Here is a 57491-nt window from a genome sequence, read left to right as displayed (position 1 = left end):
CAAGCATGTCTCCAACATGTTCTTCTGCCGGGACAGGGTAACAAGGGGCAGTTTTCTACCAGACCTGGGAAATCTATTCTGAGGGTAACAAAAGTCAGAAGAGGCAGCAGCATAGAAGTTGCCAACTTGATCCCCAGGCCACCACCCCTTTGAGCATTAGGGTAAGCAAGCCAAGTGGGCCTTTGCCCCCTCCCACTGCCCCCTTGTGCCCTCTGCCCCCACCCACACCAACCCCACACAACCATTTATAGGCACTGCAGAGCAGGCCTGGTCCAGAGGGATCATATATCCCATCACAGGATCCCATCTATGGTGATCCTGTGAGAGCAAGCCCAGAATCACCTCCTGAGCCTCCGCAGCGTGTTTTGTGGGATGGGGACCTCTTCCCACTCTTCTGACACTGGGGAGGGAGAGATGGCTTACAGTGCAAGGGCAGCCCAGGATATGGAGCATGGCTGCCCTCTGCTGGCAACTCTGAGCAATGAGCACAAAGGACTCCAGCCCAAAATAAAAAACAAAAACCGCAAATCCCTCCAAGTGACCATCTCTTCTTTGAGTGGCACAGATGGACGCGCGGTGCCACCTTCCCACAGTCTTGAGGCATGAATAGGATTTATTTCGTCTGAGAGTAGACAGGTGCCGGTAAAAGACCACCATCTACATGGAGACTGCTTCACCCCAAGCGCTACGTGGGGGAGCGCACCGTCTCCCACCGCTCGCCCTCAGACGGAAGGTCCACGGGGTGGAAGGGCTGATAGTTCTGCCTGGACAGAAGAGCTGAGAAGAGAGACATCAAGCTTCAGTTGCCAGCCCACCCCGTCTAGAGCGCCCATGAGGTGGTGTCTGCGGGGCAGACACCAGACCCCAGGGAGGGTGGAGTAAGGGGAGATTGGACACTGCCCTCGACCCCAGGGGGCCAAGGGCAGGACAGGTAGGTGTGTGACCTGGGCTGGGGCACTCCGGAGCAGCGACACCAGCTTCAGAGTGCCGCCTTTTATAAGATGCCTGCTCAGGGAACCTGAGCTCCACCCTGACTCCCTGCACTCACTCACCTATCCCTCCCCTGAGGAGCATCAAACTTCACTGACAGGAGCCTATATGCTCAGCTCAGGGCCTGGATCCCCCAGTACCCAGACACGCCCAAACCCACCAGATCTCTAGAAGACATTGGAGGCATGGAGGCCCAGGCAGGGCCTCTAGGGCTCTGAACCCCACAGGGTTAGATACGGTCTCACTGCTGTCCAGACAGAGGCCACAGCTCAGGAAGCTCAGCTGTGCCTTCAGTTCAGCTGTGGACATCAGCCAGCTTACAGGGAGGTTCCCAACACCACCTACCCCAGTACTTCAATACTTGGGGCCCGTGAGGTCCTGCCTGGCTCCTTGCCCCTGGTGTCCCACTGTCCCCAGTACTGCCATTGAGACCCCCCCAAGAGTCTTTGTTCTCATGAAGTGAAAAACCCACTCCTCCCCTAAGCCCTGAGCAGCACAGGAGCTTCCCTGTCCTCCCTCTTTCCCCTCCTTCCCTTTTCTTTCTCTCTATCTTGCTTGCTCTCTCCTTTTTTGTTTGTTTCTTAAAGATTTATTTTTACTGTTTCTAATTGCATGTATGAGGGTACATACAAGTGTCCACAGAGGCTAGAAGAGAGCATCAGATCCCCTGGAGAGGCTGGAAGAGGGCATCAGATCCCCTGGAGAGGCTGCAAGAGGGCATCAGATCCCCTGAGTCACAGTCACGAGCTATCTATGAGTCTTTGCTCTTAGGGACAGAGCCATCTCTGCATCACCCTGTTCTTTTACTACCTTCCTTATTTCATTATTTTTATTTTTAATTTATTCATCTATTTTATTTTATTGGTTTTCTCTATGTAGTCCTGGTTGTCCTGGAACTCACTCTGTACACCAGGCTGGCCTTGAACTAAGAGTTCTCTGCCTATCTCTGCTGGGTTTTGGGGTTAAGGTGTTACACCATCACCACCTGGCTCTTTAACTAATTTCAAAGTTTCAACCATTATTTTTTCAGGGGTAGGGCTAGGGAACTCCTTTAAACACTTTAGATATTTATAAATGCAATGTAGTTTTCTTCTTGAGGATTTCTGTTACCTCAATAAAACAAACCTTCCCAAGTACTAATGACTTCACCTGACAAACAAAATATTCAAGTTCCCTTAAGATGCCATCACTTTTCACACCCCTAGAAAAGCCACACTATGCTGCTCAGATGAAAATTTAACTCTTCTTGAACTATTGCATTAGTAAGTGGCAACAGTCATGGGCTGATCTCCTGGACAGAGCAGATGCCTCCTCAGCACCCTGGCTAGTCACAAAGCCAAGTACGGAGACTATGTCTGAACAGCCAAACTGGAACCAACAGCTCTACCTCGGTGTGCCAATTCTGGGCTCCATTCCCATTCTCCAAGGGGACAGGGACAGTTACTCCCCAGGGTGATGTGCTATGGGTCCAAGTGACCTTTCTCATGATCTGAGGCTTTTTATATCAAGACTCTTAAACCATAAAAAGAGCTGGCCTCTGAGTGCAGGCCTGGGGGAGAATAGCACCCTCAACATGGCCGCTGGCTTCAGACTGAGCTGACACCAGATGACCCGGCAGAGCCTGGAAAGGCTCAGCTCTCCAGCCATCTCAGGGAATGCCATCCGGAACAACAGGGTCTTCAGTCACTGAGGTCCTATGATGGCAGCAAAAGCTGGTGGAGGCTTCTCCTGATGTCCCAAGATGCTCAAAGGTCCACTCTTCCTGGTCTCACATACTCACCCTGGGTAGGAGGCTGGGATTGACCTGGGTCATAGGCTAGAGTGAATAGCTATGGCAACAAGCTGCATCCAAAATCCCTGGCCACAGAGCCCACCTGCCTGTCCATCACTGAGAGCTCAGTTATGTCCTATGGGACTCACTAACTAGCTGAAAGGAGGCAGATGGGCACCAGCTCAGACCTAGTTCCTGAGGAACACATGGCCCTCTGGACTTAAAGTAGTGTTCAGAGAACAAGGGTCACCCCGCACTGCAGAACAGAGGAGGGTGACGTTTTCTCAGTGCTGAGCAAAGGTGGCCACATGCTAAAAGCTCCAGGACACAGACCTGCTGACCCTTCTGGATCTGGACCCGCAGACACGCACACAGACACACAGACACACACACACAGACACACACACACACACACACACACACACACACACACACACACACAAGCAGCGACTGGCTGAGGAACCAGGGCCAGGTCCCAGGCATGTCATTCACACTCTGCCACACCTGTGGCTCACCATGAGCTATGCACCCAGATGCCCGTCCATCCTGCCAAAGTAGACAGGAAGTAGGAACATCACAGGGAAATCAAAGCAAGGCTTAAACTGGGGTTGAAGGGAAAGCAGAGACATGGAGGTCAGAAGGAAGGTCAGCTGAGTCTGGACTGAGACCCATGTTCCCACCTTGAGGGAGGGGTGAGGGAGGATGGGCTAACCAAGGACACAGCAAGGACAAGGCTGGCGACAGGGCTGCAGAGTGCCTGATGAGTACAGGGATAGCCTGGAGTGAGAAGGGCACGGCTCTCCTCTGCGTTGCTGATGAGGTGTGGAAAAGCCAGGATGAGGTTTCAGAAAAGGAGTGGGGCGTGGTGGGGCCAACGCTGAGCTGTGCAAGGAAGGCAGGGCTGTGAGCTGAACCCCGCCACAGCTGATCTGCTACCCTTTCTTGACGGGTTCCACACACGTCTCCCTGACAGTCTGGCACACCAGCACCAGACTCCCTGGAGAGCATCGCTTACATAAACCAGGGTCACACATACACACACTCACCAACATGGGGATCCAACGTCAGGGCCTTCCTGATGAGCCTGAGATGCAGGCAGCAAGGACAACCCCCTTCTCACACGTGACCTAACAGGCAAGAGCTGCAGGCTCCTCGAGGCACAGAGCATGGCTTTGCTCCTGAAGGTTCCCTTCTTGCCCTGGCATTGTGTCCTCACCTCTGACCAGGGTGCTTTTCCCCAGCTGTGTCCCGTGGGATGTGCACTGGCCGGGGCTCACCCAAAGCCTATCCGCCTGTGGCCTTGGCACGTTCCCAGGGGCAATCACAGCTGCACAGGGTCGGCCATTCGTCCAAGGTGGGGCTGCACAACTGTCCCCGGGTCTGGGCAAAACAGATTGCAGCTCCCAGGTGAGGCAGAGCTCCGGGGCAAAGGCGGGCTAAGCCAGGAGCGCGGTCTCTACTGGCTCCATCACTGGGAACTTGGGCAGGCGCTGCGGCAGTGTCACCGACTCTGACCACAGCCGCGCTCGGCCCAGGACCGGGCCGCAGTGGGGCTTTCTTGCCCCCCCAGGTTCTCTGATCCTCATGGTCACCTCCCAGAGTACCCTGTGGCCTCAACTTTTTTCTCATGTCCCAACGGTCTTGTAGACCCAGGACCAAAACACAGACCCCTCAACCTCACACCCCACCCTCTGTGCCCACCACCTCTGGCTCACTCTGCAGGGGCCTGAGTCCTTCACCTGTTTCAGACTGACCTCTTGCTCCTGCAGTGGGAACCTGTCCTTGCAGGGCCTAAACATCACTAGGACTCATCAGCTATGATGAGTCAGCTCTGACAGGCAACCGGAAAGAAGGGACAGGCAACCACTAGGAAGCGCAGGCCAGCTTGGGAGGTTCCTACTTCATCTGACATCGTAAGCACACAACTGCAGCAAGGGGTCAGTGAGGCGGCTTCTGCCCAGGGGTCTTGGGGCCCCTCCTCGCTGTCTGCTCAATTATTGGGGGTTCTTCCCTTTGCCTTAGAACCCCGATTTCTTCCTGGGAAATTAGAAGGCTGGACACCATGCCCACTGCAGCTCTACCCACCACTCCTCCCACCGTGGAATCTTTGGCCTAGTTTTCATCAGGAAACACCCTATAGCTTCTAGAGAAGTCATAGAAACCACATCCTGAGCTCCCAAATCACTGTTTTCCTGTCATGTTTCCAAAGCAGGTAGCCAATAGTGACCCAGCCACTGCCCTTCCTAACAAGGCCACTGTGACCATCTGCCTGACCCTCACCTCCCCCTGCACCTCATCCAAGTCAGCCAGATGGAAGCCTGATAACCTGACCAGGTGACATCCAGGGTTGTCACCTTCCCAGGCCATCACACCTGCCTGGGGCTCTCAGAGCAACCACCAGAAGCCACCTTGCCTTGTTGTTACAGAAAACACCCACCAGGAGGGAACTTGGGAACCACTACCTGCCCAGAAGTGTAAAGAAGCCAGGAGATGGGGGGTATCGGGAACCAGAGCCAGCTGCCAACTTCCTTGTCCCTCAGAGAATCTGATCTTTGAGGCACTGAGCAGTGGCTGGTGTGAAAAGGACAAATTGTGGTTCTGTGACCCAAGATTCCTCATGCCAAGGGATGGTGGCTTCCCTACAGGCATAGGCACAGCCTTTCAGTAGCCACAACAAGAGCCAAGAAGGTAGGGACAGTCTCCCTGCTAATCAGGTGGCACCTAGGTAAGACCGGGGGTCTGTGGAACTGAGGGGGGAAGTAGGAAGAGCTTCCACACTGTGTGATGGGGGGAGGGCCCCTACTCTCAGACACAGAGTTCAGCCCCAGATGTGGTGCTGTCCCAAAGCGTTTGCAGAGACCACAAGGCTCAAAAATGTGAACATCGTAAGAGGAGCCTTCCAGAAAAGGCCTGGCAGCCCCTCTTGGGAGAACACAAGATGGTGCTGAAGTGCCAGCAACACCATTCTCTGGGCCTACCCTGTGCCAAGGAGGAATCAGAAAGGCGCAAAACTGTGAACAGGCAAGAGCCTGAGAAAAGATGTGATGGGCTGGAGTGATGGGTAGATTTGGGGGGTAGCCAGGAAGATTTCCTCAAGGAAGGGCACCTAGCAGAAACTCCAGTAAAGACAATGCTGGGGGAAGGGACACATTGTGATGGGAAAGAGGTGGCGCAGGGTCTCTCTCACTCCCTCCACAAGGCTGCTGTACGGGCCAAGGCTGGTACCCAGAGTCTTAAGGTACATATAGCCGCTTCTGCTTGGCCTAGGGCTCCTCATGAGGAAAAATAAGCCAGCCCAGTCAAGCTTCAGCAAATGTCCTGCCTGTCAGGGCAGGAAGGGCTACTTCCTGTAATGTCCAGTCACCTGTGCCATCATGAGCAAGAACCCTAAGGAGTCATTTAGCGACCCTGGACCCTGGACAGCTCGTCTAGGGACGACCCCATCTCCCATCACCATGAACCCAGCTTGTCCTTGGGACAGGCTGGCGCCTCCCGCCCTCTGGCTGTGGCGCCAGCTTTCAGGACAGGCTCCCTTGCTGCTTTAACAGGATCAGGGTATCTCTCAACCAGCCCCCCGCATCCTTGTCCTATCCTGGGTGATCTGAGTGCTTCCAGTCCACCTGAACGCACAGCCACCCTACTCCCTGCCACCCAGACTCCAAAGGCCTTGGCAGGGAGGATGCCCTGCAGTGGGCCAGCCCTGCCTGGCGTCATTAATCTCACACTTGCTCTCGTGTCAAAGTGCACACGATTTCTTGTAAAAATGATCCGGCTGCTAATTAGGCTGTTTATAACGTGTTTCCCTGGTTGCTGATGATAATTAACATGCAAATGAGCTTGGGGAGGGGAGGCTCTGAGCCCCCGTTCATTACCACGTTAATTACTGTTTGCATACTTAAGTATCTCAGACACAAATGGCAGCAGTTAGCAAAACGGGCAAGATGATCATTATACCCACGGCATTTTGAAAAGTCATTTCCCTCTGTTATTTTTGTGTGTGATTAATGGCTCCTGGTGGCCTGGTTGATAAACTTCGTTAGTTCAAGCCAATCTAGGCTGTGTACACAGACTGCAGAGCCGCTCTGGTACAGATCATCAATCTCTCCGGGTGCCCACCCCGCCCCCTGCTGGTGACAGAGTTTCAGGAGAAAGAGGAGGCAAAGGAGAAAGCTGGGCAGTTCTTGGGGCCGGAGTACTTCTTGGTGTTAAAGGGATAGTGCTCCAGAGTCCACTCTGCCCGGCAACAATGGGCAGTGCTTGCTTACAGGGCTGAGTGTGGGGAGATGTGTGTGTCTCACGTCTGAACTTTAGCAGACCAGGATGTCCCCTGCGTAGTGCCACTTGAAGATCTTAGATGGAGCCTGTACTGTCCCATCTGTCCCTTCCTTCCTTCCTCTCTCCCTCACCAGGCCCCTTGTTCAATTCCTTCCTGGCTTCCTGCTGGGCACCTTCTGGGTTACGGTAACCTACCCCTGACCTCAATTGAGCGGTTGAGACCCTCAACCTGAATCTCAGGGAGGAAGCCAACAACACCTAAGTGAGCCCAGGGCTGACGCTAACGGTGGCAGAGAGAACCGGGGAAGTTCGCTCCTGTGAGAGGGTCTGTCTACATGAGGACGACCAACACTGCGGGGGGAGGGGTGATGTGAAGGCTCTGGAGTGGCTTATGGGGGAGCAGGAGCCTTGTAGGGTCTGGCCCTACAAGGGACCAGTGGCCTGAGTGATTCAGGTGCTGAGACGGCTGAAAAGAGGCAGGGCAGATCCCTAGGTTGGGATCTAAGCGGACTTTGGGCTGCGCTTCAACCCGGCACAGGTGGGCTGCAGTGCGCAGGTGCTGAGATGGGCCGAGAGCAACTGCGTTAAGCTTGGACGGCAGGAGGCAACGTGGGCGGAGCCGAGGAGATGTGTGGAAGGCGCGGCTAAAGAGGTCTCTGCTGCCATTGCTTTTTTAACGCTACCATAATTACGTTTCTTCCGCCTTCACTTCCCTCCTCCACCCCAATCCTTTCCAACACCCCACTTATTAACATGCAGGTAGGAGAGAAAGTTTAGTGGGGAGAAGTGGCGTGGTTTTACTTAGCTACTTCCTGCTGGCTAGCGTTGTCGGGTTCCTTGGGGCCAGTCCAATCTTCGTTTCAGAGATCTCCAATTTCTAACCCACTGTATCAACAGCAACCAGGAACAGCAGGGGGGAAGCCCCAGCAGCCTTCTTCTTTCTGGGCGCTCCTTTCTCTCTCTGGGCATTTATTTCTCTCTCCTGGCTTTTATTCCCTCTCAAGAATCCTCAGATTTCAACTATCTACAGCTGGCAAGGCCCCGCTCAGAGGCCGAATGAAGCAAATAGTCTGCTGCTGTGGACAAACTGAATCAGCCCCTCATCCCACACCTGGGATTAAAACAAAACCATGTCCCTCACTCCAGCCCAGCTCCTATGGCCAGATGCCCAGAAGTCCAAGGCTTCAGCCAGGACACTTCTGAGCCAAGTGTGCCCTTTAAGGGCCTGGGCCCAGGGCTTGGCCTCATAAGCCAGTTCTCACTGGGAAGATGGGGTGCCTAGCTGAGGGCCATGGCCTCCCCTCCACAAACACAACCCTGTCGGTAGCTGAGCTGTATGCCAGCAGAGCCTGGAAGCCTCCATGAAAGCTGGGCATACATCCTGGGACGCTTTCCCCATCCAGGCATCCAGCTCTTGGTCTCACCCACCTGCAGGGCACAGGCATGGCTCCATCCCTGCAGGAGAGACTGAAGCATCCACAAGCAGCAGCTGGGCAGGTGGCTGAGAAAATGGGAACACCCATCCTACTACATTATTGATACCAGGATGGAACAAGAGCCCCGGGGAACAAGAGGAGCAGGCTCCCTGGCAGGTGTGGACTGGGCATGTCTGCCAGCTGCAGGGCCTGCCAAGAGCTCCACTGTGGCAGGGTCTAGACAGATGAGGAGGGAGAGGAGAGGACAGGACGAGACGGGACAGGACAGGAGGGACCTGCCATTTGCTTACACTTTCTGCTCATTGTCAGCAGAGAAGACAGGCTGAAACTCCTCTGGGTAACTCCCAGGTAAGTCTCGTGAAGCCTGAAGTGTTCTCTACTGACTGAGGTCACATAGAGGCCTGACTGAGGGAGAGTACCCCAGTGTCTATGAACTTTGGGTAGCTCACACAGCCTGGAAGAGCACACTGAATGCTTGGGGTGCAGGTGGCCCTGCTGGGAATGAGCAAGGCCCAGCTCATATGTTGTTCCTGGCCCTTAGGTCAGCAGAGTGAAAAGCACCCCTGAGAGCCAGGGTTGCCCTTTGGGGGGTCCTGGGCGCACACCTGTTCTGATTCGTGTTGGCTTAGACACGGTGAGCCCTGAGGCAAGTGCCTATGGAGGAGCAGATGGGTGAGATGCCCAGGGAAGCCTTGTCAATGGCAAAGAGCAGCTCAGATTCTCCGGGGGGCTGGGATGAGCAAACAAGACTGACCAGGGACACTTCTGGGGGGCAGGTTGCAGGAAAGGGTGGCCACTAGCCACTAGCCAGGTGAAATGTACGAATCCTGTGAGATACGCTCCAGGTCTTTCTCATCCACCCTCCTGGGATTACACCCAGGTCTGGGAAGAGAATCCATAAAGATGTCCCACAGCCATGTCACTCCCAGGCTTCCGCTGAGAGCTGAGAGCGCCTGTGGGGCCTGTGAGCATTGTCCCTGAATGGCAACTCAACAACTACGAGACCCACACCCGACAGGGTTGGCCTCAGACAGCTTTCTCGGCTTCTGCACTGTTCCCTGTTCATCCAAGAAGACCTGGTGGCCAGCCCGGAGCTCCCCACAGTGAGGGGCATCCTGGGGCCCTGCTTAGACACCCACGCAGGAGGCCTTGGCAGCTGCAGTGACTGTTCTGCTGGGGCCAACTGCAGCCACAAATACGAAGCTCTGGGCACAGAGGAGCGGTCAGTCAGTCACCTCTTGTGAGGCTATTCTCGAGGAGTATTTAAGGCTGTCACTGTGCAGCAGGCCGACTCCTGCTCAGACATCCTGGATTCCCAACAAAGCAGGGTGTCTAGGGCAGCAGGTCCCATGTAGTGCACGGGGCCAGAATTCTGCTCACCACCAGCTAGATTTGAGTCACACACAGACACAAAAATCATTTGGGCCAGGGAGACTAAAGCCACGAAGTCTGTTTCCATGTCCATGGGCCTTGGGCTCTCTACCCAGCTCTGGCATCCAGTGTTTGTCTGCCACAAGATCAGAGATGTAAACACAATCTAGACGACAGCACGGACAGGAGGGTCCCAGCACCCAGGCACGCTGCCCTCAGATGGGAGTTGCAGCCATAGCTCAATCCCAACCAGAAGATGGCCCATCTGGCCAGTGCCTGCGGGCCCTCAGCCTCCCTACGCCCAGGCAGGACACGGGGGACAGATCAGGGCTAATGTGATTGCCATAGTCAGTGCCCCTCTGTGCCCCAGGCCCTTCCAACAGCCCCACAGGACGGCCCACTCCATTACAGAGCTCGCCTAATTAGGGTAATTAAAATGAAAGTAATCAAAGTAACATAATGGGAAATTTCTTAATAAGCCCTCACTACCGCTGACTGCAAGAGTTCTGTGCCTTTGTGAATGTCAAGGAGCTGACGAGAAGGTGGGCAATACGAAGAACTGGGCCTTGCTGACCACACCTGCCCTACATCCTCAGAGCCCGGCCTGGGCCCTCTGTGCCATAGCTCCCTCCACAAAGGGGTGTAGGCCACATCCCAGAAAGCTACCCCCCCAGAAGCCCACAGAGGGGCTAGTGCTGACCTATAGCCAGATACCTTGGGGTGGTGAGTTGGCAGGGGCTGCCCAAAGCAGACCCACTCTGCAGTCACAAGCATGCACCATATGGCAGCTGAGCCTGGACTCAGGCTCCAGCCTCTACTTCCTCCTTCTAAAATGGAACCCTACGCCCCCTCCTCAGTCTAGACCTGGCCATCCCCAACAAGGAGGGCTACCAGAGCCAGGGCAACCCCAGGAAACAGGCTGGGGCACAGAACTACATCCTAGCCCACTTGCCCAGTTCAAGGGACAGGCTGTGGAGCCAGGACTTGGGGCAAGTGTGAAGATCACAGGACACCAAAGCAGACAGGGACCTGCAGGGAACAGAGCGGGAATGGGAGTGATGATAAGAGGGAATCAGGGCAGCCAAGACTGAGTTTGGGGTGCAGCGACAAAGCCTGAATGTGTGGGCAGGGACTAGCACAAGCCGCGAGACAGCTCACCCAGGACTGTACACGCCTGGGCCTCCCTCTCCAAGAGTAGGTTCTGAACCCCAAGGCCTCCCGGTGAAGCCTGGCCTGCTTCCCCAGCCCTCCTCCTTACTGCTGTGGAGGTGCCACCTGAGCATGTCTGGCCGCTAGAGGGCATAGCTGAGCAGCCAGGCAGCAGTGTTGACGCTCTCCCTGGAAACCGGAGACTGGCGCCCCTGCTTCTGTGTCTGCAGTGTGGGCCCAGCGTCTCTAAGGGGGCTCAGAGCACCTGGGCTGGTAGCGGCAGCACCGACCTCTCCTGACCCCAGCCCAAGGAGGAGAGTCATCAGAGCCTTTCCGTGCCCAGCCCTGGCTGGCTCAGCTTGTGAGTGTGAGAGGCAAGGGCAGGCCTGTGTGCATGTGCCTGCCTGTCAGGGAGGGTTGCCGAGGCTCTTCACTGAAGGTGCTCGAAGACCAGGAAATAAAGGGCCAAGAGTAGTTCCTGGGGTCAGAGGGCAGGGTTAGGAGACTCATTGGTCCTGGAGTCTTCCTCAGAGCTGACTGGGTTGTGCAGTGGCACTCCCCAGCCCACTCCAGACCTGTCAGGTACCTCTTGGCCCTAGCTCACCCTCAGCCTGCATCAGGCAGGTGAGCAAGGTGGATGAGGGTGTGTCCCGGGCTGGGGCTCTGACACGCTGCAGTTATTTGCCTTCCTGAGGATAGATGGAGGTAGTTGTCCCAGAGTCTGTCCAGGCCCCAGGTCTCCTAAGCACCCCATTGCGCCCCACTTGGATGCCAAGACCTTCTTAGACTGACCTGAGTAGGCAGGGTCCCATCCCATTCGACACAGGAGGAAACTGAGGCTCAAGAGATAGGAGCAACTTGAAACCCAGCCTGACAGAACCTGTGCCCAGCTTGTGAGGACTGCCCTCCTAGGGAATGCCACAAATATCTCTGTGGTGGCCAGGTTGCACCAGATTCTGAGGACTCAGTGGAGGAAACTTGGGGGTTGCTCCGAGGCCAGGCTCAAGGGCGGTCACAGGGCAGGTGAACGTGGCACCTTGGACACTGACGGCAATCCCCCCTGCTGCAGGTACCGCGAAGACCAACCACGGGCCAGGAGTGACTGACAGCATGGCGGCTCAGGAGCTAGTGGCCTGCCTCTGCCAGGAGGGAGACAAGCGCCTGGCTCTCGGGGAGCCGCCCTCAGCCACTGCCTTCTACCTGGCCGCCTTCAGCTGCCACGCCCCTTCCGCCACGCGGCATGTGCGGGCTGTCCTGGCTGAGGCTCCAGGGGCACCGGTGGTGGCCACCCTGGAGGCCTGGTGTCGTGGGGACAGCCAGATCCCTGCTATCCACTGGGATGGCATGGCGGTGGTCTCCCTGACCGGGCCACTGGCCTCCGCCTTCCTCGGCGCCATTTGCCCGGACCACCCTGCCGCTGTGCTGTACCGTTTGGCTGGGCTGCTGGCCCACGGGCGCCACGCGGAAGTAGTACAGCGCTGCGGCACCCTGTTGGACGCACACTCCAAGCAGGCCCTGGAGCTGCAGCTGACGCGTGCCCTGGCCTTGGTCCTGTCTGTGGAGCAGGCCGGCGAGGGCACAGCTGCATATCTTGAGAGTTTTGCCTCCAGCGCAGACCGAACGGTGGCCTTCATCCGCAGCCACCAGCAGCCCTACCTCCCCATGCTGCTCAGCACCCTCCAGGACTACCTGGAGGGACACCTGAAGACAATAGGTAGTGCCAGCCAGCAAGAGACCAACTGCCGAGCGCTCCTGGAGGCCCTGGACCCCAGGGGCAGCTGGATGGGTGCCATGTCGCCCGAAGCTCTGTTTCACAGAGGCAGGTTTGAGGATTGCCTGGCCGCCTGCAGCAGGGACCTTCAGCCTGACTCCACGGGGAGTGGACCCCAAGGTAGGAGAGTGACTCACAAGCCACATCCCCCCAAGAGCCATGGTCTCCATGGCTCCAGCCATAGCCAAGACCTGTAAGGTGCAAATCTGGCTGTTAGTCAGGGAAGGCTTCTCAGAAGAGGTGGCCTTTCAGCTGAGACTGAATGAGTGCACACAGAAGAAACCGTATGCCAGTGCCCTTGAGAAGAAATAGCTTGAAATGTCCTTGCCACCAAATAGTCAGGGTGGCTGGAAGGAGAGGAGGTGGCAGCAGGCTGGGGGCTGGAGGAGCTTGGATTTTGCTCTTAAAGCCACAGGAGAGTTTTCAAACTGACATGAGCATGCATCTTCTGCTAGTGTGTATGGCCTGTGATCTGGGAGCTGGGGGGGGGGGGCTGGGGGAAAGCTGGAGGAGATGGGTGGGGAAGGCAGACAAAGGCTGGAGGCATGGGTGCTGGGAAAGGGGAGGCTGAGAGACTGGGAGGAGCCTGGAAAGCGAGAAGGATGGTCTAGACTGAGAGACAACGTCAGGAGTCCCTGGACTCTCAGACAGGAGACCATGGCCCTCAGACTGGGGAGCGAGCACTGCAGAGAGTGAAATAATGAGCCTATGGTGTCACCACGTGCCCTGTGGCGGGTCTGTGGACATAGTCAGGGAGGACCAAAGCTGGTTAAAGAGTTGACCTTGGAGACTTGCTGGGGAGGGGCTGACGAGGTACCAGCTTCTGCTACCAGCTTTCCCTTACATAACAAAGCACCTGAGGTAACCACGTCATAAAGAGTGAAGGTTTTTTCAGCGTGCCTCGTTTTGTGGATTTCACTCTGTGCTCAGCTGTCCAGAGGGTCTTACAGGCCACCAGGGGGTAAGCACACAAAGCTGTTGACCTGTGATAAGGAGAGACAAAGCGCCTGTGAGTGCCAGGTCCCTGGGAACCTGGACACAGCAAGGTACAAGGAGGGATTGAGTGGCGAGAACTGGAGGCTCCACGTCTTGGCTCTGATGTATGTGGCATGCAAAAGTGCATTATATCATGTTGCATTTGTAGCTGGGCATGTTGGCACACGCCTGTAATCCCAGCACTCAGGAGGTAGAAGCAGGCAGGTCTCCGTGAGTTCAAGGGTAGCCTGGTCTACAGAATGAGTTCCAGGACAGCCAGGGCTATACAGAGAAACCCTGTCCCCCTCAAAAAAGTAATAATAAATAAGCAAAAGCACAGACAATGAAAAAATATGATACATTTTATAAAATTAAAACTTAGAATTTTTTCTCACAACTATAAAAGATGAAAGGACAGTACTCAGAGAGAAAAATGTTTTCAAAATATACAATGGCAGAAAAATAATCAGTATGCAAAGTATTTGTGAAATTTCTACATATCAGTAAGATAGATAGATACATACTTACATACATACATACATACATACATACATAGATGATGGATGGATGGATGGATGGATGGATGGATGGATGGATGGATCGAGGATGGATGGACAAATGGAATTGGCTACAACTTTTCCCCAAACAGAAAACACAGGTAGCAAACAAAACTATTTTCTTGAAAAATCGTCAGCACCATGGTAACAAGATGATGTAAATTAATACAATGGAAAAGTATTTTCCTTCTACATGCTGGATTGGAAAGAAAATTAATTAATGAGCCCCAGAAAAATTAAAATGGAAACAGTGGGATAGCACTTCAGACGTCCCAGGCCATCAAAACTGCCAAAGCCGCTGGGCAGATCTGGCCCTGGGGAACAGCGACCGTCCTGACAGGCACCTGCCCCACAGGCAGCAGCCGCCTAATTTAGATGAAATTCAAAGGCGAATATTTGAAAGTGTGGCGTGGCGAGTGCCGGAAGCAGAAAGCTGGCGCTGTGTGAGGGTGCAGCTTGGAGGGTCCCTCTAGGCTTGTCTGCACCCCTGTGTACAACCGATAGCCTTGGCCTTCCCAGCTTGAGAGTCAGTGAGCTCAGGGCTGGAAAAGTGGAAAGCTGAGCGTCCTGAGGGTGGGGCCGTGGAGGCAGGAGGTCCACGATCCGATACAAACCTGTGGCTCACTGCGGGACTGAGCACATGTAGGAGAGACAACATGGTCCATGCAAAGCAGCAGGTGGGCGCTGCAGGAACTAAAAGGAGAGCTGGGCTCTGAAGACGACAGAATTTGGAGTTTGAGTCCAGACAGCTGGTTACCAAAACAAAACCCAGCCCTCATCTGAAGAACAGAACTAAATCCAGGGTCTTTATAAAGCGTTGCTCAAATGTCTGGTGTACAATCTTAAAACCGCCCTCTGGGATTATAACTAACATGTACACAGAACTGGGTTTGATTCCCAGCGTCACCCAAATAAAAATGGAAATTAGTTGAGAAGTGAAATAATAATTTAAAAAATCAGCATCATAGAGATGGGAGAAGAGACAGCAAAATTTGAAATAAAATAGATTATCTGATATTAAAAAAGGAAGAAAAATGGATAGAGCCTTACTGGGACAATTAAGAAAGCTAACGTGAGTGTGGTCCTAGACAGACATGCCTTGAGTCCACAGCCGGGGGACCCTGCGGCTTCCAGGGTCGACCTTCTGTTCACATTTTGTTTCGGCCACCAGGACTGGACAGAGAGACCTGTTGGTGCTGGGTTTCCACGTCAGTTTGTGCGAACTGGTTGCGTGTTACTTTGCTGGGCTCACAGATGTGTGCTTCTCCCATCCATCCTCAGCCCTGGAGAGTGCCCATCACTTTAACCCCTTCCTAACAGTGAGAAGGGGGCAGACTGGAGGCCCCCACTCGTAGGATAAGGGCTTCAGAGAGCCAAGCGCCTCGCTCCTGGGCCCTCTACCACCCGTTTTCTGCAGGGAAGCGTTGGTCCCAAAAAGGCAGGACAGTGAAGACGTCCAGGCCTGGTGACCCTGCAGAGTCAGAGTCCCCAGGGTCACGGAGTGGGCTGGGTGGAGCTGTGTCCCTGAAAGGAAACTAAAGCGGGTCACTGAAAGTCGGGCGGAGAGAAATGTAAACACGTTTTTATTTGCGCTGAGAGGCGATGCCTCCAATAGCCACTCTGGCAGAGCAGTGCTGGGCGGCCACGGGAGCAGTGGTGCTCGCACCGGTGCCGCGGCCTCACTCACGGGCGCCCACGGCCTGGGGTCGTCCTCGTGGTTCCGGAGCCCTGGGTTACCTGCAGAATTTGGGGAGATGCCCTGGGCTGAGTGAAAGGGCTGTGGGAAGGCAGAACCAAGCCAATTTCTCTCTCCAGGTGAGCAGCTGGCGGCCCTGCTGGTCACCCGCGCGGCCGCCACCTTCCTCCTGGATGGCCCAGCCGGGGACGCGCTGCTGGACCTGCAGGAGGCCTTCGGCGAGAGTGCCGCCGGCGCGCGGCGGCAGTTCCAGGCCCTGCTGTCCGCCGAGGAGCGCGGCCGCGTGCTGGCGCGGGCGCAGGAGGCCGCGGACGTGGGCTTCGCCCGCTTTCTGGAGGCCGTGCGTGGCCGCCCGGAGCTGCGCGCGGATGCGGACCGCGAGCTCCTGGTTCCCGTGACCCACGCGCTCCGGTTCCTGCTGCGCGCGGCGCCCGCCCGCGGGCGAGCCGCGCTGGGAGCCCGCCTGGCGGAGTGCCTGCTGCTGGCCGGGGACGTGGAGGGGGCTCGCGCGCAGTGCGAGCGCCTCCTCCGGCCCAGGCGCCCCAGGGAGCCGTCTGGGGACCTCGCGGGGGACCGCGCGCCGCTGCTGGCACTGCGCGGCTTCTGCGCGCTGCACGCGGGCGACGCCCGGCGCGCGCGCGCGGACTTCCAGGCGGTGGTGGAGCGCGGGTCGCCGCACACCGTGGGCTGCGTGCGCGCGCTGTGCGGCCGGGGGCTGCTGCGGGCGCTGGCGGGCAGCGGCTTCCTGGGAGCACTGGACTATGTCACCGCCTGCCGGCTGCGGCCCGAGGAGGCGCTGCTGGTCGCCAAAGCCTACGTGCCCTGGAACCAGCGCGGGCTGCTGCTGACCGTGCTGCGGGAGGAGGGCCGGAGGATGCTGCTGCGCTCGCCGGGCTGCGGGAGGAAGGCTGCGCAGGGGGCGCGCCCTGCTCCACGGGCGCAGGAAGGGTGAGAACCTGCCGCGCGCCGGAGGTGGGAGCTAGGGAGGGGTGTCTGAGAGAAAACTGAGCCATGCTCAGCTACCTGGCTTCCCTAAGCAAAGGTGGGATCCGAAGCCAGGGCTGAGACCCCCAGAAAGTGGTACCCTGTGGGCCTCCTCCCATAATGCTAGGAGCAAGCCGAGGGTGGTGCCTCACGCCTGCAACCCCAGCACTTGGGAGATTCTTGCAGGCGGACAGCCTGAGCTACACAGTGAATTCCAGGCCAGCCTGAGCTACATACAAAGTGAGGCTTTGTCTCAAAAGCGCGAAAAGCAAACAAACAAGAAAGCCAAAACCAAAAAGGGCAGGGGGCTGGGGAAAAAGGGCTTAAAGTTAAGAGCGAGTTAAGAGCCTGAGCTCAGTCCCAGCAACCTGCACGTGTGGCGCACATCAGCCTATAACGCCAGAGTCAGGGGATCCCATGCCTCTGGCCTCTGAGGGCACCTGCGCTCATGCACATACACAGTCACACACACTCACACATGCCCCCCCCCACACACAAATGTACACGCACACATAATTTTAAAAATAAAATAATGTTCACTTTGTAATTTTTTTATCTGCTGGCTTGTATGTTTGTGTACCACGTGTGGCAGGGCCAGCAAAAGCCAGAAGAGGACATCAGATCATGGGACTTGGGAATTACAAGTGTGGTCACTCTGTGGGTGCTGAGACTCGAACCCCAGTCCTCTAGGGAAACAGCCAGTGCCCTTAACCACTGAACCATCTCCCCAGCGCCCCCCCCAACTTTTTAAATAAAAAGACCAAGATCCTTGAACATTAGTCCCCTGCAGTGTGCTGTTCTAGTTGTTTCTTACTGTGCACACAAAATACCTCAAAATAAGCTTTTGTTGAGTTTTGAGCTTCCTTTCGTTGTGAAGCACATTTGTGCCACTTTGTCTCAGGTATAACTCTGGCTCGGTGGGCAGCTCCAAGGCAGGGTCTCTGATTTCCAGTGCTGCCCACCCTTCCCTCCCAGACTCACGCCACACACTGCTGCCTGATGGGTGCATCCTAGCTGCCCTCACCACCACCGTCAGGCCACTCCCCACACCTCCTGGGAGCTTCCTCTGCCCTGGCGTGCACTGCTGTGGCAGTTATGTTCCATTGTGGCGAGCCCAGCAAAGCCGAACCATCAACTCTTGTGTTTATAAAGAGGAAACCGAGGCAGTTCCTTGAACTTGGAGTTCTTGGGTGACTTTGGTCCTTACTTCTGTATAGCACCTGCCCCGTGGGGTGGTGGAAAGAGCAGGGGAGGGGAGTGAAGGGGCAGGTTAGGAATCTGGAGGGGGGTGATATGGTCCTCCCTCTGCAGCTCAATGGGGAAGGGGCTATCCAGACTGAGGCATGGGTGGGAACAAGACTCAGCTGAGGCCTGAGCTCTTAGGCGGGGATGAAGAAAAAGGCCTCCCATGCTGAGCCACCCTCTCCACAGTGATGCCTATGGTGTGTACCACCTGGCCACGCTGCTCATGGAGCTGGACTCGGAGGATGAGACCTCCTGCCTCTTGGCAGCTGACGCCCTGTACCGGCTGGGCCGCTTGGATGACGCTCACAAGTCCCTGCTTGTGGCCCTGTCCCGGAGGCCCCAGGCAGCCCCTGTCCTGGTGCGTCTGGCCCTGCTTCAGCTGCGGAGGGGCTTCTGCTGTGATGCCACCCAGGTGAGGAGGCCCAAATGGGCTGGTGCACCAGGTGGGCTGGTGCAGGTCAGAGCGGGCGCGCACTCTGCAGGGACACCACCACCCTGTGGCCCCGCCACCCTGTGGCCCCGGATTTGCTCCTTACAGCCTACACCTTGGAACATGCTTCCTAGAGCCTTTGGCTGTGGTATAATGGAAAGTGGCCAAGACTTCACAGGCTGAGCTCCTACTCAATCCTCCTAGATGAAATAGACTTGAATGAAACGCTGCCTGGGAGAGAAACTTGGGCTTTGCAGGACCTGTAAGCCCTGTTTGCCAACCTCTAAGAACTCTCTGCTCCCGGAATGGCAGAGCTTAAGGCCTGGCTCGGGTGCTGTGGGCTTTCTGTTTGCACCAAGATCCATGGGTCAGGTTTCTGGGGGATTTCGGGCCTCAAAGTCTAGGCTGAGGGACCACCTGGCCTCTTCATTCTCTGGCCTGGCTGAAATCCTGATGCCCTGGGCAGAAAGATCACCCTGAAATCAACCAGTCCTTCTTTGCCAGGCACAGGAGTCTGCACCAGGCCCGTGGCAAGCAGTTTGTGTCTGTCCAGGCTGGAGTAATGGAGGGAGGAGCTTGTGTCTGCCTGAGGATGCCCGGCTGGAACCTGGGCAGACCTTGGCTTTGGCATACACCTTCTTGAGTCCCTGTCACTTGCTGTTCTGAAGGGCCCTTGCTCAAGCTTGCTACTTAAGCCTTCCCTGGGTCAGCATATTGGGGTGGGGTCTCCAGCCATGTGACAGAGGAGGCCAAGATTCAGGAAGAGGAGAACCCCACCCACTTTGTCATGTTGCAGGGTAAGCCTTCACTGCTGCAGAGCATTCCCTCACTCCCCACCTCCCTGTCCTCTTCAAGCTCGGTAGATAGGGACAAACACACATTCAGAGGCTTACATGGCTGGGGCTGCAATTCCTGGAAAACCTTCCAGTGCTCAGAACAGACAGCTTGCCCCAGCCCAGGCCCGTGGAGACAGAGCCAGGCCCTACTAATAGCAGCAAGTGCTGGAGAGGGCATCAAAAGGAGGAAAGGGGGCCAGTGGGGAGGTCAGCGATGCCCCGCTTTTGTGCCCACAGCTAGTAAAGAAGGTGGCTCAGTCTGGAGACACCGCCTGTCTCCAGCACACCCTGGACATCTTCCGTCATGAGGACCTGCAGCTGCTGCGAGACCACTGCCACACACGGGCACTGAGCATACTGCGGGCATGGCCAGGCGGGCCTGGCAGCGAGATCCACACCAGGGAAGCAGTCGCCTACCTCTCTTTGGCCATCTTTGCTGCAGGTAGGCATTCCCACCTGCCACAGGGGTTCAGTCCTGTGCCAGATGCATGGGGGGCCTGGGAGCCGAGGGCAAGCTTGCTCCGCACTAGCCTGTGCCATGGAGCATCCACACTGTGAACAAGATGGGACCGTTTACCAGGGGCACCCAGTGCTGGAATCCCCGGCTACCAGTGAGCATGCCAAGGCCTGAGAAGGGCCGGGGCTGAGACCCTGCCCTGCCCCCTGGACTGCCCTCCCCCATGTTCCGCTCTGAGGTATAGGCCAGGCCTTGGCTCCCCAAGCCCTTCACAGTAAGCCCCATACACCTGGCCCCCACACCTAGCCAAGACATCCCTCCTGGGCTACAGCAGCCTTCCCCGAGTGTGCTGGAGTGCTATGCTCAAGGGCTATGGTGCATGGAGTTCTCTGTGTGGGACACTAGACAGACACAGAAGGGGAGTGGTGGAGGCGTCCTCTTTGGGGACGGGCTCCACCTCCCAGAGTTCACTGGGAATTGCTCCTACCTTGAGCCTCACATACTACCTTCTGCATGCTTCCTTTTTTCATCCTGGCCCAAGGAACTTGTCCTACTCAACCTCTGCCTACTCTCTTCCCCCAAAACAGTGGCATAGACCTTCCTAAGACACCCCAGCCATCTGCCAGTCCTCCCAGACACCCCTCCCCAGTTAGTCTCCTGCCCTGTGGCCAGTAATCCTGACAGCCTGACTTTGTCTTGGTACCCCAGTGGAGTGGATGCACCCCAAGGTGGACCTTGTGTCCCCTAGCCACCCAGGTCGGGCACTAGAGGAGACCCTGGACAAGAGGCCCAGCCAAAGCTGTGTCCTAACCACACTTTCTTCCTTCAGGGAGTGAGGCCAGTGAGTCCCTCCTCGTCCGAGCCCGCTGTTATGGGCTCCTGGGCCAAAAGAAGACCGCCATGTTTGACTTTAATTCCATGCTTCGGGGGCAACCAAGGAATGTGCAGGCCCTGTGTGGACGTGCCCTCGTGCATCTGGCCCTGGACCAGCTGCAGGTGCCAACCCATGCTCCCCACCTGAGGCAGGCAAGCAGGGGTGCGAGAGGCCAGGACGCTCTCCTCCGCCCTGGTCGGGCCTTCCAGCCATCAGGGTGCGCAGCGGGACTCCATGTTCTTCTCTCCACGAGCACTCACAGGGAATGAGAGTCACCTGCCCAAAGATCCACTTTTGGGTACCGCAGTGTGCAGATGCACAAGCCTTTGTGGTAACTAGTGGATCTTAAATAACTCCTCAGTGAACACAGGAGGTAGTAGGCCACAGAGAGTCAGAGCAGGGAAGGTGGGAATCCGGGTGGGGCAGACCCTCTGAGACTCCAAGGAGAGAGCTTGAGAAGAGGATGGAATAATGGGAGTGAGCCCACTCTGACCCACAGGCTCTCCTTCCTTGCAGGAAGCTGTGGATGACATGGTCTCTGCCCTGAAGCTCGACCCAGGCACTGTGATCCCTGAGATCCAGTCCCTGAAGCCAAAAGTTCAGCTGACCCTTACCCAGGGTCTCCATAGCCACTGCCGGGTCCTCCTGAGTCAGTTGCTGGACGCTGGCGTGCCCCTGAGGGAAGAGGACACCCAGGGCCTCCTCGCTATGGCAGAGGCACTGGTTAGAATCAGTGCTGCACAGCCTAGTTGGCATCTGTTTCTCACAGACATCCTCACAGGGCTGGGTATGTGCAAGAGCAGCGGGCATGGGCCTCTGTCCCTCGCTCAGATCCTCGGTGACCTACAACCCTGTGGGGCCTGTGGAGTAGCAACTCTCTGGGTTTTTTTTCTCACTTGTTTGGTTGGCTTGATTTTTTGAGACAAGGCTTCTCTGTGTGGCCTTGGCTGTCCTGGAACTTTCTTTGTAAGCCAGGCTGGCCTCGAACTCAGAAACCCACCTGCCTCTGCCTCCTGGGGCTGGGATTAAGGTGTGCACCACCACTGCCTGGCTTCCCTCTCTGATTTTTATGTCTCATCCATCCCTCTGCTGGCAGAAGGAAGACCCAAGAAGGGCCTGTACACCCACGTGTGCCATGCGGGTCTCGCTATTACTCCTTGCTTGAAGGGGCGCTCTCCGTAATCTGCATTTTTCCTCCAAAGACTTCAGGGGCTGCCCCCACCGCTCTGCTCCTACTGGGGCTGAGTCTGCACCCACCAACTGGACTCCAGCCCAGACAGATTGGGAGGGACCAAAGTAGTTCCCTAGGGCTAGCTGTCCCCCTTTCCTGGGCATGCCTGGGGCCCAGCCACACCCACACTCTCTGACCATCCTCTGATGGTCCCCACAGGCAAGTATCAGGAGGCTGGCACCCACGTGCAAGAGGTGCTACACCTCGCCCCATCATCAGAGGCTGCCCAGGCCCGGCGAGGCCTGCTCCAGCTGAAAAAGGGTGACATGTCAGCGGCTGCCCGTGACTTGCAGCGCCTGGCAGAGAAAGACACTCGGGACCTCAGTTTCCTCCTGCGGCTCCTTGAATCCCCAGAGCAGCAGAGTCTCACAAAGGTATACAGTGCCCACAAGCCCCATGTCGGGCTTGCCCCAGTCCCGCAAGCCCAGGCCACTCTGCCCTTCCAGCTACTGGCTAGCATCCTTGGGTCTGGGCTAAGGGGGAGTAAAACGCCCCAGATCTGGCTAGGGAGGCTCTCTGGAAACACTGCCCCTGGTCTTCACTTGTTCCTGTAAGCCACAGGTGATTTGGCTGGGCCACCTCATCCTGGCACAAGGCCCAGGAACCAGATCAGGCTGGCAAGGCCAGGAGAGGGTGTACAAGTCCAGGCTTCAGGCCAAGTGGTCAGAGGGACCAAGGCCCAGAGCTGACATGGAGCAAGACAAGTATCCCTCCTAATGCCTCCCTCTCTCCATTGCTGAATTCTGTCGGTCAAGTGGCGTGGAAAGGGCCTATCAGAGAGAGGCCCTAGCAGCAGAGGTGCTCAGCAGTGTGACAGCTTCCTAAGCGAAGGACCTGCTGCTCTGGAAAGGGGACAGGGCTGTGAGGGTGCTGGGGGAACTTGAACTGACAGGAGTGGCTAGGCTGGACTCTAGTCTACAGAATAGTATTCTCAAGTACAGAATTCTAAAGGTCTAAGGCATCTGAGAAGGAGGGCTGAGTCTGGCCTGTGAGCTGAGAAAAGAAGATAATGTCAGAGATAAGAAAAGGAGATAGTGTCAGAGCATCCTCGGAAGGCAGGTGACAGTCCCCAAGCTAACACAGGGTCAGGGCCTGGGGAGTAGGGAAGGGAAAGGTCTCTGAGGCCCTGGGTGCCAGATAGGAGTCCCCAAAGCTGGAGGGGGTGGGGAGTGGGATCCTGAAGTTTTTAAAAGGTCAGAAGGGCAAGACTCCCAAGGCCTAGGGAGTCAGACCCCAGGGGCTGGATTTGGCAAGGCAGCGTTCGGTTGCCAAGCAACAAAGGCCAGCCCGGAAATGGCCTTTCCTCGCTTCCTGCCACGTGGCGCTCTCCCTGCCAAGAACAGTCCTGTACTGCGCCTGCTCGCCTGGTACCCCTCCCGGAGCTGGGTGGAGCGGCCTGAGAGTTTGTGCGGCAGAGCCTCTTCTATGTGTTCCTGGCAACCACATGGGCCGTGCGGTAGGGAGGGCAAGAGTTCTTGCCCGGTCACAGAGAAGGGAACAAGAAGAGCAGGTGCCCTTGTGCGAACCTCTGAGCCTGGCAGCCTTCAGTCTAGTGCGGGGAGATGGCACTGCACCCCGTGAGGAAAAGCCGGTCCTCTGTCCCTGTACTCCCCGGGACACCTCAGCCCTCCTTACAAAAACGTCTGACCTAACCAAGTGACATGTGCTGTTTGTTCCCTGCAGAGCGCGCCCTGGGATGCTCTGGACTTTCCCCTCAGAAAGGTTTATGGTTAAGGGAGGTTGTACGCTGTGACGCCGGATGCACTTAAAAGGGGAGAGAGGGATGCCAGAGGCCGGTCTTAGGTACCGTGGAACCGGTGTGAGTAGTGAATTTATGGGGGATGAGGCTGCCTGCTTTCACAGTGGCCCAGGGTCAGCGAAGAGGAGACAGTGACACTTAGCAACTTTTGGGTGTACCTGCCTCCTCAGGAAACAGCGCTGCCTGGGGACCTGGAGTCCCCAGCCCTGCCCATGACCAGGCCCCCCAGAAGTGCATGGGCCTTCTGCACAGGGCAGGGACCAGACACCAGCGGACCAGGCTGACTGTGAGGAGACGCTAACTCAGTGCTCTTTCCCTGTGTCCCCTGTACAGGCCGCTGCCAAGGAAGCAAGGAACCTCTTGGATTCAGGACATCCGGGGCGGGCACTGGGCTACTGTTCTTTGGCCGTCCTGGCTGGTGGCAGCCGTCCTGATCACCTGCGTCTCCGAATGACCTGCTTGATGGAGCTGCAAGACTATGACCGGGCGCTCAGGGACCTGGACAGCGTGCTGCAGCAGGGTGAAGGGGACAGTGACCCGCCAAGGCGGACAGAAGATCTCTGCTCCCGGGGTCGCCTGCTGCTGAGCATGGGGGATAAGGATGGCGCTGCAGGAGCCTTCTCTCAGGCCTTGGCCCTGACACCGGCCCAGGCTCAGAGCAGCCTGGCAGAGCAACCGGGCAGAGCCACCACGGCCGGGGTGCTCCTGATCCGTGGGCAGCGCTGCCTAGAGGAACGGCGCTACGACGAGGCCTGGACAGCCATCCAGAATGGCCTCCTGGTGGACCCCAGCCACAGTGGACTAAGGAAGCTGAAGACGAGGGCTCAAAAGGAAGTGTCATCTGGCTGCAGACTGCACTGACCACAGCTAACCTGCCATCACCTGACTTCTCATCTTGGGGGCTGCCGACTCCGCAGATCCAGAGCTGTTCTGTCCACTGGCCACCCTCCACTGTCCTTTGCTAGAGGACAAGAGGAAAATCTCCCTGCTTATACAGAACAGCTGTCCTGGATGGCCCGAAGCCCCACTGCAGTGGGCAGCCTCAGCATTCTGTCCTTGGAGCAGCCACAGGCAAGATCAGGGTTGGCACCTTGGGGCCTACAGCGAGAAGTATTGGCCCAGGGAGCCTGCCCCAGGAAGGAAGCTGCTTAGACCAGGCCTGGCTTGCCTCCTGAGTCACCCTCCGCCAGGTCTAGGTTCCTGGCAGCATGTGTGGAAGTGGGCTTGCAAGGTGGCTCACCAGGAAGCTCAGTGCCTATGGCAGCAGGAACAGCCCAGGAAGCTCCTTCCCTCACACAGATGAGAGGCCGCAGGCGCTCACTTGGCCTGGGCCCATTAGAGGCGTCAGCGTGTGATGTAGTGTGGCTGAGCTGAGACTGTAATTCGCTTCCGTGGGCAGACTTCCTATCCAGTCTCACTCTCTGACACCTTCCTGACCTCCATCACCAAAGCAATCACAGAGGTCAGGCTGGAGTACTTCATTCGCTGCAGCAGACGGGGCTGCTTGGCATGAAGTGACAAACCTGGGTTTTCTGTGAGGCTAAGGGCAGTGTGTCTGAATTCTGATCACTTCCCTTTTGTTCTGGGCTACCCTCTCTGCCATTTCCTCTGTAGTGCCATGGAAACCCACTGTCTCACCGTGACAGACCAACCCCCAGGCTCAAGACACGAGATTCCTGATCCCGCCCATCCCTATGCAGAGATGAGGTGACTGTGGATTCGCAGCCCCTTCCTATGTGCCTCCTCAGCTGCCTTGTCGCCCTCTGCGGAAGAGCAGGAGCCTAGAGAGGCTTCTGTGGAGCACACCCCGGTTCCCACCTTCCTTCCCCCAACCATGGTCTGTAGGAGAGCCTGACACTCCTCTCCACCAGGTCACCCCTTCACCCACCACTCATCTGTCTCTCCACCTTTGGGTTCCACTGCACACACTTGCCAACACCCAGCAGGACCAAGGTCAAGGCTAGGAATCCTAGTGGCTGAAGGTGGGCCGGCAGGAAGGGGACGGTGGCAGGCAGTTATTACCTGGCATGCTGTCCCTGCCCTGTGCCTTTTGCTTCTGCTGTCTTTCAGCCTAAGGTGTCCTGTCATATTTACCCGATCCAGGACATCTCAATCTGTCACTCTAAGTAAGAAGGTTCTTAAATCTGGGGAAGCTCCTCCCAGCCCTGTCCTCCTCCAGCCACAAGGGGCATCACCCAGCACCTCATGGTTCATCTCACAAGGTCCTAGCCCATGCTCACACACACATATACACACAGACACACATAGACACACATGTGCACACACTGCTGCTTATCTGCCACCTTGCTGTGGTCTGACTGTGTTCCCAGGATCCATGTCTTCAGATTGCAGTACTAACAGGATGGTGCCAGAACAAGGGGTCTTGCAGGTGGGGAGGAAGTAGGTTGTGATGATGGAGGCCTAGAGAATGGCATCAGTGGCTTCATAAGACACTTCAGCCTACCCACATGTGAGGACAAAGCGGGATGCAGGCCTGCCCACAAACTCACCAGTGCCCTGGCCTCGGACCTGCTCCTACTCACCTGACCCAGCCCCTTGCAGGTGAAGCTTGGCCACACCTTACGCCCACTGGCACTGGGTGTGCAGCTTGACAAATCCATCTGTTCTGGTTAGTCAGTATCAGTTTGCCTGGATGTGGGGTCACCCAGGAGAAAACACCTCTGCGTGTGTTTCAAAAAAGGCTCAACTAAAGAGGGCAGAACCACCCTGGACACAGGTGATGCCATATTGGAAGCTGGGGCCTAGACTGAATAAAAAGGAAAGAGTGAGCTGAGCACCAGCCTTCCAGGCTGCAGATGCAATGAGATGCTGTCTCATGCTTCGGCCCCACACCCTCCCCACTGCTGGGGAGTAACCCTTCAAACCACCCTACACTAGGTTCTCCCTTAAACCGCTTTTGTTACTTGTTATGCTATTTATTACTTGTCGGACCAAAAGAAAAGTAGCTGCTAACCCACCCGAAATTCCAAATGACGGACCTAAGTGTGAGCCCAGCTCTGAGTGCAGCTGGAAACTGTCCTCCCCAAAGGCTGGGGGCCACTCTCAGAAGCCGTCAGAGCACGGACCCAACCTTTCAGCAGCCCCATCAGGAGACGGTTTTCATGGGACCCAGCCTCTGCCACCTGGCCCTTCCAGATGTCCTTGGCGGCCAGGAGCACTCCATAGGTCACCCAGTCAGACATTCTCTGGCCCCGCCTGTCTATCACCAGGAGCCTCCCTTACACTGGCAAGTCCCCCAGAGCCCCCCCCCAAGACTGCAGGGAAGAACCCCCAAGGAGGTGCGGCTCTGCCAGCCTGCTGCAAAAACCCTACCAGCACCTCTGGCCAAATGAGCACAGGGTTTCCTGCCCAGGAGGTCCCTTTGGAACAGAGTAAACAGAAATGAGAGGAAAAGGGGGCTTGTGGGAGGTGTCAGAACACCCAGTCAGCAGTCACCCGTGCCAGAAAGCACACTTGCCCCTCCCCCACACAAAGGCCTATGGAATGTCTGGGTATGTCACCATCTCCACGGAGCGCATGCTGTCACAAAGGTGGGCTGGAACACCAGCTCCGTGTGACCTCACAGCCAGATCGGCCTGACCGCTGCTCTACTCCACCGGGAGCCCACCTTGGCCAGCCCACCCCAGCTCTGAGACACCCCAAGCCAGCCTTTAAGGACCTGCCCAGTGGTGGCTGCTGCTCCTGAGACCGCCAGGTGAGGCTCACCGAGAGGGCCCTGCCCGATGCTTCGCTGGCTGTGTCTCCTTTCTTTCCATTGTTGGAGTTTGTTTTGTTTTGTTTGGCACAGTCTCACTCTGTAGTCCAGGCTGGCCTTGAGTTCACAGCAATCCTCCAGCCTCGGCCTCCCAAATGCTGATTCCAGGCATGCACCGTTACACTTGACATTTAAGCTTTGTCATGACGCCCTCTGGGAACCCAATCATTTCACTGGGGAAGGGGCCACTGAGCATTTCAGCATGTCATCACCCACACCTTGTTGGGGAGCCCCTTTGCGCCCACCTGGAATGCCCCTGCCTTCTCCAGAGTCCCCTGGAGCATCACCAGGGGGATAAAGACCCACTTCAGGGCCTGGCCACGTTGACACCATTCCCTCTTACCCAAGCACAATCACCCCACACCTGCCCCAGGCCACCTGGCTTTGTGTGTGCACGTGTGCTCGGGAGTGAGTTCATGCCTGCGTGCATGCCTTCAAATGTGTGTGTGCATGTGTGCTCTCACACTTGCTCAGAATGCGTGTGAGCACTGCCGTGTGCATGTGTGTTTATTGTGTGTGCCTTGTCTCCAGGAAGTGAAGTTTGCAGGGCAGAATGATGTGAGCCAGAAGAATGCAGAAGAGAACTGGCTCATGCACTTAGAGCCAGAACAGGTGCTGGAACATGAGCTGCGAAGGCCAGGCCCAGGCTTGTCCTGCAGGGCTGGCAAGCACTCATTCATTCTCTCACCCATTCCTTTATTCATTCACTACTTGCTTTTCAACTGTGGATACTGCCCATGAAGAAGGGTCCACCCGGTGGAGCGGGTTTTCTCATAGGGATGAAATGAATAGACCTGTATGTTAGGGTAGCACGGAACAGGAGCAAGCTAAGGGTTTGCTCAGGTGAACTTGAAAGCCAGGTCACGGAGGCCCCTGAAAAGTGGGGCCTTCTTCAATCAGGGAAATGGGCATCCTGACAAATGGGCTTGAGGATCTAGGGGCATAGCGGTGGTGAGCACAGGGGACCTCTTGGTCAGGTCCCCTCCGGGTGAGAAAGGAGACACTACGCCTCAAGGAGATGGCACTTGGAGCAAACTGGGGGAGTCTCGGGGGCAAGGTCAGACTGTGGCAGAACCAAAGGCCTAAGATAAGCAAAGTGTGAGGTCAGGCACGACTCCAAAGTCTGGTTTCAACAACTTGGGAATGGGACTGTCTGGTGTAAAGCAGAGGCCTTGTGAGGGTGCAAAGCGCCAGACAGCCATGGTCTGAGCATCCAGAGAAATATGGGAAGTTCTGGGTATGTGAGCACCCACACAGGAGGGAACAGCAGACAGACAGGGAGACCCAGGGAGTGAAGCGCAGGGCCCCACCCACACCGCACCCTACCAGAAAGAGCTGTGCCAACTCTGTGAGGCTCCTGGGTGCCCTCCCCAGGCTGGGCCATTTGGAAGTCGATGTACAGAGATCCCCAGTGAGGCTAGGAGGAGCACTCATGGATCGAGGAGCCTTCCCAGTCACCTGCCCCTGTCCCGCAGCCAACCTTTCCAGTCACCAGCCTTGTGTGTCCTCTGCTGCTTTCCCCCTCACCTTGGCTCAGGATGGTGTCTTCCCCACGACAAGGTGAAGGTGATGCCCAGATATGCTCACAGGGCAGTAGATAACGGGACTGTGCTTTAAACCCCTGAGCCCCTCTTGCTCTGCAGAGTTCCCACCCCCACCACTCCCTGAAACTCCTGATTCCAACAGGAACAGCCAAAGGACAGGCAAGGAGCTCAGGGCCTGAGCCAGCCCTCCAACACTCCTAATCCAGTTTCCAGGACCAGTCAGATCTCGAAACAAGAGGGAAACTGACTTTGGGAGCACTGGTCATCATGATTAGCTGCCAGGTCTCCCTTCCACACGGGGGTCCCTGGCCCTAGCATCAGAACCCCAAGACCAGGCACATTTTACACCTCTAAGAGCAGAGACCGGGACAGAGCACCGGCCTTAGTGTGGTCAGGACGTTGGGGCTGCTGCTCCCTGGCCTGGGGTGCTCAGCTGTGCGCTTTCCTCCCAGAACCGGCTGATGGGGAAGTCGGAGAGCCCAGTGGGGATGGTGGAGAGAGCAGAGTGGTCTGGGAAGAAGCGCTCAGCCTTCCTGGAGAGGGGGCTGCTGCTGCTGCTGCTGCTGCTTCTGGGAGCCCTAGTGGCCCTGGGTGTCCTCTACAGCCGAGGTGAGTAAGGACGTCCTGTACCCTCACCTTCCCGCAACCCACCCTCCCTCCCCCCCGCCCAGAGCTTTGCATGCCTCTGAGAGGAGCGGAGTGGGCCCCCTCTGCCTCCCAGGGACACTCTGCTGACTCCAGGGGAGCCACAGAAGGGACACTGACCTGCACGGCCCCAGCGACCCCATCCAGAAGGCTCTGTCCGGGCTCGCCTCGCTGGCGCAGCAGCTTCTGCAGGCTCTGCCTCCGCCCCTTCTGCCTCCGCAGGGACTCCTGGCTGCAGCAGACCGAAGACAGGTCCCCCCCACCCCCAGCCCCCGCGCGCGCCCACTGAGCCAGCCCCCTTCTGATTCAGACAAATTGGAAGGAAGGGGCTAGCCTGAGAGTGGAGGTGTGCCAGGGCCATCCTTGGGGTAGACCTAAGGTGTCTCAGGAACGGCTCCACACACGGTCCTTGACCCCTTCCTCAAGGACCACATGAGGGATGCTCCCCTTTGGATGGGGCACCTAGACACCCAGCAGCTGTGCACCTTTCAAGCCCTTCCTCCCGTTGAGCCAGGGGTGGGGCCATAAACATACAGGAGGAAGGAAGGTTCACACAGTCCACTCACTGGGGTCTGGGTCTAACCGGAGCCACCAGAGCCTGACTGCTCCCTCAGGCAGGACAAGGGACAGCTGGGAAACATGAGTGGATTCTCCCTAAGGATGAGGTTGGTCTCCCCTATCTGAGTGCCTTCAAGAGCCCACACAGAGTGTGGCTTCTGCCCAGTGGCCATTGTGGTCTCTGCCGGCTTAGTTCCCCTGCAAGGGGTTAACAGGTGGAAAAGGGATGGCAGGGCCCATGCGCTCAGTGGAGTCCAGGACTTCAGGGTCTGGTCTCTGCTTGAAGGTCACTGATCTCAAAACACCTGAGACCTCCAGAGAACAGGCCTGAAGGCCTCACAGCCAGCCAGGAGGTACAGGACCAGGGGCAGGGCGGGGCAGGGGTCTCCTGTCAGCCTGCATATCTCTCCCTTTACCCTTCAAGCTGTGTGGCTTCTGGGACAGCAGGGTCCCCTTGATCTGCCAGGGCTCCACAGTCTCTGCTTCCTCCCCCTCCAGGGCTTCTGACCTCTGGAATGACCCCAGAGCTTCAGTCCAGAACTCCAATAAGGACTGAGGAGATGGAAGCTTTTGTTTTGTCCATTTTTAAATGTTTTTGTTGTTGTTTCTGTTCTGAGGATTTTTATATTATGTCTGATCTGTGAGCTATCATTTACTCTTTAATTTTTGTATCCAGGTGACCTTATGTTACTATTTTAATTTTTACTGACTTCTGGGTCAGCTGCACAACTGTCAGAAACCCTGTTGGAGCTGGTGAAATCTCTGGTGCCTGGCTGAGGTTAATCTTAGGTCTGTTGCTGCTGCTGCAATAAAATACCCTGACAAAAGCAACCTAAGAGAGAACGTGTTTGGGGAAGTCGAGGCAGCAGGGATGTGAATCCATCAGAAGAGAATGATGCACGTTGTGCTCAACTCATTGTCTCATCTACGCAGTCTTGGGGTCCCTACCCACAGTGGGCATCTCTGCACACCCGGTTGGCTTGGCTAACTCCCCTCAAGCATGCACAAGATGCCCCTAGCCCTATCAGGTCGATAAACGGATCATCACACTAGCCTTAGGCTAGTCAGTTTTTTCAAATACGGACAAAAGGCCAGATGTGCTTATGGCCGATGCCAGTGCTGCCTGTTGAGAATGGACACTGTTTATAGGTACCTGTGAGCTCAGTCAAGGCCGCTGTAATGTTGGCTTCCTTCACTCTCTTCAGCTGGCTATTAAAAGGAGGGTGTGTGAAAATCTTACACTAAAGACTTGTCAGTATCCTGAAGTGATATCAAGGCTTAATTATCTTACCCATTTAAGACTAGCCCATGAACACAAATTTAGCCATCAGGGGCTAGAGAGGTGTCTCAGCAGGTAAGAGCACTGGCTGTTTTTCCATAACATTCAGGTTTAATTCCCAGCACCCATGTGGCAGCTCACAACTGTCTGTAACTCCAGTGTAACTCCAGTTCTAGGGGATCTGGCCCCCCTTTCTGTCCTCCACAGGCCCCAGGGGTGCATAGGATGCACAGACATGCACAGAGACAAAACACCCATACACACCCCCCCAAAAAAAAACTCAAAAAGAGAGGATTCTAAGGTGTTTTCCTCAGTCACTCTCCAGTTTTCAAAAAGCCATGAAATACAAACTTAGTTTCATGAATTTATGTAATTATGTGTGTGTGATTTATTTATTTTCATGTGTATGAGCGCTTTGCTCCTGCAATTTTATATTTTGATATACACACAGAATCAGCCAGCTACATGACATCATGTAGTGATTTTATCTTGCAAAGCTCTTACTGTGGATTCTGTTCCTTTAAAAACAAACAAACTTTTTATAGTGGGCTGGAGAGATGGCTCAGTGGTTAAGAGCACTGTTCTTCCAGAGGACAGGAGCCAGCAAAACATAGTGGCTCACAACTGTCTGTAACTCTAGTTTCAGGGGATCTGGTGCCTTCTGGCTTCCACAGGCATCAGGCACACACATGGCCCACAAGCATTCATGCAAGCAAAACAACCATACACATAAAAATAAAATAATAAAACAAAAACAATTTTTTGCAATTTTCTGTTACATTTATTAGGGGCATGGCATGGCATGGACATGAAGGTCAGAGGACAGTTTGGAGAGACCAATTCTCTGGACCCACGTGGTGGGTCCAGAGAATTGGTTTTTGTTGGTGGTGGTTTTTTGCTTTTTGTTTGTTTTTAGTTTTTGAGATAGGGTTTTTCTATGTACCCCTGGCTGTCCTGGAACTCATTCTGTAGACCAGGCTGGCCTCGAACTCAGAGAGACCTACTTTCCTGAGTGACGAGTGGGATTAAAGGTGTGCACCACCACTGCCGCTGCCACCCAGATGGGTCCAAAGAACTGAGTTCAAGTTCTTCCATTCTCTTTTGGGAAAGCTTTCTGTGTACAGCTGAACTGTTTGTCCTACCTGGCTGAATTTTGAGTTTGTCTTCTACTGGGAGGACATTCCTTAATTGCATTCCCTGTGATCTCTAGAATGTCGTTTGTCGACAGTATTCATTTGTGTTTTTGATGCATTTTCATCTTGTCTTGACTTTGTTCAAAGAGCTATTTTCCCCTCAATTTGCTTAAAATGTCTTTTCTTTTTTTTAAATCCTTTTGGTAGTTGCCTATTTTTTTTAATTATTTGCTAGTTTAAAATTACAAACAAATCTTTTTTTGCTGAAAGTCTGTTTCATTCTGTGTGCATGTGGAGGGATATGAGTGGCATGGGTATCAGGTCAGAGGCCATCTTTTGGAGTTGATTCTCTCTTTCCACCCTTACATGGGTTCTGGGAATCAAACTCAGGTCCCAGTCTTTCTCAACAATGACTTTATCCTTGAGGCACTTGGCTGGCTCTGAAAGGAAAATATTTTCATAAATAGCTCAGTACTATGCCCTCATTCATGCTCATCCAGAATTCTCTTCACAAGCAGCCATATTGATTGTTCAGGCTGCCTAACCATGGCCTCTGCCTGTTTCTGAAAATAAACTTCCTGGCATGCTGCCTTGCCCACTTGTTTACACTTGTGCTCCTTTCCTGGCCAAGCAGCGAAGCTGCGTAGGTGACACTGAGCCTGCCAGCAGCCCTCTTTGCAGGAAGATATTGCCAGCCTGGACCTGGGCTGTGTCCTTGGTCTCTTCCTCCTGTTAGTCAGTGAGGACAGGAAGGGCCTGAGGTGGTATGCACCTCCGTGCCCAGCTACACAGCTTAGCTGGGTAGTCCAGCTCCTCTCCCAGCTGTGTGACCTCAGATAACTTCCACAATATCTCTGCCTCAGTTTCCTGACATGCAAAACAGAAAGGAGGCTCGCATGAGGGTTTGAAAACTTAATACAACAGGGATGCCTTGAAAAAGGTGCCCATCACATCGCTCATTATCAGTGATAATAACAAGGGCTGGAGAGATGGCTCAGAAGTTAAGAGCACTGGCTATTCTTCCAAAGGTCCTGAGTTCCATTCCCAGCAAGTACATGGTGGCTCGCAACCATCTATAATGAGATCCTGTGCCCTCTTCTGGCATGCAGGTGTACATGCAGACAGAATATTGTATAAATAATAACTAAATGAATCTTTAAAAACATTTTAATAACAAGATGGCAGTCTTGCCACTGACCCCAACAATCTCGTCATTGCATCCTGTATGAAGGTAGGTTAGCTTGTGAGACACCAAGCCCCACATCCCAATATCTCCATACCAAACCGTATCTCCACAGCGTTGGTGCAAATCCACCCTTGTCGTTTATGTATTTTATGGTGTGTTTTAAAATATTTATTTTTAATTTTGTGTATATGGAAGGATAGTTCCACATGTGAATGAAAGTACCCTCAGAAGCCAAAAAAAGGGTGTCAGCTCTGGAAACTAGAGTTACAAGAGGCTGTGAACGGTCGTGTGGGTGCTGGGAACTGGACTCGGGGTCCAGTGAGTGCTTTTAACCCCTGAGCATCTCTCCAGCCCCTGGTGTCTTTATATTTTTAACACCTGAACTATGAAAAGTGACGAGTTACATTTTCACTCCCTGCTGTTGTCTGGATTTTATTTCAATATTGCTATTCCTGGATTTCATCATTTATAAGTTCCTAGACGGCTCCTTTTTCTGTCTAGTGATTGTTATGCAGGGCCTGTCTTTACCACTTCAAAAACCAGTCTGTGCCTTTTGTGTATTTGATGAAAGAGAGATAGAAGCAGAGAGACAGAGAGAGAGGATCTCATGTAGTCCCCATTGGCCTCCAACTTACTATATAACCAAGGATGATCCTGAACTTCTGACCTTTTCGTCCCTACCTTGCAAGTGCTGGGAATACAGAGGTACACCTCCACACCTGTCTTCAACCCGTGCCTTTCAAACAGTTTGTTGTTTATCTGGAAGATGCGACAGGCAGCTTGAATACCAGGTTAGTCACTGCAGTGCTTTGGCCTTACAGTGCCTGGCACAGGATCCGGTCTCTGACACTTGGTGCCACCACCCGGTGGCGCTGTTGGAAAGGCTACGGAACCCTTAGGAGGCGGACCCTTGCTGAAGGAGGTCCTCGCTGGGGGTGGGCTTTACAGCCGCGCTCCGCTTCCTGCTCACGACCTCTGTTTCCTGTGCGCGGAGGAAAAGTGAGCTAGCTGGCGGGCCGGCCCCACGCGCCTGCCTTCACGCCGCGGTAGTCCGCACTGTGAGCCAAAATGAACCCTTCCCTTCAAAGATGACTTTTGTCAGGGTATTCTGTCACAGCAACAGAAAAAAAAGTAGTGGAAACGGTCGTCCAAGGTACATCTCTAACTTTTAAAATCATTTCCCTGGCCTCGCTCATCTTTTCTTCAAAATCAAAAAGTAAACAGCCTTTAGTTTCCCACAAGTAAACCACACCCTCAGGCCTCAAGCTGAAGTCAAGGCCGTGTTTGGGTCGGTCAGATTTCCAGCGCTGTAACTTTAAAGAGCAGAAGGCTTATTTTGGATGCTTTCAGAGGTTTCAGGCCGTGCTAACTTGGTTCCGTTCCTTGAAAAGCCCAATGCTGGATGATCAATAAAGCCCTCTCTCAGGCAGGCTCCCTAGGCCCTTCTGAGATCTCCCCTCAACACCCTTGTAGGCAACTGGTCAAGATTTATGGAGAGAGCTAGGGTGTGCATGGATGCTCTTGAAGCCAAGGGCTCCCAGCTTTGCAAACAGGAGCAAGCCCTCCCTGGGCGAATAGCTGGTTTCGAAAGTGGCTGGTTTCTTCCTGCTCCTTGTTTGAAGCATCTCTCCCAGGAGTGTACGCCTGTCAGGGATGAAGCCATCTGTGTCCGTATCTCTTGCCAGAATTGGCCCAGGCTCTCCTAGATGTCATTTTCCTCATTTTGTGGCTATGTCTTGGATTAGATTCAGAAAAAATATAGTGATTTTTTAAAAATTAGGTTATTGTTGCTGTTGTGAAGAAGGAAGTGACACTTGGTTGTAGGTTTTGATGCTAAAAATAGAGCTTCTGTCATAAATTCCAGGTGCATACTTAACTTAATAAAAGGCAAAGGAAAGCAACATCTACACTGTTTCCTCCAATGCCTTCACTTAAAGTGGTTTATCTACACACACACACACACACACACACACACACACACACACACGTCCTGCTTACATGGTATCGCTATCATGTACTTGGTTTCTGCTGTGTGTTTATGTTCCAAACAAAGACCATATACAGTTACTGTTGCTTTTAACTGTACCATGTTCTAGTAAGTTTCTCACCTTATAACAACCCTGATTCTACAACTCTAACACACACACACACGCACACCCGAACACATGCACACTTGTATGCATGCACACTCACACACCTGCAGACACCCATACTGGAGGTTAGAGCTGCAGTGCTTAAACAAGGTGAGCTGTGGTCTTCCTCCTGCCTGGGGGCTGTCTCCCAGCAGCCCATGGAGGCAGGAGGGCACAGCCTGAAAAGGCTGGCGAGCACTGTACAGGGGCACACATCCCGGGAGCCACTTCAGGGAGCTAGTCCTACTTTAATTCCAGAGAACAAAGGCTGTATACACCTTGGGGAGTGGGGGGGTCCAAGGATAGGTGTACATGATTGGTTGGAACTAGGCACTTCAAGGATGCTTGATTAGCATTAAACAGCACACTCCTGTCTTATAAAGGGAAACATAGTACTTAATTAACATACAGGCCTGGGGAGGGGAGAACTGGCAGGGAGCTGAGTCAGAGGCCATGTGTCAACTGTGGGTAGGGGCATCCGTGTCTAAAGACACTCTCCAGATGAAGTCAGGCAGAGAGCAGGAGGCCCTGCTGAGGGGAGGGAGTCCTGCACCTTAAGGAGCTCGGAATGGCTATCCAGACTGGGAGGACCGCAACCTCAAACAGTGGGGTCAGTGAACACATACTGGGACTCGGCCTCTCTGGTGATCACACACCCCAGTAGTGCCGCCTTGAAATCATCTATGAGTGGTAAGTTGTCAGCATATGTAGACGTGAAAATAATTTACTCACTCTACTCCTTTCACATCCCGGTCACAACAGTCTGCCTGTCTCAGCAAACCTGGGCTGAGACATTCTTGGTGTTTTAGAGAGCAAGATTGAGTGCTGATGGGCACTGCTGCTGTTTGGGGCCTTTCAGCCTACTGCCATTATCTGTCAGATGAACCCTCCCACCCCTCTCTCCTCTGAGGAATTTTCTCCTTGTCTTTCGCTGGGTTTTTACCATGAAAATTTTAAGAAACTGCATGTGTTTCTTCTGCTTGGATTTGTGTAAGCCTTGACTCTCTCTCTCTCTCTCTCTCTCTCTCTCTCTCTCTCTCTCACACACACACACACACACACACGTCTCTCCTATATTTTCTCTACTCACTTCTAAAATTCTGCTGTCAGGGCTGTGAAGAGAGCTCAGTCAGTCAAGTGCTGTGCAAACAAAGATCTGAGTTCGGCCCCATGGTGGTGCATGTGTAAAAACGCCCATTGCCAGGAGACAGACAGGAGCATTCCTGGGGCTTGTTAGCCAGCCTAACCTGTCATACCCCGTGACCCGCCTGCCAGTGAGAAATCCCACCTCAAAAAGGCAGGGTGTGCAGCGCCTGAGAAACAACACAAAACAAACTGACCTCTGGGCTCCACACACGTGTGCACATAGGCATTCTCCACACGTGAACACAGAAACAATAAATTGATGAAATAAGATTCAGTCTGTCCTTTCTGGTGGTCAGTTTTTCTGTGATAGTCTCTGTCCCTGACTTTCCTGGTAAACTCCACAGAGCATCAGTCTAGCTCACTCAGTCTCTTCAGCTGGCTTGGCTCCATCCAGTCTGCGTTTGCAGTTGTTTTGTATTGTATTTGTTATTTGTGTGTCATTGTGTGTGTGTGTATGTGTGAGTGAGTGTGTGTGTGAAGAGAGAGAGAGGCATGTGTGAACTCAGTTGCGTGCATGCCACATAATAAAAGAACAACTTTTGAGAGCTGATTCTTTTTACAGTAGGTCATCAGATTTGCACACCAAGCACCTTGGTCCACTGAGCCATCTCACTGTCCCTTGTGGTAGCATTTACAGCTGATTCTTGTTCAGGTTGTTTTTAACTGCTCCTTGTCCGTTTCCAATCATTTATCGTTTATTTCAAACAGTATTTTACGCTCTGTGTCACTTAGATACCTATAAGACACCCCAACACCCAGGTGCCCAAAACAACAATTACCTAATATCTGACCTTGGCAGAGGTCAAGTTGAGCCAAGCCAGACGCCCATTGAGCACCTCTGTGCCCAGGGAAGCCCAGCCAGCCACAGAGACCTAACTAATCTTGTTCGTGTCCTGAGAGCAGTTCTCATGAGAGCACCTAGGCCACCTGGAGCGTTAGCTCAGGACTGCAGCATGTCACAGCCACCTCGTTTTGTCAGCTAAAGCAGGCTACGTGGACTCACTACGGGCAAGAGGTGAGCAGAGTACCCTTTGCCCTTGAGTGGGAGCAACAGCAGAGTGGGGTGTTGAGGGCTTTGTTGCAAAGAGGTGCCTTGATAGGCCACGTCTCTGAGCGCCTTGGGGCCTGCTCTTTGTTCTTCTTAACGGACCACTTCTTCTATAAACATAAACTCACATCCACATGGGCCTTTCTTTGGCTTCCTGTGTGATGTCAGCAGAAAGTTTCCTCTGAGAAGGTGTTTGTTTCCATCCGGTGTCTTGAGATTCTTCCACTTGAGACAGCTTCCTGTTGTCTCAAGGATGCGTTTCCTTGGCCACACCACACACACTCCCCACATCTGCCTCCCAACACCCCCCACCTCTCACCCCAGCCTCCAAGAAGATTTCTCACCCTCATTCTTCTCTCTCTCGTAGACACACTGTGTGTGTGTGTGTGTGTGTGTGTGTGTGTGTGTGTGTGTGTGTGTGCACGGAACGTGCATGCGGGTGTGGAGGCCAGAGATCAATGTGAAGCGTCCCCCGTCGCTCTCCGCATCACCGTTTAAACACTTCTTATGTATTATTTGTAGTTCTTTGCATGTACTATGTTTCTGTGGGGCATATGCACCCAAGTGCAGGCTCCCTCTGAGGAGAGAAGAGGGCATTGAGAACCCAGAGTCAGGAACTGAACTCGGATCCTCTGTAAGAGCAGCGTGTGCTTTTAACCACTGAGCCACCACGCCAGTCTCTTCCCAGTTTTGTTTTGGTTTTGTTTTTCAAGACAAGGTTTCTCTGTGTAGCCCTGGATGTCCTAAACTCAGTCTGTAGACCACACTGGCCTCAAACTCATAGAGATCCTCCTGCCTCTGCCTCCTGAGTGCTGGGATTACTGGCACCACATCTGCCAGTCAAGGGATTTTTAATGTTTTGAAAAACAAAATTTTAGGAAAACAAGCTTTCAGAGGGATTGCAAAGACTAGTATGTATGTATGTGTGTGGAATACGTCTGTACACATATGTACGTCTGCATAAACGTACGTGCATATTTGCGCATCAGTGTGTGTGATTTGTGCGTGTGTGCATAGATGTGAAGTGTGCATGAGTTTTTCTTATGTGTAAGTGCGTGTGGTGTGTGCATGTGCGTGTGGTGTGTGCAAGTGTACGCGTCTGTGCATGATATGTATGTTCGAGTGTGTGTGTGCATGTGCGTGTGGTGTGTGCGTGTGTGTGGTGTGTGCATGTGTGTGTGATGTGTGCATGTGTGTAGTGTGTGTGTGTGTGGACATGTGTATGTTACGTGTGCGTGTGCGTGCAATCGCTCTCCACCCTCTGTGTTGAGGCAGGGTCTCTCACTTGAACCCGGAGCTCACAGGCTGTTACTCTTGCTCAACAGCTTGCTCCAGAGACCCCACGTTCCCAGTTCAAAGCACTGCAGTTACCAGTGGGCCGCCAGGCCTACCAACCTACCAACCTTTGCTTGGCTGCTAGGGATTCAAACTCCAGTCCCCACATTTGCAGGGCACATTCTTGACCACTGAGCCATCTTCCAACCCTCAAGGCTATTACTTGATTTTAGCATAGAATTGACGTTACCAAAGCTCACATCAGCAAGCACCGAGGGAGCTCCGTCCTTCCTGGAGTACCGTCCATACTAGCCATTCACTGCCTGTGGCTTCAGCTCCGGGATCCTTCTTGCTTCCACTTCTTTAGGAGGTCGGGTCTCCCTGTCTAGCCCAGGCCAGCCCCGAGCTTGCAGTCTTTCCATTTCTGCTTCCTAAAGACTGGGGCCACCGTGGTTGGCACACTCTAGGCTTTGGCAGCTCTTCTCTCAATTCATTCTCCTCCTTTCCTTTCATTTTTTGTTTACATTTGGATAGTCTGACAGGCACTAACATTGATGCTTCTTTTGTGTGCTTCAACGGCTGTCATGCCTGTGACATCGTGTCCTCACTTTTTTTTTTTTTTTTTTTGAGACAGGGTCTCATGTACCCTTAAACTGGCTCTGTAGAGAGGGTGGCCTTTAACTCCTGATCCTACCATGTGTGGCCCTGAGTAACCCCAACGCACGCAGTGACACACTGCGTGTGTGTGTGTGTGTGTGTGTGTGTGTGTGTGTGTGCGCGCGCGCGCGCGCGCACGGAACGTGCATGCGGGTGTGGAGGCCAGAGATCAATGTGAAGCGTCCCCCGTCGCTCTCCGCATCACCGTTTAAACACTTCTTATGTATTATTTGTAGTTCTTTGCATGTACTATGTTTCTGTGGGGCATATGCACCCAAGTGCATATGTTGCCTTTCCATCCCACTCTTTCCTGTGGTTTCCGCTTGCCTGGTGAAGCCCATGGTGCACCTGGAAGCTTTGCGCGTCTTCTCCAATAGTCTTCAGCCCAGTGACTACAGCCACTGTACAGACCGCCACTGCTAATGTTGCGTTCCTTTTGACCGTTTGAGGCTCTCTGCTGGTTTGGTATTTTGTTTGTATATATATGTTTGGTTTATTTTTCTTGAGACAGTGTCTCACTATATAGCCATGGTTGGCCTGAAACTCATAGAGATCCACCTGCTTCTGCCTCCCAAGTGCTAGGATTAGAGGTGTGCACCACCATGCAAGGTTTGTGGAGCTTTTGAGACAAGGTTTCATATAGCCCAGAGGAAGCTGGCCTCAAATTCACTATCTAATTAAGGGTGGCCTTAAATTCCTGATTCTCCTGCTACTACCTCCTAAGAGCCACACATGGTTTATGTGGTGCTAGAAATGGAGCCCAGGGCTTTGTGCATATCTAGACATGAATTCTACCAACTGAGCTGTACCCCTCACCCCAGGGTTCCTTCTTGATTGTCAAGAATATTTACCTGCTTCACTGGGGGCTGGAAGTGGAAGGTTCTGTTTCCCTTCTCTGCCTGTGGGCATCACCACAAACTTATGTTTAGCAAGAATCACAGGTGGGAGTTATACCCTGTGCAGCAGACTCCCCAGAACCCCAACTCCTCACAGCAGCACGCACACGCGCACCCAGCAGGCTGCAGTCAGCCTTGCAGCACGGCCTCCCTTCCTGTGCTCTGGCCTGGCCACTCCTCTGTGGAAAGAGGGGTGCTCATTGTCTGGGGTCCTGTTCTTCTGTGCTGCTGTGTCCATATCTTCCTTGTGGTGTTCTGAGCTCTCCAAGGGGAGCTCCAGAGGTGGGTGGGGAGTCTGCAAATGCGATTTCCTCCTGGTCACGTGTCCTCCCTCGGGAGGTGAGACTCTGAGATCCAAGGTCCAGGGTTTCACCCTCAGGCTCTGCTCTTGAGATGAACACACCACCCCTGAAGCAGCCAAAGTTCAAGGCTGCTTGACTGCTTGCAGCCCCCTTCCCTTGACCCCCACCACTTCCATTGCAGGCCTGAGGAGTCAACTTTCTTGTCCATGGAGCTCAGATTTCCCTTGAAAGGTTTCCCTCAATGGCACCATCAGATTGGGGGTGAATGGGTAGGTGCTTCAAAGACAGAGTCCACACTGGCAGCACAGCTGATATGGTCTGGTTTGTAACACCCTCCTGTGCTGAGCGAATGGCCCTCGACACTGTCTAGCCCCAAGGAGCAGCCATCATTGGCACCTCCAGCACCTTCTGCCAGGGGCCAAGAGTACACAGCCCTGTTTCCTCCTCCCCACAGGTCTGTGTGTCTGGCTATGGGGAGTCTCAACACCACACACCAGGTCTGAAGATGGCCAGGCCTGACTTGCTCTCTCAAATGCCCCTCCAGGTCCTGAAGACCTCTGTTCTAAGCAGTGTCCCTCCCCATATGTACTGGAGGGACAGGGACAAGGAGGGTGGCCTTGAACCTTCAGCAGGCAGTGAGAATACAGAAGATGGCGGGGGAGGGTCGCCACTAGGGAAGTCCCTGCCTGCAAGGATCCAATTTCTCCTAAATTACCTTATTTATTCCTGTGGTGGGACCTCAAAAGCAGCCTGCTGTAGGCACAGCCCAGGAAGATGGGAAGAGCCTGGGTAGTTTGGGAAGAACAAAAAAAAGATAGGAATAGCAAGATAAGAGGGCCCTTCCCCTCTCGCACGAAAGCCTAGCAGGAAAGTTGAGGGAGAGGAGGAGGAAGGGTGGAGAGCTCCCTGGTGTGTGGTGAGCACTGCGCTCCTGATCGCTGAACACAGACGCCAGCGCTGACATACAGTGATCCCTGAGGTTCCGAGGAGGGGACTGGGGGCTGAGCACTGTGTTTCTCCCCAGGAAAGCAGCTGCCCCTCTTAAGTAGCTGGCTGCGCTTCTCCCAGGAAGAGAGGACGGTTGTAAAACGAGGTAGCCTTTGCCTTCCCTGCCAGACACCTTGAGGAGGTGGGCTTGGCATATGGGCCTGCCATGGGTGGGGTGATGTGGATGGGCAGGGAGCACAGGAGGGATGAGGAAGAGAGGATGCTGGCAGGAACACCAGTCTCCAGTGCTTGTGGTATGCAGACTGTCTAGAAATGGCTGGGTAGCACCCAGGAGGCCAGCTCGATGCCATCTTTGGCTATATTCACTACAGGGTAAGGACAGGGTGGGATGGTGTGTACCTTAGGTCTGGCAGGACAGCAAGGTAGGAGAGCACAAGCAGCCTCAGTTCCGAGGGTCCTGGGTCACACTAGGGCTCCAACAGAGACAGGGAATTTAAAGGGGATCCCAGGTCACTGCAGAAAATAAAATTCACACTTTGAGGTTCAGCTGTCAAGGACCAGGGTTGTGATTCAGACCTATCCTGGAGGTGTTCATGGAGGGTGGGGGAGGATGGAGACCCACCCCACCTCTCCTGCCCCTGCTATGCCCTGCCACACTCGCCCAGTTTGTACCTCACCAAGGCCTGCCCCGTGCCCACCCAAGCCTTTGTGCATCCCATTCCCCTCTGCACACCTCACACTGCTTCTTCTGTTCCTCCAGCCATCAGAGAGTCACCACACAGAACTGGAATCTGCACCACCCCAGGCTGCGTGGTGGCAGGTGAGCACCTCCCCTGGGGTGGCCATAGTGCTGCTCAGGGGCTGCTGGAAGCCAAGCTGAGACTGTCTGAAAATTGGGTACCACAGACTGCCCTTTGCAGGAGGCAAAAGGGGGAGAAGGTGGAACAGGCGGGGAGAAAAGCCTGGAGAGACATACAGAATATGGTTTTCTTGTCTGGGTGGATCCTGGAGCCCCACCCTGCAGTGTTCTGTGAAATCTCCAGCTGCAAGAGAGCAGCATAAACAGGCCAGAATTCTGTGGGTTCCCTGGGCAACAGAGCACTGAGCACATAAGCTCGGGCCCTTGTCACCAACATACTGCTGGGACACAGCTATCCCATCTGATAAGAAAGAAGCCCCAAGGAAATAGATGGGGGAGCTGCTTTTCCCCAAGGGATGGAGTTCCTGAGGAGTGAGAGGCCACTGGACTGCGTGGGGCAGAAGGGCCATGGAAGAGGCCAGGAGCCTGATGCCAGTTTAGAGGGCAAGGTCGCCAGCTGGGCCCCTCCTAAGAGCAGGAGCTATCTTCCAATATCAAGTCCTCAGGCGGGTTCAAGGTCCCGTGGTCTATACATGGCAGCCCTAGTCCTTTAACCCCCCCCAGGCCATCCCCTCACAGTTTCTAGTCACACTGTGGCTCAGAGAGAGTGACCAGCTCACTCAAGGGCAGGTTGGTAGCTGCCAGCAAGTTGATGCTGATATTAAATCTCAAACTGTTCCCCAAGTGGCAACACTGTGTCTCAGACTCAAAGACAATGTTGAGATGTCCACAATTCAGGGTCTTCTCTCCTCCCTCCACCCCCTGGGGGTAAACAGCTGCCAGAATCCTCAATAACATGGACCAGTCAAAAAATCCCTGTGACAATTTCTACCAGTACGCATGCGGAGGCTGGCTGCGGCACCACGTGATCCCCGAAACCAACTCCCGATACAGCGTCTTTGACATCCTTCGGGATGAGCTTGAGGTCATCCTCAAAGGTGAGAGCTGCCGGCTGAGGGCAGGAAGGTGGCCCTGTGTCTCAGTGGGCTCCAGCCCATTAGGTAGCGGGGTGAGTGGAGATGTCACCTTGAGCGGGCTGACTGCAGTGTCTTTGTGCAGCCCAATGAAGCCTCTTGTCTGCCAGAGCAATGGGAGCCCTGGGGGGAGGGGGTGCCCAAGGCCAGAAAGGACCAGGGGTTGCAGAAGACAAGACCCAACAGTCACCCCAACTTCTGTTCAGCTTTCTCCTGTGCCCACAGGGGTGTTGGAGGAGTCCACTGTCAAGGACCGGCCAGCTGTGGAGAAAGCCAAGACACTGTACCGCTCCTGCATGAATGAAAGTGAGTAGAGCCCCCCACACTGAGCGTAGGGTGGGAGTGAGCACCACGCAGGGCACACACAGTGTCTGTGTGCTGCGCCTCATCTGGCCTGGCCCATGACCAGCTGCCCTGTCCCAGCCTGTAGTTAACTGCCCAAGGGCATCGATGCTGTCCGGTAGGGGCCAGCCTTTTCCCTGAGCATCTCCTAGAGCTTTGAGGTTGGGTCCAGTGTACTGACAATGGCACTTGTTGGGCCCATGGTCTTATGAGGGCATCGTCATTGAAACCCCTGTCTGGGCACGTCCAGGGCTATTTTATCTCCTCAGATCACATGGCCAGTACCTTCCAGCCACAGGCAGCTTCCTCTGGATTCTCACCTTAACTGGATGTCTAGCCTGAGAGTCTGGGTACTCCAGGCAGATGGCAGCAGTGTGTGACGAGAACCCCGAGCCCTTTCCTCTGCTGCTAGCCCACTGTCAGCTGCACAGAGCCCTGCTCTGTTTGGCCCAAGAAGCCAGGACTTCATTCATATATAACTAGCAGCTTCTCTAATTTTGCTCCAATTTCTATCACCTGCTGCCGGCTACCAAGACCCCATTGTCGCTGACCCAAGGGAACTGTTTGCTTCACCCCTGGGCTAAAGCTGAGGCTGTGAGGCGGGCATGTTCTGGGCATGTGTCATGGCACCTGAGCTCCCAGAGTCTGAGGAAGCACTACTCCTTCCTTCTCTTCTCAGCTGTGATAGAGAAGAGAGACTCTGGGCCTCTGCTGAGAATCTTAGATATGATAGGAGGCTGGCCTGTGGCCATGGACAAGTGGAATGAGACTGTGGGTAAGTCCAGGCCAGTTTGGAGACATCGGGGCGAGGTCTGTCAACCCCACAGCTGCCCACAAGCTAACTGCCTGCTCTTAGGAAGCCCCAAGAGGCTCATTCTTCCCAGAGCCAACTTAGGGCCCCCAAAGCTTTGGCTCCACACTGGGGAATCAGTAGCAGCTGTGACAGGTGTGCACTGTGGCTGGTTCCTCCTATTACCCAGACTCCAGTCTTCGTGTCCCTTTCCAGCCCTCGGATGGTGGCCGACCTCTGACGCAGGGGCACGGTGATTTCCTCAGTACCTATTTCCCTATGGGCCATTTGGAAAACGGCCCCTAAGGAGAATGGAGAATGGTACTTCGGTCCCTGAGGTCCCACATGAGTTCCCTACCTAAGCAAGGCAGGGCTCCCCACTCCTGAATGCTGTGCTTCGGAGGCAGCTGCCTGTCCAGAGCTGGGCTAGCTGGTCTCCAGCCTGGGTGCTGGTTCCTCAGGCCTCACATGGGAGCTGGAGCGGCAGTTGGCTGTGCTGAACTCGCAGTTCAACAAGCGCGTCCTCATCGACCTCTTCATCTGGAATGACGACCAGAACGCCAGCCGGCATGTCATCTATGTATGCCCTCTGGTGGGGTGGGGCGGGGGCGGGTCCCCTTCTATGGAACTCTGGACTTAGCAGCAGAGCAGGGAGCTAGACTGGGATGGCAGCTGGGGGATCTGTGAGCCCAGCGTATGTCCCTGTCTACAGCATAGTAGTCTGGAGTGTGACCTGTGCTAAGCAGGGTCCTCACAGGGCCTCGTAGCTGCCACCGTGTTCTGAGAGGCCAGCCCTGTGCTTAGCCTGCTTCTGAACCATTGTGAAGTTTTTGGCATCTGGGCAGGAAGCCTCCAAGAGCCATACCTGGAAGGTCAGAGAAGCACACACAGAGGCCACTTTGGGTAGGCTGAGAGCAATGTGAGTCCTTCCTGTAGGAGACCTGTGCCCCATCCAGCCTCTCTCTGGCCTCCTTACAAGTCCCAACCTGCAGCTTCCTCTCTCTGTCAGAGGAAGGCTTGAGTTTGGAAGCATGTGCCTTCTACAGGGAGCTGGTGTTCTGCCAGGCACAGTCCTGGGGAAGGGGACGACTACCCACCTCAGCTAGGCCGCAGGGCTTCCCACCACCCGCCAGGAGTCACACCCTCTGTGTTTCCAGATAGACCAGCCCACCTTGGGCATGCCATCCCGGGAGTACTATTTCAATGAAGGCAAAAACCACAAGGTAAGCAAGGAGCCTTAAGGCCTGGTGTCAGATACAACCCTTTACATATCGTGGGCCACTAGCCTTGCTCCCCACAGACAGCCTCTGTAAGCGCTTGTGGAAATGTGGCCACAAACATGGACACCCAGTTTCCACACTTGTGTCAGTCCTGAGGTGAGTGAGCTTATCCAGAGAGGCAACGCGTTCAGCTTGACCCACCCATGCAGAACCAGCTCCAGTGTCTGGGAGGCCCAGAACACAGCATGGGGTGGGCAGAGGCCCTGAGCCTGCATCTGTGGAGAGACACCAGTTAGGGAGTAGCCCGGGATGGCCATGATGAAAGGAAGATCTGATGGACAGAAAGAAGGCAGGGACAGCAAGGACACCTGTCCAGGAACAGGGTAGGGAAAGGCAGGAGGCAGGGATGACCCACGCAGCAGGACTGTGCGTGTTAGTGGGCCTTGAGCTGCCAGAGTTTTGACAGATGGTTGGGAGCAGAAGGAAGGATGGCGTGGTCAAAGAAGAGAGGTGAGAGAGGGTAGCAGGATACAGAAAATTGGGACCTGGAACGCCCTTCCCCCTAAACTCCCCGACCCCACACACACTTGCACACTTGATTGTGTGGCCGCCAGTGCGGCCTCGCAGCTGGCAGAGCTGGCCACAAGTAGATGGGGTACTCCGCGGCTCCAGCCAGAGTGAGCAAAGCCCCTCAAAGAATGGACATGAGGGAGGAGGGGTGTCCAGATGGATGGGACAAACATCTTGAAGAGCCAATCTCCTCACCCCGTGGCCCCCATCATGGCTGGGGCAGCCCAACCTCACCCTGGCAGCAGCAGCTGGGGAGTCATTGAGCACCTGTCCATCCCCGAAAAATTGCCCTCACCAGAGGCCTGGGATGGGCCACTCAGTGAAAAGGAGCTGAGCCCACAGGGTGGTCCTAACTAAGCTGTCTGGCACAGGCAGGGCACGGGACTCCATAACCAAGTTTGAGAAGTATCCCGGACTACAGGGCACAGAGGCCAGCATGCAGGTTTATCCCTGGAGTGGGAGCAAGGTGGCTCCAGTGGTTGGGTGTGGCGTGGACAACATCCTCGCTCCATTCTGCGCTGTCTGTGCGGGAGCCCTCGGGGGAGACTAGATGGGCAAGCTTCCGGGGGCCACTGCATGTCACACCCACCCCCGCAGAGTGGCCAAAGCCACGATCCACCGTCCTTTGGCCCAGGTGCGGGAAGCCTACCTGCAGTTTATGACGGCAGTGGCCATGATGCTGCGCAAAGACCTGAAGCTGCCCAGAGACAACACCATGGTGCACGAGGAGATGGCACAGGTGCTGGACCTGGAGATCCAGCTGGCCAACGTGAGGTGGGGCCGCACTGGGAGGCTTGGTCAGGCTAGGTGCTGAGTGCCACGCTGTGTGACCGGGATCCCTACGCAGGCCACAGTCCCCCAGGAGAACAGGCATGATGTCACCGCCCTGTACCACAGGATGGATCTGGTGGAGCTGCAGGACAGGTTTAATCTGAAGGTCAGACCCGGACACCCAGCCCCACCCCATCTAGGTCCTCATTTCCCAACTAGCTACCCCTGTCTCTAAAGGAATCACATGGCTGGCACCCAGGCAAAAAGCACATTTAAATGAGCACAGTGAAAAAAGTTCCAGCGGGACATCCATTGTTGCCCTGGGACAAGCTGCCTCCAGGGCAAGATACAGCTGTTCTAAAGGACCATGTCAGAGGGAGGACAGGGGTAGGGCAGGGCCCAGGTCAGAGGGAGGAGGGCACAGGTGGGGCAGGGCCCAGGTCAGAGTAAGTGACTGGGCCTTCAGCCTCTCATGATAAGCAGCTGGATCAGTACCTCTGCCCAAGGGTGGGACAGGAGAACCTGAGAGCCCTGGCCCCAGCTCATCACATCCATGTCCCTGGATTTGAAGTCATGGCCAGAGAGAATGCTCAGCAGTTAAGCACCTGTGCTTTCAGAGGACCAGAGTTCAGTTCCCAGCACCCACATCCACAGCTCACCTTAACTCCAGCTCCAGGGAGCCAGTGCTCTCTACTGTTTCCATGGGCACCCACAGACACACACAGATACACAAGCACACCACACCCATAGAAAAATTAAAATAAACTTTTAATTAAGCAGTAAGTTCAAGACAGGCACTCGGAAGGCAGAGGCAGGTAGATCTCTTTTTGAGGCAGCCTGGTCTCCAGAATGAGTTCCAGGACAACCAGGGCTACACAGAGAAACCCCTTCTTGAAAAGAAAAAAAAAAAAGAAAAAAAACCAACAAGCAAGAACAAACTAACAACAACAAAAAAAAAAAAAACAAAAAACAAAAAACCAGAGCATTCTCAGCTGCATAGGAAGTTCAAGGCCAGCCCAAGTAAAGACCCTGTCTCAGAACTTTTTTATTCCAAAGTAATTAAAATATGCCGCTAAGCTGAGCAGTGTGAAATATTTACTGAGAGTGAAAATAACTATTGGGCTGGTAGAGTTTAGTGGTGGAGCAGTGCCTTGCATGCATGAGGTCCTAAGCTCAATTCTCAGAATAAACACTAAAAAACACTTGAACACAGTAACTGTCCCACTTTTGTCATATGTGTAAGACTATCACATTTTCTGATTTTTGCTAAGTCATGTTTGGCCAGCACTTTTTCTAACTACTCTCAATTTTTCAAATACTCTGCATGGCCCACAGGCTCTGGGGAAATGTCACCCTTTGTCCTGATTCTTCCCGACAGCCCTTTCTCACCTGTTTCACAAATGTTCTTCAGTGGGAACTGGGTTTTGTTGATGCACAGGCCCCCCCGCCTCTTGCTTCTTCCCCACCTCTCTGCAGGGCTTTAACTGGACTCTCTTCATCCAAACTGTGCTGGCTTCTGTCGAGGTCCAGCTGCTCCCCAACGAGGAGGTGGTGGTCTATGGCATCCCCTACCTGGAGAACCTTGAGGACATCATTGATGTGTACTCGGCACAGTAAGCCCGGGGTCATTGCCACAGGGCCTCGGCATCTTTGTTGGTGCCCCACAACACACACACACACACACACACAGTTCCTGCTTTCAGGAGGACCCATCAAGCACTTCTCAGGGGTGAGGGACACACAGGTTCAATTCTGGTGTCCATGGTGCTTCACCCTAGTGATATGAGTTCTGTCAAGCATGAGGGATAAACAGGCTGCTTCTTGGAGAATCTAGAACCATGTATGCTGTAAAACCTGCTGGCAAGGCCGAGTCTGCTCTCTAGGCAATAGCCACTCACCTGTCCCATTTCACCTCTGCTTCCCCTAGGACCATACAGAACTACCTGGTATGGCGCCTGGTGCTAGATCGCATCAGCAGCCTGAGCCAGAGATTCAAAGAAGCACGGGTGAACTACCGCAAGGTGGGTGCGTCCTGTAGACGAAGCCCCTGCCCAGCAGGCCGTCAGCCATTCATTTCAGCTCATGGGCCTATGGGCTGTGCAGTCCTCACTGGGGTCTGAGGCAGGAACCCGGTAGACAAGGGCCCCTGCCCTCCTGGGGCAGTTAACCGTCAGCAGCCAGCAAAGCGCAGCCTGGGCTGTCAAGACCAAGTATGGCCCAGCGGAGGGACCAGGGAGGACAGGGAACTCTCTTAGAAGTCGCTCTGGCTTTGAAGTCAGGAAGAGGCTAGGCCAGGAGATCCAGGGGTAAATAGCCCGCTACAGAGACTGGAAAGGCAAGTGGTTGGACAAGAGAAATGGCCACAAGGCTTCTTTGTGGGCGGGACATCCACAATTCAGGAAGGAGTAGCAGGATGCAGAGTTCTCTCTGGGCCGGCTTGGGGTCAGAGGCCAAGACTGACTGTGGACACATCTTGTGCTTTCACATCTCTGGGGACAGAGAGGAGGGCAAGCTTACTGCCACTACAGCCAGGGAAACCAGGATCTAGGGATCTGGTAGCCAAAGTTGTATATGTTTCCAAGAATTTGTTCCAGAGTTAGTGCTAACTCTAAGCTCTGGGAAGAGTCCAGGCAAACCAACAGGTCCAGGGGGTGAGGACAGTGTCTGAGTGGGGGCCCTGGCTTTTTCAGAGAAATGACAAATCCCTTCAAAGTAGCATAATGGACTTCTCATGTCCAAGGCCAGCATCTGCTCTTAGTCATCCTGTGTCATACATGGCTCCCCCTACCCCCCCACCAATGTACCCTGAAGCCCATGGTGGAAAAATCTGCCTGCCTCACAAGCTCAGGGCCCCATACCTGACCTGGGAAAGCTAGGCATTGGCACCCGAGCTACAGTGAGTGAATAAAGGAATGCACCAGGCGCTGTATGGCACAACCGTGGAAGAGGTCCGCTGGAGGGAGTGTGTCAGCTATGTCAACAGCAACATGGAGAGCGCCGTGGGCTCCCTCTACATCAAGCAGGCCTTCTCCAAGAACAGCAAGATCATGGTGCGTATCCTTCAAATGGGCAGTCCATGGCAGCTCTCAGGCTCACCCTGGGTCAGCCTCCTGGCAAGGATGCCAGTCCTGTCACTCCCGCCCGGAGACTCCCGTTCATGGCCAGTTCAATCCCTATTCCCTCCCAGAATCCAGTGTCTCCTAAAGGGATATGCATTAATACCAGTGCCTACCAGAACAGAGGGAAGCCAAGAGAACCCCTGGCCCTGGTGCTCCTTGCCATAAGCTCCAGCCCTGGACCCTCTTAGGCCCCTGGGAAAGGGACAGGCGTATGGCTTCTGAGCCCAGGGGGAGCAAGCTTCCAAACCACCTGTGAGGCGCCAACTCTGAGCCAGAATGGTCACCCACATCAGTGTTATACTCTCCCAGGAGGTCAGGGCCAGGGCAGTACTGACCTCCTCCTAAAGGCATCCTAGACCAAGCCTGAAAATCTAGCCAAGCCCTGTAGGACATAAGGATGCACTCTCCCAGGTCAGAGAGCTGATTGACAAGGTAAGGTCTGTGTTCGTGGACACCCTGGATGAGCTGAGCTGGATGGACGAGACATCTAAGAGGAAGGCCCAGGAAAAGGTGGGCAAGCACAACCAGTGCGCTTTCCCGGGGCCGTTCCAGTCCTTCTGGTGGTGGTCGTGGTGGGTGCTGGAACAGGTGCCATGCCTGGGTTATAAGGGGCCCCTATGGTCTGCGGCTAGGACCTATGCCAGCTCCTCTGGGCCTGGTAACAAACCTCACCTTGCTTCCGGAGTACTCATACGGAACCCTACCTACACACACAGCGGAGAACAGAGCCCGCATGTGGGGCCAGAGACCTCCCATGGTTGAGGACCCCAGCAGCCCTTCCTCTGTCCAGGCCATGAACATCCGGGAACAGATCGGCTACCCTGACTACATTTTGGAAGAACACAACAGACGCTTGGATGAGGAGTACTCCGGTGTGCGTACCTTCAGTGCCCTGCCTGCCCGCCCCCAGGCCCACCAATCTGAGCCACCACTGGGGAGGGGGCACTCCATGCAAGGCTTCTTAATTGTTCACTCAGCCATACCCTGCTCCCTGGAGTGGCTCTAACCTCCTTCTCTTCAGAGATGGGGAAACTGAGGCCCAACGAAACTAAGCTTTCTGAAAGTCACATAAATGTTCAGAGCCAGGATATCCTTCCCCTTAGCTCCTCCAGGAGCCGAGGGCCACATGCCAGCTGACCCGGGGGTCTTGAGACCCTTCACAACCCTCAGCCCTTCTTCTAACCCTCTTGAGGACTCTGCCTGAGTGCAGGCCACATCAGCCTCTTTTCTTCTCATAGTTGACTTTCTCCGAGGACCTCTATTTTGAGAACGGACTTCAGAACCTCAAGGCCAGTGCCCAGAGGAGCCTCAAGAAGCTTCGGGAAAAGGTTGACCAGAATCTGTGAGTAGAGTGGCTACATGGCTGACCTGGCATAGCAGCATGAGTGTGTCCTATTGCCAGCTGAAGAGGACACTAGACCCAAGCCCCCCCCCCTCCCCCAGTATCCTTTGCTTTGGGGGCCTCAAAGAGGAGCCAGACCTTGGGATAGGCTTAGAATGTTGTGCTAGCTGGCCACTGGGCCACAGACCTCCTCAGCCAGGGCAGAGGGACAATAGGGCGTGTCCTGGCAGATGTGGATTCCAAATGACCAGTGTATTTACCACAGCTGGATCATCGGGGCTGCAGTGGTCAATGCATTCTACTCCCCAAACAGAAACCAGATCGGTAAGCCCACCTTGACTCTCTAGTGCTGGAGTACAGCCCCTCACCCTTGCTCAGGGAAACTCTGTCTAAAGGAGAGTGGGTTCCAGATCCTTTCATGTTGCCCTATGGCCCACCTCAGGGGTTGTAGGTTGGGAGGGACACGGAGGAACCAGCAGAGACCGTTTCTGAGAGGGCAGCAGTACATGGGAAGAGACTGGGCATGGATCCTCAGCCCAGCACCCCTATGTTGGTGCCTGAGCCCATTTGCTTGCCTGTACGTTGAGCAGGGAGTCCTAACTTCCTAGGCTGCAGCCTTACACAACAGGCCCAGTGGAGGTGCCTACCTGAGCCTGGCACACAGAGGTACCTACTCACAGATCATCTTTGTCACCCATTTGGGGGGACAGTGTTTCCAGCAGGGATTCTCCAGCCACCCTTCTTCAGCAAGGAGCAGCCACAGGCCTTGAACTTTGGGGGCATCGGCATGGTGATTGGGCATGAGATCACACACGGCTTTGATGACAACGGTAAAGGGGCACATAGGCGTGCCCAAACCCACTGCACTAGGATCGCCCGCTCAGTTTAATGGCTTAGTTGGACAGAGGCCTTGCCTGGTCTCTATCCCTGGAGGGGCCGCCCTGACACCATCTCTGATGCCTTAGCCGGCTTTCCCATGTGGTCCAGCCAGGAGGATCGTAGGCGGGTAGCCATGGGCTCCCTCGTGTGGGTTTGAATTTGAAACTGAATTTAAGCTGGTCTTAACTTCAGGGGCAAGAATGGCATGGCATGGATGCTCTCCCAAGCAGCCCCCAGCATGGCGCTCTGGGCTCATGGTGCCCCTGAGCTCAGGCTGCTGGAGGAAGTGACTCAATAGACATCAAAGCACTGAGCTGGCCTTGCAGGAGGGGTGCAGCAGACAGTGACAGCAGGGCCTGGGGACAGCATGCATGCCCCCGTTCCTGTGCAGGTCGGAACTTCGACAAGAACGGCAACATGCTGGACTGGTGGAGCAACTTCTCCGCCCATCACTTCCGGAAGCAGTCAGAGTGCATGATCTATCAGTATGGAAACTTCACCTGGGACCTAGCAGACCACCAGCATGTAAGCATGTCCCCAGCACAGCAGTCCCCAGCCCCAGCCCCAGGGACAGAGGAGGCCTAGGCCAGGCTGGCCCCCACCCTGTCTCTCTTATGCAGGTGAACGGATTCGCCACCCTCGGGGAGAACATTGCTGACAATGGTGGGGTGCGGCAGGCATACAAGGTGGGCCCTGGGAGGAAGCTGGTGTAATCTCAGCACGTCAGGGTGATGCCCAAGCTGGGACTGTGTCCTAATTTAGATTGGGAAGGAAGCAGTGACCCATATACCTGGCATCTCACCCATTTCCCACTCTCAGTTGAAATGACATGACCTCAGCAGTCCACAATACAGCCTTGGGAGTAGAGAGGACTGGGTACCAGGAGCCCAGATGGGTGGATTCCAGGTGGCAGCTATCTGGTTAAGGGTCCCACAGAGCCCTATTGGCCTTCAGAGGGTCGAAGAGGAACTACCTGACTTGTATACAGCGGCCCTAAGCTTGGGAGGCTGGGCATCCCCTGAGGGCAGGCCCTGGAACCAGATCATTAGGCATGGAGCTCTCTGGAAGCCTGGTTGGACCCGGCTTCAATTTGGTGCTCGCAGGCTTACGCACAGTGGTTGTCTGAAGGTGGCAAAGATCAGCAATTGCCAGGACTGAACCTGACCTATGCCCAGCTTTTCTTTGTCAACTATGCCCAGGTAACCCCCATTGGGGATCTAATCTAACAGGTTTGGAGGGCCGATGACAGGGTGCCTCCAAGGGTACCGTGAGCTTGCTACACCCCAAAACCAGAACCTGTGGGCTTACTGCATAAAGATAAAGCTAGTGATTGGGAGCCAGCTGGGGAGAAGACTGAGGGAGAGAAGGGAAGGAGCCTGTTGGCCTCCCTGTCTGCATTCTACGTTAACAGTTTGGGCCGTCGTCGAGGCCTCCCTATTACAAAGCACACAGCTCTAGCCCTCAGGCCGGTAACCAGGCCACTCATGCACCCCTAGGTGTGGTGTGGGTCCTACAGGCCTGAGTTTGCCACCCAATCCATCAAGACAGATGTCCACAGCCCTCTGAAGTACAGGCAAGTGTCTAGTCCTCAAGCAAGCACACTCACCCCACCCCTGGCCTGGGCCCCTCCCCATATCTCAGACCTCCTCGGGCTTGCTGGTCCACAGGGTGCTGGGCTCACTACAGAACCTGGCAGCCTTCTCTGAGGCATTCCACTGCCCACGAGGCAGCCCCATGCACCCCAAGAAGCGATGTCGCATCTGGTAACAAGGCTGAGCTATGCTGCGGCCCATGCCCCGCCACCCAGAGGCTTCGTGAAACGTGCAGCTGGCAGACATGAAAGTCCTTGCCTGAAGGCCACAGGAGCCGCCAGCCAGCCCTCCGCGCCCAGCCCAGAGTGCAGCCACCCGCCCACATCTGGGATGAGTGGTCCCGCGCCCCTTCAGGCCAGTGAGGGTCAGGAGCCCTACAGGAGCTGTCGGCTGTCTTCCGCCCTCTCCATAGCCTGTGGCTAAATGTCTGGAGCTTCAGACTTGAGCTAAGTAAATGCTTCAAAGAAGACTTTGCTTTGGTCATGAAGGAGCCCAGTGGGTGGTCAGGTGGAAAGCCAGGCAAGCCCGGTGGGGGGTGGGGAGGAGTTACAGCTGCTGGGAGGAGGGACTCAAGACCAGCCTCCAAGAACCCTGGTGCTAGGAACCTGAGAGAGACCAGGTTGCCCCTAGAGAGCACCTCTAGGACCACAGGTCAGTGGACTGGGCTTCCAGGACTGGACCTGATCTAGACCCTGGTGACACATGTCAGTACCCGGCAGGGGGTCCTAGGACATGGGAAGAACAGGTAGAATCTGGAAGCCGGAGATGGTCTAGAATACAAAGGGGACATTACCCACTGTTTACAGATGGTCACTGGATAGAGGGGAGACCTCAAGGTGGACACTGCAGTCACCTGGGGAAGGTGCTAAGCTGGTCATTAGAGCCCACCTAGAGGGAAGATCCCTTGAGAAGTGAATGGTAGGGAATGGTAGGGTGTTTGGACTTCTGCTTGGACCTCAGGAACCTGGGGAAACAGACATGATCAGCCTGACCCAGGTTTCTCCCAGGACAGCATCAGCAAAAGGTTCCCTGGTCTCCGTCTGCCATCTCAGTCCCCACAACTGGGTTCCATCTGGGGGCTATGGCCAGAGTGCTACCAAATTCTTCTCTCCTCAGCCTGCCTCCATGTCCTCAAGCAAAGGGCTACAATGTTAGGTCACCTTGGAGGGAAATGACACAGTTGTCCCCAAGGTCCCATAACCAAGGCCTGAAGTCTGTCCTCTAGGAAGATGAACCTTCGACATCCCTCCTTCTGAAGGGACCCACAGTGTGGTAGGGACTGCAGAGGATGCAAAGGGTGGAAACAGTGAAGACACTCGCTGCCCAGGGCCTGCGCTTTAATGGCTCAATGCTGTTCAAAGACGAACAAGGTCCAGTGTCCCAGCTGGGATGAGGCTCCACAGTGATTCTTCCTATTCCAAACCCATGCAAGGTTGCGGATGCCTCCAGGTCCTCAGAGGCCACTGTCACCTCCCACACACCTCTTCATCACACTGTGGGGACAACAGGGGCCCTGTCAGTCTGGACACACTCCTCAGAGACCAAGGGCAGTGGCGCCCACCCCACAAATAGAGAAAGGCTGGCTACAGGAAGTGGCCTAAGCCACACATTACTCCTAAGCCACACATTGGGAGCAGAGGACACCAGATCCACACTGATGACTGACAGAGACACCCAGGACACAGCCCCGCCTCCTTCAACCCACAGCCTTGTCTCTGTCCTGCAGTTCCTACCCACAGTGGGGCCCTGCTTTGCTTGCCCACTGGCCTCACTGCTGTCCCATCTTTTCAGCCTGTTTCCCTCTATAAGCAAAGTTAGAGACACAGCTACATCCCAACGCTGGCAACAGAGAAAACTGTAAATCCCAAAAGGCTGTAGCTCAGTTCCCGGCCATGCCAACCACTGTCCCAAAGGGAGTTTTATATCCTTAGGGGTGGGTAACAAGCAGTGTTCCCCAAGGCCTCTGCTCACCTGGGATGGTTTGCTGGAGCAAACCTCTGCAGAGATGCCCAGGGCCTGCAAGATGTTCTCCTGCAGAACATAGTCACCTGGGGACTTCTGGATGAAGTGTAGCAATACTTTGTCACCACCTGTAGCCACAGGCAGGGAGTCAAGTTGCTCGTAACTTGCATCCATGTACCAGAGAAAGAGAGCGTAATCCACTAACCAAGCCAAGCAGCCCACCCTACCCCCCAGGCACCCAAGCCCAGAGGAAGAGCTATGAGGACATGGACCAGGACCACCAAGATGGGCAAGATGGGGCCCTATGCCCTTCCCTGACCCACCTTTGCTGACCACCAGCAGCCCTCCACTCTGCAGTAGGTCACCGGACAGATTCCCCTGGATGCCAATGGCCTTAGCCTAGGAAGATGGGACAGGACCCAGGTCAGTCCCTGAGGGAAGTCCCCAGGAATTCCCACCACGATTTCATCTTCTATGACGTTGGCCAGCACAGACCTTGGAGGCTACGTCACGCACAGGTTTCCCCAGGGCAGCTGGCAGGATGCTTAAGCTGTTAGGCCTACAAAGACAGAGGACCCCGAGTCTAGGTTCTGGTGGTGTGGAAGTGACCAAACCCACTTCTGTCTTACCCCAGACCCTGGCAGCTCAGCAAGCACCCTCACCAAGAGGACATACAGAAGCCCTGGGAACCCCCAGGCTGAATACAGCTGGCCTGGGGCCCTGGAGAGGTAGTGGAGCAG

At 54.8% G+C, this 57491-nt stretch overlaps 3 protein-coding genes across 6 annotated transcripts in view; 2 read left to right on the top strand and 1 right to left on the bottom strand.

The window, feature by feature from the left end:
• The first annotated feature begins 12102 nt into the window (after nucleotides 1–12102).
• On the top strand, nucleotides 12103–24668 carry Ttc34 (tetratricopeptide repeat domain 34). Its single transcript, XM_055615132.1, has 8 exons — nucleotides 12103–12883; nucleotides 16111–16939; nucleotides 18407–18632; nucleotides 19724–19928; nucleotides 20773–20939; nucleotides 21334–21604; nucleotides 22208–22422; nucleotides 24141–24668. The coding sequence occupies exons 1-8, from the start codon at nucleotides 12103–12105 to the stop codon at nucleotides 24666–24668; spliced, it is 3222 nt and encodes a 1073-aa protein (XP_055471107.1).
• A 2793-nt stretch (nucleotides 24669–27461) lies between these two features.
• On the top strand, nucleotides 27462–55252 carry Mmel1 (membrane metalloendopeptidase like 1). 3 transcript variants are annotated; one of them, XM_055615134.1, is made up of 24 exons: nucleotides 27462–27522; nucleotides 29579–29735; nucleotides 42408–42476; nucleotides 43092–43151; nucleotides 43967–44128; nucleotides 44390–44470; nucleotides 45186–45281; nucleotides 45758–45876; nucleotides 46454–46519; nucleotides 47721–47825; nucleotides 47934–48023; nucleotides 49334–49470; nucleotides 49785–49878; nucleotides 50779–50907; nucleotides 51388–51486; nucleotides 51767–51850; nucleotides 52215–52318; nucleotides 52584–52642; nucleotides 53029–53148; nucleotides 53589–53722; nucleotides 53818–53883; nucleotides 54301–54396; nucleotides 54694–54770; nucleotides 54865–55252. In XM_055615134.1, exons 2-24 carry the CDS (start codon nucleotides 29588–29590, stop codon nucleotides 54962–54964), a joined length of 2295 nt encoding a protein of 764 aa, XP_055471109.1. In that variant the 5' UTR covers nucleotides 27462–27522; nucleotides 29579–29587; the 3' UTR covers nucleotides 54965–55252. The 3 variants fall into 3 exon arrangements, with proteins under 3 accessions (XP_055471109.1, XP_055471108.1, XP_055471110.1); XM_055615133.1 differs by having other exon boundaries at nucleotides 47721–47855; XM_055615135.1 differs by lacking the exon at nucleotides 42408–42476 and having other exon boundaries at nucleotides 47721–47855.
• An 857-nt stretch (nucleotides 55253–56109) lies between these two features.
• Prxl2b (peroxiredoxin like 2B) overlaps nucleotides 56110–57491 on the bottom strand; it is a 2773-nt gene continuing 1391 nt past the window's right edge. The window contains exons 4-7 of one of the 2 annotated variants that reach the window (XM_055615196.1): nucleotides 57247–57310; nucleotides 57075–57150; nucleotides 56761–56879; nucleotides 56110–56282 (exon numbers count right to left, since the gene is read on the bottom strand). In XM_055615196.1, the coding sequence (XP_055471171.1) occupies nucleotides 56256–56282; nucleotides 56761–56879; nucleotides 57075–57150; nucleotides 57247–57310 (286 nt within the window). In that variant the 3' untranslated portion in view covers nucleotides 56110–56255. The remainder of the gene's footprint in view (nucleotides 56283–56760; nucleotides 56880–57074; nucleotides 57151–57246; nucleotides 57311–57491) is intronic. The other variant, XM_055615197.1, reaches the window with a different exon arrangement.

This window comes from Psammomys obesus, unplaced genomic scaffold (assembly GCF_907164565.1).
Source record: "Psammomys obesus unplaced genomic scaffold, mPsaObe1.curated_primary_1811, whole genome shotgun sequence".
NCBI classification, from domain to species: domain Eukaryota; kingdom Metazoa; phylum Chordata; class Mammalia; order Rodentia; family Muridae; genus Psammomys; species Psammomys obesus.
The sequence above is the reverse complement of the archived record's forward strand: the minus strand, read 5'-3'. Positions and strand labels throughout refer to the sequence as shown.

Coding starts and splice junctions, on each gene's coding strand:
- Ttc34 (XM_055615132.1), top strand. CDS start 12,103: ATGGCGGCTCAGGAGCTAGTGGCCTGCCTCTGCCAGGAGGGAGACAAG. Junction 16,940..18,406: donor GCTCCACGGGCGCAGGAAGG/GTGAGAACCTGC, acceptor CCCTCTCCACAG/TGATGCCTATGGTGTGTACC. Junction 21,605..22,207: donor AGACATCCTCACAGGGCTGG/GTATGTGCAAGA, acceptor TGGTCCCCACAG/GCAAGTATCAGGAGGCTGGC.
- Mmel1 (XM_055615133.1), top strand. CDS start 29,588: ATGGGGAAGTCGGAGAGCCCAGTGGGGATGGTGGAGAGAGCAGAGTGG. Junction 51,851..52,214: donor TGGATGAGGAGTACTCCGGT/GTGCGTACCTTC, acceptor TTCTTCTCATAG/TTGACTTTCTCCGAGGACCT. Junction 52,319..52,583: donor GAAAAGGTTGACCAGAATCT/GTGAGTAGAGTG, acceptor TATTTACCACAG/CTGGATCATCGGGGCTGCAG.